The sequence below is a fragment of the Coregonus lavaretus genome (genome assembly GCF_964263955.1).
Source record: "Coregonus lavaretus genome assembly, chromosome: 2".
Classification (NCBI taxonomy): Eukaryota; Metazoa; Chordata; class Actinopteri; order Salmoniformes; family Salmonidae; genus Coregonus; species Coregonus lavaretus.
In genome coordinates this window covers 36,534,794-36,606,882 of record NC_139989.1, presented here as the reverse complement: position 1 = coordinate 36,606,882, position 72,089 = coordinate 36,534,794, and the positions used below count along the sequence as shown (strand labels likewise).

The following is a 72,089-nucleotide window of genomic DNA, read 5'->3' as shown; positions in this document are numbered from 1 at the left end:
TAGTTCCTTCTCCCCCTTTAGAAAACGCACAATGTGAGCATCAAGCACGGAAGTAGCTTTCCACCAGCAATACAATAAAGCTGCAAGTTTCCCTTATTTGAAATACCAGACCCTATCATTAATTGTTTTACTCTTGACTAGTCAATTGTAATTGGTCGATATTTTATCAGTGTATAGGACATTTAGCCATTTCCCATTTCATATGGCCCACAGTCACTTCAAGGCCTTTAACGTGCATCTGGGCCTATCCCATTCTGGAGTGACGGATGATTGATGCTGTAGCCTATAGTGCTGCAGTCTTCACTGTGATCGTAATTTTGCTTTTGTCAATTTAAGATATTCTCACAACTCAAACGCTCAGGGACTTGAGTGTGCTTGATACCCAACTGCCAATTCAATATTAGGGTTAGGAGTATAGCCTATAGCTTTGCTCACTATTCACGGAGGTGTAACTTTAAATGTAACCACAAAGAACAGCATGTCGTTGCTTTTTGAAGTAGGCCTACACATCTAACAACCGATCTTATCATCATCACACAACATTCCAACTCTGAAGAAAGAAAGTGCCATCAGGCTATGCCAGATATTGGCTATACATTTGCTTTAATATCATAGTTAGGCCTACTTTACTTTATTAGATTTATTTGACAGGGACAATGTTTATGTCTGTGAAACTTGACGGGTATATGGAAGAAACATTTTAAAAATATATATTTTCCATTTTAGTATTTTCTCAGAAAATGAAAATATGAATTACTGCGATAGGAAAGTTACACAAAGTTAAATGGGGTAAAGCAGTTTAATAATTGTTAACCTATTGAATAAGCTTAATTCTATTAAATGTTTTTGGACATGGTAACATTAGGCTTATTCTAGATTTGAGACATTCGGCCACTCAGGCTAATCTTTGAACCACATCAGTGTGCTTTCAAATACGTTTTTTTTTTTTTTTTTATCATGGTAGATTGCTAATCTGTCAATCTGTTGATGTTAAAATATGAATATTTAGACATTGCTTTTGGTGGCTTGCTTGAAGACAAGAAGGAGAGTCGAAGCTCTGTCAGGCGATGACTTCCATGTCAATATGCCTCCAACTGGCCGTCCCAAGAGCATGCTTAATTTCAAGAATGCCAGACTCTTCTCTCTCAAGTTCACGTCCAGCCCCCCCACCTTTTACTACACTCTTTCCCTTTGCAGACTCCCCCTCCCCCTAGTCTGCATCGCGGACAGTCTTTTGTTACACGGTGGACTTTGCAGTTGAACTTGAGACATCTTGTAAACAATATGTAGTCTGGCCCTTGTCTGGACAGAGGTGGTCAATGGACCTGAGGCTCAAAACTTATCCGCTGCATGCAGGAGGAAGAGGAAGTGACTCTACACACCAGGCCTCCAACGATGCACCTAGAGATAGTGGTCAGCTTAGTCTGAGCTGTCTGAGCTGCAAGGTGACACATAGGCCTACATGAATGAATGAATTGAGAATAAGACCTGCATCCCCATATAAGCATTGACGATATCTATTTACAATATTTTCAAAGATAAACAATAGATACATGTAAGAAGATATTATGGGTAAAGCTCATGGATAAAAATCACCACCTAAGGACACATTTAAAAAGGCACAACACTAATAGCCTAGCAAACTGTAGCTGAGTTAGAATTTCCCCAAATGTGTGCTTTTATAAAGAGCCTATAGATTGTATAAACAAATTATGTTTCTTACAACCACATCAGCTGGTGCCAACACTATTCCAATAGGTTATGAACTTTTGGCGGTACACGTGCTAAAGCTTACTGCCCATACAAGTGGTCAAATGTGTTATTTTGAACGGCTCACTATAATATGGCTACACCAAATTTTAGGACTGAAAACTCGGAGGAAATAACTGACATTTATTTTTTTGATGAGCAAAACAAATTGTTGGCCTAGCTCTGTATTACTAAAATGTAAATGTAAAAATGTATATATGCTCAAAAGTCACATAGGCCTATCGTTTTCAACAACTTTATATGTTTACCCTATGTGTATCCAACAGACTAGTAATATTAGTATTAAGCATGTTAGCTCTGTAATAACTATTTAAAATTAAAAAGCTAACAAGTTTAGGGCTATTCTATTGTTTATTTTAGGTCTGAATCTTGAATTAATTATCTGCAATTAACAGTGATAAATGCAACCAATAACTCTGTTTAAAAGTATATATAGCCACAACACTGCACAGTTAGGTGTCCAATATAAATGCAACCAATATCTCTGTTTTAAAACGTTTTATTTTATTTATTATTTTATGTTGCAGGTGTCCAATATTTATGGCTACAAACTTTTTGAATGTACATTTTACCATTAAGCTACCAAACTCCTAGCCAATAGCTGGATATAATAGCTGGATACTTACTGACATTACACTGAGAAAGAAGAGTCATTAAGATTAATTGATAAGGCCCTCATCATGTTAGGTATGTATTCGTATGCTATCATGTACCTTGGACTTGGCCTGCCTTTTGGCCATGCGCTAGGCTACTCAGTGTAGATCTTGAATCAGTTTATGTTTGTGCTTTATTTTATTTTTTTCGCCAGGGGAACTGAGAGCAGCGGGAGAGGTGTTGGTGTTGACAAACAGAAACACAAGTTGGAACTCTCGAGCGCGCTAATGAGCACCAGCCCACCCGCGCGCAATGGAACCACATCATAGCATCGTTCTGATTGAGAGGAAAAGCCGCCTACTTAAACCGAGATCAACATAACTTTAAGACTACGCAGTAAAATCACAAAATGTATTGGCATGCAACACACAACTCATCTGTGAAATTTTACGGGGCACTACAATTATGTTAACCTTATAAATCGGAGTTGTTTTTGGAAGAAAGTGATGGAATGTTCTGCATTGTGCTGGGCTAACTGGTTCCATTATTTCCCCTGTCATTTAAATCATTTACGCACTGACCTCCAGTTGTAGAGTCTAGTTATTATGTTATAACTGTTAGCTACATTTTGATTTATTTAGCCCACGAATAATTAATTTCAATAACATTATGCTGAATGTATGGTCAATAATCATATATGGCTTTACAGGTTAACTCATGGCCTACAATTACAAAAATCATTTTAGGCTATAAGATAGACTATTAATAGGCCTGTAGGCTTGATAAACATTTCCCAAGTCCTCAGTGTCCTTCGTGTATAGGACCAAATAACACAAACATTGTTATATCTACCATGTTTAATTAGGTAATTGTAAGCAACAACCTCCATATTTCACCTTGACCTATTGTGTGGAGATCTCCTTAAAGGAATAGTTCACCCAAATTACAAAATGACATATTGGTTTTCCTTACATATGACAGCAATCCATGCTTTGGTTTAGTTTCCCTGGCCTGTTTCCACATGCAAATGTTTTAGCATTTGTGGCACAAATGCCATTCAAGTCATGGGACAGATATTAGCATTTTGTTCAAAACATCTAAAAGTGACTTTGTTGAGCTTCACAATCAATTTGAGATACTTTCGGATGATTTGGACATGATGCGCGAGAAATGCTAATATCGGTTCCATGATATCCAAGTATATCTGACCAAATTATGAAAGACAAACGTTGCAATTTTGAATTCCGTAAAGTGATTGTGGAAGAGGTGAAAAAAGTATTGTTGTCTATCAACAATGACAAGCCACCGGGGTCTGACAACTTGGACGGAAAATTACCAATTTACTACTTAACAGCACTATCAACAAGGCAGGTCCTACAGGCTCTAGTTTTATCACACCTGGACTACTGTTCAGTCGTGTGGTCAGGTGCCACAAAGAGGGACTTTTGAAAATTGCAATTGGCTCAAAACAGGGCAGCACGAGCTGTCTGTTTGAACGACTGGCACACAGCTCGGACACACATGCATACCCCACAAGACATGCCACCAGAGGTCTCTTCACTGTCCCCAAGTCCAGAACAGACTATGGGAGGCACACAGTACTACATAGAGCCATGACTACATGGAACTCTATTCCACATCAGGTAACTGATGCAAGCAGTAGAATCAGATTTTTAAAAACAGATAAAAATACACCTTATGGAACAGCGGGGACTGTGAAGCAACACAAACACATGCATACACACACATGATAACATACGATCTATACACACGTACACATGGATTTTGTGTTGTAGATATGTGGTAGTGGAGTAGGGGCCTGAGGGCACACACTAATGTTTTTTAAAATGTATAACTGCCTTAATTTTGCTGGACCCCGGGAAGAGTAATGGGGATCCATAATAAATACAAATACAAATACTAATTTGTGCCACAAATGCAAAAACATTAGCATGTGGAAACAGTGCCAGTGAAACTAAACCGAAGCATGGATTGCCATACCTTGGCCATTGAAACCAATGTGTCATTTTGTAATTTGGGTAAACTATCCCTTGCCTTGCACACGCATTAAAATCTGACTCAGTACATACTGGATGAGAGGTGTAGCTAGAATCGTAATGAAAGGCGTGGATGTTTTTAGCAGCCCAGTGCACTAGCCCGCTGGCATCGCGTGGATGTGGTCCAGATGTGCTGGGCGGCGCCAGAGTGCAGAGGTGCCCTATACGAATCAGCAGCGTGTTAGAAGCCGAGGCCCAATTGACCTCACTCGCATTTTCTGCTCGCCGATTCCATATTTTGAGGGCCAGTAAAAAGGGAATTTTGTATCATGAGGTGTGTGGTTTGTCAACGCCTCACGCCAGACATTGCTCTCGGGGGCAGTGGTGTAGGCATAGCCTATAATGGACAAGTGTTGATGCCAGGTGTTGGAGTGTATCAGAGAAACCGCAGTTCACAAAATAGCCTGATATATTTTTCGTGGTTTTTGCATGCCGTTGTATATTTGAATGTTTTTCCAAAACAATAACACACAAAATCGTTAATAACCTATAGATTCGGTTAATTCATTCTCTACAGCCGTAATTGATCACATTTTTTTCGGTAGACAACAGCTTCCCTGGTTATAAGCCCTTAAATTAGCCTAAATTGGGATACAAATTGTTGTAGGACTTCAGAATTGTGCAGGACTAAGAAATATATAATGTTGTGACCTGTATTGTACCATATAGCCTAAGTAACATCTGGTGAACAAAGTAAACGAATGCAATTTTTTAAATCCGAATTTTTAAATCCGAATTGTGTTACATGTTTGATCGACATGTTAGTCTATTGCATTCCCATTTGGAGATATGAATCAGGCTTGCTGTGTTTGACCACTGATACTATTCAAAACGTTTAGTGGTTCTGTGATATAAATTCTAAACGTAATATGCTACCAATTTCTTTATTTCGATAAGTGCGTAAACAAAGGCTAATTTAGCCCTATTCGTTCTAGAGAGAGAGAGAGACTGCAATGCAAGCTTCAATATAACCAATCGATTAGAATTGAAAGTTGATGAACTGTTAATACATTTAGCCTGAATGTAGAAAACGATAGACTACAGTGAGCAATAAAATGATAAATTATCAATAACGACTGCACACACACTTCTTATAATGAAAAAGCTAGGCTACTGAAAGAGCTACTGCCTAAATACTGCAATGCCGGTTCTTATGCATCCATCGAAATGTGCTATTTATGTTCATGTCAAATACCTTAGATTTCGTTAGAAACATGTAAATACTGGGTTGTAATTTTGCGTTATAAAACATATTTGATCTTATTGTCGCATTAAGTCTTTTCTATCTCTAGAGGCTTTGATAGCCGATCAAAGACAATAGGTGTTTGTTTATCCTGTTGCTTTTTATACAATTCCGATATTGATTTTTGCTATTCATCTATGCCTTATCTTTTCAAATCTTGATTAAAATGTTGGATTTTATTTGGTCCTACGTAATCTATTCGGAACAATACAAGAGGATCAGATGAGAATGGTAAAAACGTATTTATGTATGGTCTAAGTTGTTCTTGAGTCGACCTACCTCGAGCTGAATTTCTCTTTTGTTCACCTTGTAAGAAGTACTCTACAACAATAATATATATCGAAAAAAGTATATAGCAGAAGCTTTCTTATTTTATGGATGTTTAATTGTCCTTTTTTAAAATAGGATTTTGCAATTGAATACTCAAATCATATGGGCATATTTCGTGCTCCCAGACACAGAGTTTAGGCCTATATTTTCTGACCCCCAACAAGTTATCATATGCTTCACGTACGTACGGATTGATCTTCATGAATCATTAATACTTTTTTTGGACATGAAGAACTTCAGGCGGTTTCTCTTTTTTTTCTGTATGTAAATTGCAATTTTGTGCTAGCCTTGTTATGAGTCAGCCTACTCATGATGTTGTGCAATGTGATGCTTGATGATTGACATGACAAAGTGACTGCTTGTTGGGGTAGCCTAAGTATTTAAAATGGCTTATGCACTTCTAGGCTGCACTATAAACTTGTAAAATATAGTTGTGTTCAAATATGATTGATACATTTGACATGAATTCACATGCATAGTCAAAGAGACAGGCACATTTGTGCAACATCCTTCTCTTCAGTAGGTCGGCTCTCTTCTGCCATCTAGCGTCGTTTTGAGTGACATGCAAGCAGATAGTTGCATTAAACTTCCACTAGTAGGCTACCAATGAGGTCGGTGGAAAGATTTTCATTCAAGGTGATTGTGAATAGACCGCACTCACAAACCAAATTACAAATCTTTAGATCGGGATTTGACATCAAATAGAATAAGGAGAGTTATAGAAACTATACTTTACACAGATAAAAGCAAATTTCTTGGGTTTGTCCTCTTTCATGGTCACTCAAGGTCAAACGAGATCTTGAAGCGAGAGCCTCTGATTAGAGAACGGCCTAGTGTTTTACGATTCCGAAAAACCCGGCGGTCCTTCCCAGTGACGACATAGGCTGCTCGTTTTACAGGAAGGCTCTTTATTGAATTGTTCTCGCTCTGATAGGCACCCGGGACATTGAGCGTGTGTTCCCCATCTTAATTGTGTGTCGGAGGCAATAGAGTCACTGAAATACACATCTATAAAATACTTCACCCTTGTCCAATGATCTAGATTGGCTGTCACCAAATATATATGAATAAAAAATAAACTCAGGAGGTATTGGAAAATACTTTGCATTGTGCAGTTTTGGTTCCATTTTGAGAAGTAGGTCTATATGCCTACATGTGTTTTTCATTATTTTTAATTAATTAACTGGCTTAGTGGCTTCGTTATAAATATCAACGTTAGTCAGTCCTAGTAGTATGTAATTCATCCATCATGAGATCACGGGTTGCCTATCGATTATCTTTACTTGTCGATGCATGATTGCTTAACACAGGTGCTGGTAGGGCCTACTGTAGGTCATGTACATTAACACAGTGTTTAATTCTTCATAATTCTTCATTGATGTTTAAGTGTGATGTGCATTTGATGCACAGAGACAACACTCTGCCCAACAGGCTAAACATGACTAAAACACAGTTTCCATTCAGAATGCAGTTTATTAGATATTGGGCCTTTGATTAAATGAATAACATGTACATGTAATATACTGCATGCATGATGAGTAGGCAGAGTGGAAACCAAGGGAAATACTTTATGAATATGCTTATCTCAGCATGTTTGTTCCATCACTGGCTTTTTCAGGCTGAAGTAATAACCAATCAATGTCTCCGTCTCCTGGATTCCAGAGGGATTGTGAATAATGGTTCATAGTGGACCCATCATTGCATCTTTCTCTCCCACTGCAGAGGGGCACACCAGAACAATACATCTAACGGCTGTGGACTGATAGAGAGAATGGAACAATGATGGAAAGAAGAATATTTTTGGTTGTAATTGTGGGTTGAATTGAAAACCATCTCTATTGTGGTCTGATATATCTACATGTTGGAAGAGAGACTCTGCACAGGGTGTCATTGCAAGATTTTGACCATATTAATTGGATTAACATGCTAATTGCAAGCAGACCATCCAAATCATCAATGTTTGGGCCAAAAGTGTGTAAGCTAGTCAGGCCCTGGATGGAGTAGACAAACACATTCTGTGATGAGTCTGCTTTTCACATTTGTTCTTGTGTAAAACAATGTTTGGTTGTTAATCTCCATGGACAGTCTGTATACTGTGTCCATCATAGGCTCCATTTATAGCCAGGTGCTTGCATTTTTGTATTTAAACTCAGCATATAATTAAACATCCTCTCACTGTCAACTGCTTTTATTTTCAGCAAACTTAACATGTGTAAATATTTGTATGAACATAACAAGATTCAACAACTGAGACATAAACTGAACAAGTTCCACAGACATGTGACTAACAGAAATTGAATAATGTGTCCCTGAACAAAAGGGGGGGGGGTCAAATCAAAAGTAACAGTCAGTATCTGTTGTGGCTACCAGCTGCATTAAGTACTGGAGTGCATCTCCTCCTCATGGACTGCACCAGATTTGCCAGTTCTTGCTGTGAGATGTTACCCCACTCTTCCACCAAGGCACCTGCAAGTTCCCAGACATTTATGGGGGGAATGGCCCTAGCCCTCACCCTCCAATCCAACAGGTCCCAGACGTGCTCAATAGGATTGAGATCTGGGCTCTTCGCTGGCCATGGCAGAACATTGACATTCCTGTCTTGCAGGAAATCATGCACAGAACGAGCAGTATGCCTTGTGGCATTGTCATGCTGGAGGGTCATGTCAGGATGAGCCTGCAGGAAGGGTACCACATGAGGGAGGAGGATGTCTTCCCTGTAACGCACAGTGTTGAGATTGCCTGCAATGACAACAAGCTCAGTCCGATGATGCTGTGACACACCGCCCCAGACCATGACGGACCCTCCACCTCCAAATTGATCCTGCTCCAGAGTACAGGCCTCTGTGTAATGCTCATTCCTTCGACGATAAACGCGAATTCGACCATCACCCCTGGTGAGACAAAACCGCGACTCGTCAGTAAAGAGCACTTTTTGCCAGTCCTGTCTGGTCCAGCGACAGTGGGTTTGTGCTCATTGGCAATGTTGTTGCTGGTGATGACTTACAACAGGCCTACAAGCCCTCAGTCCAGCCTCTCAGCCTATTGCGGACAGTCTGAGCACTGATGGAGGGATTGTGCGTTCCTGGTGTAACTCGGGCAGTTGTTGTTGCCATCCTGTACCTGTCCTGCAGGTGTGATGTTCGGATGTACCGATCCTGTGCAGGTGTTGTTACACGTGGTCTGCCACTGTGAGGACGATCAGCTGTCCGTCCTGTCTCCCTGTAGCGCTGTCTTACGCGTCTCACAGTACGGACATTGCAATTTATTGCCCTGGCCACATCTCAGTCCTCATGCCTCCTTGCAGCATGCCTAAGGCACGTTCACGCAGATGAGCAGGGACCCTGGGCATCTTTATTTTGGTGTTTTTCAGAGTCAGTAGAAAGGCCTCTTTAGTGTCCTAAGTTTTCATAACTGTGACCTTAATTGCCTAATGTCTGTAAGCTGTTAGTGTCTTAACGACCGTTCCACAGGTGCATGTTCATTAATTGTTTATGGTTCATTGAACAAGCATGGGAAACAGTGTTTAAACCCTTTACAATGAAGATCTGTGATGTTATTTGGAATTCTACGAATTATCTTTGAAAGACAGGGCCCTGAAAAAGGGACATTTCTTTTTTTGCTGAGTTTATATCGATGTGTGCATTTTCTGTAATGTATGTAATTCAGGGCTCATCTGTAAAAGAGACATTGGTCTCAGTATGACACCCTGATAAAATGAAGGTTTAAATTAAAATAAATACAGGAGTCAAAATTAGGCAACACTGTCACCTTCTGGTCATAGTATAGTATTGCACACCGAAGGCAGACGTATTCGCCAACAGTCGAGACTCTTTCAGGGGGCGTGGTAAACAGTATTTAATTTTACATTACATTTACGTCATTTAGCAGACGCTCTTATCCAGAGCGACTTACAGTTAGTGAATACATTTTTTTTTTTTTTATACTGGCCCCCCGTGGGAATCAAACCCACAACCCTGGCGTTGCAAACGCCATGCTCTATCAACTGAGCTACATCCCTGCCGGCCATTCCCTCCCCTACCCTGGACGACGCTGGGCCAATTGTGCGCCGCCCATGAGTCTCCCGGTCGCGGCCGGCTGCGACAGAGCCTGGATTCGAACCAGGATCTCTAGTGGCACAGTTAGCACTGCGATGCAGTGCCTTAGACCACTGCGCCATTTCAACTCAAAGTATTAATGCAAAAGCATAGCTCTTTGCTGATTTTTGTCCATATATTCATGGGATAAATAAGATGGTTTCAACAAAATATAAAATAGGGAGTAATTTTGAAATACACAGCATATTAATAGGAAATACTTTTAGATTGAGAGCATCTATTTTTGATGTGCTAATGGTGTCTTCAATGCAAATGATATAGAATTAATCCATTTACCTTTGAAAGGATAACGCATCATGCAATACAAATTATTTAAAGCATCCAGTTCTGAAATCTATGTATAAACATGCAATTAAAATAAACAAAAGCAGTCTTCTACACAATCCTCTGTAGCTCAGCTGGTAGAGCACGGCGCTTGTAACGCCAAGGTAGTGGGTTCGATCCCCGGGACCACCCATACACAAAAAATTTATGCACGCATGACTGTAAATCGCTTTGGATAAAAGCGTCTGCTAAATGGCATATTATATTATTATTACAATGAACACCCCACTACCAAGAAGCAAGCACCTTGATAATAAATCAATAACAAATAATAATCAATTGACCTGTCTTCTTCTCTCGCCTCTCCTCGTTTTCGAGTTATGACAATAGTAATAATAATAGTAATAATAATAATAATAATAATAATAATAATAATAATAATAATAATAATAGTAATAGTAATAATAATGATGGTAACAATAATAACGATTATCCTTAAAATAACAGACAACAATACTACTAACAACAACAACAATACTGTTATTGTTGTTTTTAAATTGTAATATTTATCACAACAATATAAGTATGAACAATACTAATGGGTATGTATTTGTAAAAATAGGCCAAATGTAAAGGTTGTCTACACGCCTGAATCATGCTCTAAAACCTATTGGTGAGTAGATGCAGGATATTGAAATATCTCGGTCCTTGCAGAATGTTGCTACTTTGTTTAAGTTCCGTTAGAAAATGATGAAATACATAGCACTATAGTATATAATATAATGTTCTTAATGGGTGAAACGCCCTGCATTACGCACAAGACAATCCGTGTTGTTTAGTTTTCCCCCTCCTATTTCAGCTTTTTAAATATAAAATGAGGATTTCATATTGAACGACTACTCTGCACTTCCATTCATGCGTTAGATGCCAAAATGGTCATCTGCCAGAAAAGGCTGGTTAAAGTTAAAATGTGCCATTTCTGGTTTACGGCACAGGAAACGTGTAATTGTTAGCAGAACTTGCATGTGGGTTTGTCCATGTCCGTATGTCCAAAAGTCAACCACATACTGTAGTTCCCACTGGGGACAGACGTCAGTTTAACGTGTAATTTTCATTTACATTTGGTTGAGTTGTCAACCAACTTGAATTTAACGTGAAATCAACAAAACATGTCACCATGTCATTGGATTTATGTTAAAAGTTGGGTGAAAAAAATATGAAATTCCCTTACATTGATGACTTTTTGCAAATCCAATCAGTTTTCCACGTTGATTCAGCGTCATCACATTTTTTTTTTTTTTTAATGACGTGAAACAACGTTGATTCTACCAGTTTTTGCCTAGTGGGTTATTTCTCTTGTCTTTTGCACAGAGGATGCTAGATCTATTTCTAGATAGTCTTTCAAAAGTGTGCACCGCTGAAGATTTTGACAGTATTGAACGTGAGGTAGGTAAGCACACTGGAAAATATTTTAAACTCCTATTGTCATTATTTGCCATAGCCTGGCCATGGGCCTAGCCTACTATGCTATAGGAATTTGTTCAACCCTTTACCTACGAATAGGCTACTGATTTCGTCTATACCCGACAAACAGGTATACCAATACATGTGTTGGTAATATGGCAAAGGCCCCTGCTGGAAAATATTGACTCGTTTTCTGTTGAAGAATTTAGATAAAGCCAAGTGAGTAGCACATAGCCTATGAATAGCCATTTCCAGTAATGTAGCCCATGCACTCAACTCTTTAGTGCACGTGCTCGACCTTCCAACCTCAAGGTTAGACTTTTGCATTGTGCTGATTATAACATAAGCAAAACAGCTCGTTATAATATGGTTTAATTCTACTAATGCACTATTCTACTATTCTTAGCAAGCAATGCACTCACAATTCTATTTTCATAAAAACCAGTCGTTTTTTATGTAGATAACGACTGATGCATGCATGGACAGCCAGGTGGATTTGTATTTTTTATTTTTTTTTAACCCAGCATTCCAGCGTTGAGAGGAAATATCTGTATAAAATCGATTCCATTACCTTCCAGAGCAGCGGCATAGTATTTAGAGCCTTTCTCAGTTGTAAAACTTTACAGCAATCTGGGGTCTCCGTAGTCATTGATACAGTTATACGAGTTTGACCGATGTTGCTCTCACCATTTGGAGAGCAATTCTTTGTGATTATGAAAAAGGAATGTTAGGAATATGTAAATTGTCGTTCCTTAGTTGCACAAAAAAAGTTGGGGCTAGAATCGGGCTTTGCCTGTAGGATAGTTTTCTATCTGGTACATGGCGGTCATTCCAAGTTTCCCCACAAATGTTTAATTGCTTTAGTGCAGCCCGCCAGACAAAAAGTAAACAGCCGCGTGAGACTGGTGTTGTCAACCTCAAAACTGCAGTGTCTGGAATAAAAACGAGGCCAAAGGCCAGTCGGAAACTAATGGATTAGCTTTTGCAAAGGAAGATACAAATTCGTTTGTTTTTGGATCAAGAGGCCTATAGCTTTAATCCAATGATGTTTGTCATACGTCAACATCCTCGAAGTCTGGTAATCTTTGGTTACTTTTTTGAGTGTAGTTTTACTGTAGGCTAATACATCTTCCCATAGCTTATTGTTGTTATTGACTACATACTTGCACCATAAATATGCATCAACGTGATTATTCTTTATCATCCCATGGGGCAGGCTTTACAGAAAAATATGGAAACACAGTTCATCCCACGAGGCTACGTGTGCAGATCAAGGTAAAGCTGCATTGAATGATGTAGCATAGGCCTACTGTAGAATAGTTAAATTATATAGAATATAAACAATTTAAATATAGGTGATGTTTTTAAAATTGTATAGACAGACCTATGTTAACGCCAATTTTGCAGGCATATGCAATACTAACTCAGTAGCAGTAGCAATGGTCGTTCTGCGCCCATGCAAACGTTCTATACAACCTTTTACATCTTTCTCAGTTTTAAAGTAGTTTTTCTTCTAATATAGGCCATATTTTCCCTCAGACACGGTGCTTATGTATTCTTCTGTCGAAGTCTGACCTTAACATGTGTAAGCTAATAGCCTAATATTTTATGATAAAGTCTATCAGTTTGCAATAGTGCTTCTGTTGACAATTACCTGCAACAAATCTGTCATTTCTATCGGAGGGACAGCCGGAAGGGCCTATTTGTTAACGAGAAAGAAAATTATGTGTTACTCTTTTGGAATGTAGGCTATTTATGTTTCTTAGCTATGTGTTATAGCATACGGACCTTTTAGTTTAGATCAGTTGGCTAGTCTATACATTTTAGTGAACTGTAAGCATTAGGCTACATTATTTTGTATTTGTTGCAGGCAGTCTTTGTTGTCTGTCCAAAGCCAACATATGGTATTAGTTAGCCTGTAAATGCAGTCCATCAAGAAAGGTGTATAAACCTCTAGGCCCTACATATTCACAATATTATATCTGTACCCAATATTCAACGTGGCATGAGCTCTTCGATTGATTCAACTGTACAGCGACATCTGGAGGCCACAAAGGATGTTTGCTCGGGGAGATTTCCAAACCTTTCTAATTTCCCTTTGTTTTAGTAACCTCGGTTTTAACTATAACCTTTACATGCATTGAGCAGTATCTGTATTCTCTGTCAGTTTTCAACATGCACAGTGTCCCTTAAATCTTTTTTTTTTTCATCAAACCTTTCACCTCAATGCTGTAGACTACTCCATTGAGTGGACCTTGTTGAATGAACACTAGGCCTGCCTATTTAGGATGCATACTTGGGCAACAAAGAGTACTTATAGTTCTATCGTGGAGACATACAGATGTTTTCACTTATTTCTAAATTCAGAATTTACGCACGTGTTTCGAAATTAAACCTACCTGCTATGCCAGCAATTTTCTTTGGCCATATTGCCTAATGCATTAAAATGTTGCCGCTCAAAACATACAAGCCTATTACAACTTGAGGCTTAATTGTAACCCTGATTATGGGCCATGACATTTACTTTCTTGTAATTTCAAACATGTAATACTAGATAGCCTATATCGAAAATTATACAGTTAGTTTTTACTTCAGCTCGTCTGTGTGCCCACAATAGGCCTATCCTCTACCTAAATATGAAAGACAGTCCTGCATTAAATTATTGTTTTCATGCCAAACTGAAGTGTCTATAGGTGTGACTGAAATAATACTTTACATAAATAAAGAAAGCAGTTTCATCACTTTTTAGAAATGTGTGTGATGGGTACTCTACATTTATTTAAAAATGACAACAATTGTAGATTTGCAATGTGTTGCTAATAAGGTAAGAACATTATGACTATTGCTGTCATAGCTATAGGCCTTAGTTGTTACTATTGTTATCATTATTGTATGATTACTAAACAATACAGCGTTAAAAAATTTTTACAAGATGTCCTTGTATAATTTATCCATAGTTGGAAAAATGCAAGATTGTCTGTAAAGCTGGGGAGTTTATTATGTACAAAAAATTAAAAGTTTACAGAATATAAATAATCAACAGCGATGACTCATTAGGTTATAAGGAGCCATGGCTAAGGTACTGTATATAACCTGTACTAAAACACAAATAAGTGTGGATTGTACAAAGTATGAAGTAATCATCCATTTAAAATAAGATATGTGATCATAATGTTTGTGCGTAAAGTAATAATGTCTGTGCGTAATGATGTAAGTGATACGCTATTGCTAGGCGTGCATTTGAGCTAATAACTCTTGTAATGTATATGACATTGCTGCATATTTATAGGCATAAATCTGACTGATAAATTTGCCATTTTAACAAGGGATTGTAGCTGACACGAAACGCAACTTAATTTTGACAGATTTGAAAGCTTTAATCCTATAAAATCATACACGTTAGGAACGCATATGAATATGCTCATACAGCTTGGAATAGAGGCAAGCCAGGTGTAAATATATTATTAAACCGAGTGAGTGAATTACACACTGTGTCCAAAATATAATTTAATGCAGATATTCCATCTAGCAGTGAACAACACGTCAATCTCTGCCATTTTGAAAGCCATTTTGAAAACAACTCTGCTACTTACATTGATTGGCGATATGCATTTAATTTAATTAAAGGTAAGCTATGGCTATATGAGAATGGATAAGAAATCTGCAACCTATTACAGAAATAAATTAAACATGAAGTTCTGGCAATAGGAGATTTAGGCACTTGAATCAACCAGCGCCGCAAGGGGAGGAGCCTTCCCGTGAACCCCAGACGCTATTGGGTCCCTTGCAGGAAGCTGCTCGCCTGACTCTTTTCGCCAAAATATGTCCTAGCAATGTCATGCTCGGAGAGATGCGTTTTCACGGCGTCCTTGGTTAACTCTTTCGTGGACTGCCGTCCAAAGGAACCCCCCTCTGTCGCCCACCCTCACCAGCACGCCGCCCGCTCTGACCCAGACTGCAGAGTCCCAAATAACTGGGGTTCCGTGCCAAACACGGCCATACCCGGAACAATGAACCAGCACCAGCCGTTGCAGCCGCAGGAAGCTATGGCTCAGCCTCGACACCAATACCACCAGGGTGTACTGAACTGGGACGAGCCACACTTGAGCCCGGTCCGGGTTCCGCAGGTCTGTGCGTGTCCTTACAGCGCGTCAAACAGAAAAGAAGACTCCTCCTATTTGCTCCTGGAACCGGACAACCATTCAAAACCGTCACCGGACGTGTCTGCCTTCACCAGACTAATGTCAGAGATGGGCTCCATGACGGGCGGTCCTGGTCCAATTGAGGGCTACTTCCGCCCAGAGCAGTCATACTCGGGGATCAAAGTCCACGAGGACAACAACAGCGTGCACGGCTTGCCCACCGTCAATCCACCGCGCGCTTCCCACTCAGACTCGCGCCATTTGTCCTTGAGCTTCCCGGTGCTGCCATATCCAGACACTGACATCAAGCGCGTTATTGATGACTTAGCGCTGGGCAGCAGTGAGTGTCCAACCCAGAGAAGCGATAGTAGCAGCATCACCACCCTGGCCAGCATTCAGACCAACACGGAAGACTTAGTCATAGGTTTACGGCGAGACAAGCCCCCATCAGACTTACCCGAGGGTGATAAAAGTTCCAGACAGGAGACGCAAGGTGGGTAAATGGAACGAAAAGGAAAAAGGCTCTGAAAAGATAGAACGCGACCATGGCAATAGCCACAGGAAAACATGAACCCGTCAATCGAGACAAGGTGATTTTTTTTACGAAGGCTGTTAAAGGGAAGAGCAAGGAGAGGACAAAGGGAATTAAAATTAATTTATTGCACGGAATCACCCTCGCCAGGCTAAATTGCACGCCATTTTACTGTGCGCTCTTTTGAACATCAAAACAGCGGAAGTCTCCTTTGTGTTTAGGGACAGTTAGCTAGGTGTAGCCTACAATTGACTGTGGGCCCAGGTTTATGTGAGGGTAGGCTATAACCGACTGACTCAGTCTCACAATAAAATGTAGGCTAAACCTAATGCTAGCTGTTGCAATGCTAGATGCTATAGCTAACATGTAAAATATATAGTTTCGTAAAATGAGCACTGAGAGATGGCAGAAAATATGGCTATCTAATTTAAAAAGGGGATTATATAACACGGACGTTAACCAATGAACCAAATATTGACATAGTTCTATTCAGATTGTAAAGTCTGGCTATCCTAAGTTGAATGCACCAATTTGTAAGTCGCTCTGGATAAGAGCATCTGCTAAATGACTAAAATGTAAAATTACGCATGGCAATATTTGGCATTGAATGTTCAAATGACATCATTTTGTTCAAAATAATACTTTTCTGTACAACTATACCATGTTTGTCAATGGTAAATATCGAAATAAGTTGTCCAACGGCATTTAGCATACTACAAATAAATTGTCATTATAGGCCTAGTGAAACCAATTAATGGATCAACAACAACCCATTTCTACTTAAGATGTTCAATGTATTTGTTCATTTTTTCTGTGAAATCTTCTGATTTCTATAGCCTACTCAGAATAGAGCTTTGTCATATAATGATTTATTGAGTAGGCTAGCATCATTTAGCCTAACAATAGCCTATGCCTCGCTAGAAGGCTACACACCATTCACATCATCTGCTACATTCAGATAGACTGCTACATAGCTTTTTGTCCATTTGCAAATTAAACATAGGAAAATATTGAGATTTGTAAAATATTTGATCCAAACATGGGCCTAGCATCGTTTTTTGTTTGACTTATGGGTTGCTAGACAAATGGACTTTACTCCAGTAGGCACGACATTCGTTAAACACAATAACAGAATTGTAAGAGCTATTCCTATGCCTCTCCTATGCATGTGTAGTCCTACATATTTTCCATTTGTCCTTTTGATAATAGTTTGTTCTTTTGATAATACCCTATTCACGCCCAAGTAGAATGTAAGTCGTTTTAGCTAAGGCCTACATGATAACAAACCCTGCATTTCAGATAATTACCAGAGAACTAGAAATCAGTCAATTAGCGGAGAAAATAGAACACAAAACAGTTGTGCTACCTCTATCTCTCTCTCTCTCTCTCGCTCTCTCTCTCTCTCACACACACACACACACACACACACACACACACACACACACACAGGGGGAGAGAGGCATGTCATGTGACATTATATCCCGCCATAAACTGAAATTCTCAGCCAGGTAATGCCCGCGAGAGCATTATAGAAATGTGCATATCCTGGAACAAAGAATTCGTGCTCTGCCATGCTACCATTATATACATGTTTTGTCTTGTTTTGACAGAGGATGCAACATTCGAAAATGATGCATCCTGTGGATGGCTGTGGGCGAAGGCGGGGAGAAAGAAGCGCTCTCCTTACACCAAATACCAAACCCTGGAGCTGGAAAAGGAGTTCCTCTTCAACATGTATCTGACTCGCGATCGCCGCCTGGAGATCGCTCGCAGTGTCAACCTCACTGACCGTCAAGTCAAAATCTGGTTCCAGAATCGCCGCATGAAGATGAAGAAGATGACACGGGAACACAGAACCAGGGACACATCACACATTTCCCCGTCTGATTCCTCACGAACATGGTGCGCAGAGACAGACCTACATGGACATGACTGAGTGCAGGAGCACGGGATGATGCAACGTCAATAATAGGATGGACCGAATGTTGAAGGATGTGGAGATAGATGCCCTGATCGTAAGGATGGGCTGGATGAAAGTACTATCTATGTCCTATACACTTTGCATGAGGATATGGTGGCTCTTACCGGTTACACTTGAGTTTTTCCATGAAGGAGACATATCTGGGATGCTTTTTCTTTCTCCATACCCCTGTCCCGCAACACTTCATAAAAGCACTTTATTTTATTATTATTTAAACAACTGTCTTGTAGTTGTTTCTTGATAGCTCAATAGAATGATTGCAACGTTGCTTAATTGGGCTTTTTGCCAGACATAGGCTACTGTCTTGAATCGACGACTATTGTTTACTAGTCTAGGCTATGGGAAGCCAATTTAAAAGGATCACTTTATTTATGACCTGAACACTATTTTATTTATTTTCGGACGCAATTGTATTTGTAAGACACATCTTTACAGCTCTGAAAATGTGCACCAATAAGCACAATATTTTGAACTTCAATTTGGTAAAATAGGAACGATTTAAAACATTATTTATTGTTTATACTGAGTCCTTGACTTGAAACAAAGGATGTGTTGATTATAATAATGCATGATTGAATGTATGAAAATACTTATTTGTTTTCTAAATGAGAGCATTTGAATAAAAGGTTACGCTTTCCGTGATATAGGGAAACATTTTCTTACGCACATGAGCCCCTGACGTTCCAAAAGGCAAACCTGGGATATAATATATATTTGGTCTTGTATTATCACTTTCTAAGCTAATGTTTGTCTTGCTAGTTTCGCCTATCACTTTTGCTTGAATAAATATTCCCCAGTTCCTGTATTTCTTAGTTTGCAACTTCGATATGTGTAGGTAGATGGGGAAAAACACACAGCTGTCATACAGCTGATGAAATAAATAGTTTTTTCCCCATTACATTTAGTGTAATTGGGTACATCCCATTGCAACCATTTCTAGTTCTAGACACCTATTACCACCCTTAGCCCATCCCTCTTCCTAGTAGCCTTCTCCTACCAGGTCATATGAACTCCAGTAATGTCATTATTCTACCTGTAGTGATGATTGTAATTGCTGTAACTATTATTAATATTATTAGGCTATTATTTGTGGTTTGCAGTAGCCTAGTTGCATGGTGTAATTTCCTTATCCTAACAAGCAATGTCAATGCATATATTTGGTTTCTACAAGTTCTATTTTAAAACAATGTAATCTGATTTAGGAGTGATTCATTGTAAAACGAATAATGTTTTTTAATACCTACTTTTTCGAGGTTAGTCTACATCTATCGTGTCCCTTTAACTTTATTTCCCCTTTTTCACTAGGTGAGTTCAGTGGCCACCATTTACTGTAGCCTATCTTCTGATTTCAAAATACATTCTTTTTTTTTGTTTTTGTTCAAAAGCCAAGTTGCAGATGCCAGAGTTTCCGCTGCTGATTTGCGGGTTGTCAGGCCAGTCTTTAACGTCGTCGGGGAACAGTGTAGGCCTACATTCATTCCACATAGAATGTCCTCTTATTTTTTTACTTCCAGGTTGTTAGAGATTGGTCGAGGTGGAATTATGATATTGTCTGTGGCATTTATAGGCTATTATGCAAAAAAAAAAAAAAGTTATGCCAGATCATCATGATGACCACTGCACGTAAAAACGAATAACGTGCGTGTATTTAGTGTGTGCGTATGATGATTTAATCCCAATTTATTCCATTTTTATCTAGATTTATGGATTCATTCGACGTTATTTACGTTATCTATGGTTTCATACTACATGGACTTTCTCTGATTATTGCTTGAATATGAAGATTTGATGGAAAACACATGCCGCAACTTCCCCACATTGGACATACAGCTGTTGGCCTTTTGTCTCAAAAGGAGACTGTGTAGCGTCTCCTGCTAGCATCGCCATGTTGAAGAGCGCACCATTTTAGTGACGCTGTCTGGGGCCTCCCGGTTTTATCAGGGGCAATTGACAGGACATTTATTGTAGGCTCAGGAAGTCAGGATAGTGGATGTGTCCCAGGGATTATATTACTGTACTTTTCACTACAATATTATTGGCTGCTATTGTGGCTAACAAAGAAGTCCTAACGTGCGTTATAGGCCTTTTCGTGCATGATTGAAATGGCATGGGCATGCTACTTCTTCTCCTATTCTTTATTCCTACTCTATTGTTTTATAACTGCTGATCACTTTAGTAAGCTCGTGTATATGGAATAAAGGCTACAGTTATTCATATAGCGGGAACGAGGACTAACGTTTATGGATGGTCACCCATGGTTATAAGGTATGGGAACTTGTCCAGTGGCTCAACCAGGTTCTCTGAAGGTCTTTGAAGAGAATATGTGAGACAAAGCTGTTGTGTGATTTAGGTAGTTTCAAGTTGTTGGGCTGGACGCGTATCACAGGAACCTGAAACTACCTGAATTACTCCAGTACTGCACATCAACGTCCGTGCGTAATGGACGAATACAACAACAAAGAGAATGCGCCATTTCCACATGTCTGCGCACTACCCTCCATTTTGTAATTGCACACTAAAAATGTATTCAATATTATCTAAAAAAAAGTTGTTGTTGTTGACATGTATTTCACTTCCAAGTGTCAACTTATTGCACATGGGCGTGTGGAGAGTTAAATTGCTAATTTAGGCCTCCCCAAAATGCCTGCATACACTTGGGTGTGATGAACGCTTCTTCTAATACAATACATTTTATGAAGTACAGCACGCCCAGACGCCGTAAATCATCTCCATTAAAAACACCAGCACTGGGCTCTACCTCATATTCACACCAGCTTGTTTTTACTTTGCGTCAGGGGCAAGGCTTTCATATAATTTGCAGGCCATTTATTAGCACATTAACATTTACCGTCTACAATACATTTTCTAACTTCTATCCTGTGTCAACTTTGTAATACAAGACAAATATAATTCACAATTTAAATAAAATAATTCTGCATTGTGAACACGAACTTTTCAATAAACTTCAATGAACAAAAACAAACTCTGAAGCCATATATGCTTTTGATAAATGCGTTTATTTCTTACAGATAAATGTTACAGCATTACCATTGATGGTATGTACTGTATATAAAGTGCCTTCAGAAAGTATTCATACCCCTTGACATTTTGTTGTGTTACAGCCTGAATTCAAAATGGATGAAATAAAAAAAATGCTCCTGGATTGTACAATATTTGCACATTATTATTTTTTAAGAACATTCAGTGTTGTCTTGGTAAGCAACTCCAGTGTATATTTGACCTTGTGTTTTAGGTTATTGTCCTGCTGAAAGGTGAATTTGTCTCCCAGTGTCTGTTAGAAAGCAGACTGAACCAGGTTTTCCTATAGGATTTTTCCTGTGCTTAGCTCTATTCCGTTAATTTTTATCCTAAAAAACTCCCTAGTCTTTGCCAATGACAAGCATACTCATAACATGATGCAGCTACCACTGTGCTTGAAGAGTGGTACTCATCTCTGTTGGTGATGACTTTTACACATGAATGGCTGATACACTTTCTCTTTTTTGTTTTGATGATTTCATGTGAAAGAGTATAGACTTTTTGGACTGGTAAGAAGAGCAAGGCCCTTAGGTGTGTGTCTGTGAGTTGTGTGTTGTGTATGTGTGTTTGAGAGAGAGATCTGTCATCATGAAACCTAACAACTTAATTAACTTGGTCTGAAGGCGGATTCTTACATGTTCAATGGAAATTAATTTAAAACAGGTTAGGCCCTAACTGTCATTGCATTCTGCATTTCAGTTGGCAATGAAGCCTATTATCTACTTCCCCAGAGTTAGATGAACTCATGGATACTATTTTTGTGTCTCTGCATCCATTATGAAGGAAGTTAGAGGTAGTTTCACGAGCCAAAGCTAACTAGCGTTAGCGCAATGACTGAAAGTCTATGGTATCGAGTAGCATGCTAGCAGTTACCATAGACTTCCAGTCATTGCGCTATATCTACTAGCATGCTAGCAGTTACCATATACTTCCAGTCATTGTCCTAAAGTTAGTTAGCAATTGCGCTAACACTAGTTAGCAACTTTCTTCAAACTGCACACAGAGACATAAAAATGGTATCCATTAGTTAATCTGCCTCTGGGGAATTAGATAAAGGGCTTCGTTACCAAAATCCTGAAGTATCCCTTTAACGCTTATCCAGAGGGGCTCACAGAAAGATAAAAGAGTATAACACATATTCATGTCAGAACTGTCATTAACAGACATAGTGAGTTTGTATGCAGTCATGTCAAACTTTCAAACTTCCACATCTGTAATATTATTTCAGCAAGGTATTCACGAAAACATTACCCTTATTTAGACGCTAGCCGAAAAAGCTAAAGGTCAATGCATTTGCACTTCAGCTACAACTTCATGATACTGCTTTAGATACATATATATATTTTTTCATTATATTTTATCTGATCAGGATAGATAATGCAATCCATACAAATAGCATATGCTATATAGTATAGAGAGAGCAAGCATATGTGCTAACTATTGCCCACTTCCTTTACCATAGCATACTAACTATAGCCCTCACATATAATAATGTCTTGATTATTAATATCTTAAAGGCAAAGCACTTGTACTCAACATTCCACAGAAATGTAAGGCTGATTTATTGTGACTAGTTATTGCTGAAATGTGTAAGTTACTGTTTACTGCTTTAGGCTAGTAGCAACAATCACCGAAAGAACTGCAGACTGCATACTATTTAGCATATAGGCTAATATTAGCTGCATGCTATACTAATGCTGAAGCTTCTACTACTAACCTATATAGGCCTACTGCTGCTACTATTGGTCTACGTTTACATTTACATTTGAGTCATTTAGCAGACGCTCTTATCCAGAGCGACTTACAGTTAGTGAGTGCATACATAAATAAATTATAATAATAATAATAAACAACTATTACTACTACTACTTTCTTACACCGCACTGTTATATCAAATGCATTGTGTTATATTTAGTAAATAACCTATTATAGTTGTGTAGTCCCAAGTGCAAGCGTGCTAGTTGTAGTAAGAGCATCAGAACCTTTAAAATCAAGCATTTACTGTCAACAAAGGAGGACAGCAATAGATTAGACCTACTTGGAGATGGTGGAGGAAACATAATCATAGTTGACATGAGTTTCCTAATATCCTAATCACTCATGGAATTAGACTAAGACCACTATATATTAGTGGTATTTACTAACTAATATTATTCACATAAGACAGGAGAGCAGAAAACGTGTATGACTTATAGCTGGAAATATCCAGTTTAGTCCTACATCGAAAAGATACCCCCATATTTAGTGTTATTTGAGCGTTGGAAAACACACCAATACCCCTTCCCTCTTTTTTTGCGGACAAGTGAAGCTACATAGCATATAAAGGCATATAGCCAAAGTTAATTAACAACATTTAGGAGAAAACGGTTCTGGATAGAACCAAAAATGGTTCTATGCTTGCTTCATGTATGGCACCCTTTAAGGTTCTATATATAACCGAAATTGGTTCCATATAGAGCTCTATATGGAATGGAACCCCAGGATTCTATATGGAACCCATTTTGGTCCAGTGAAGAAGAACACCTGGGGTTCTGATCAAAGAACCCTACAAAAGGGTTCTATATAGAAGCTTTAAGGGTGAAGCAAGCAATATAACTATTTTTGGTTCTATCCAGAACCTTTTTCCTATGAGTGTAGGCTACTCACAAAACGTAATGTATTAGCTCTCTTGTGTAGAAATCCACTTAAGAGACTTTATGACTGTCTTTAAACTGTTATAAAGCACATTAGCATAATCATAAGCTATAATTTAATTTTGCACGTCACTAGTGTTGCCCATAGCTTTGGAGAGGCGATACATATTTTGTTTTAAGTTGATTTAACCATTTTGTGTTATCAAACCCTTATTATTGTAACTTTTAGGCCTATCTGCTTACCAATGATTACATTTTGTAACGATTTCGTTATTTCTAAATTTGCCATGTTAAATTGTATTTGCCAATTGTATTTCTTAAAATAAATTAAGAATAGTCTGAGTCTAATTTGTGTACATTTTTATGCTCGATGTATTATAGTCTACTACAATAGTCTACAACATTTAATTAAACGTTGCTCTTGACATTTAAAAAAAACATTTCTTGCGGTTTGCAGATAATGTTTTCAATGTTTACTACTCCAATGTATCTAATTAAGTTGTTGGCACTTTGCACAGCGGGTATTGGGTGGAGTTCGTTAAATTATCACTGCAACATTCAAGCCAGTGGAAGGCTACACGCAATGTTATGTAATGAAAAACATTCAAATCACCTTACAGATGAATCTCAACTACCGAATTCCCTTTGCATGCAATAGGTTGTTATCGTGTTTTGGAGTTAGCCTATATTTTTAACATAACAGCTGCTAGGCCTATTTAGTGCTCAATAACTCTGCAGATATATTCGAGTGCAAACACAAGGCAAAGTTTTATCAGCCGTAGGTAATTCCTATATTGCTGTTCTTTTTGCACTTGATAGAAGTTGTTCTGAAGCTGAAATGCATTAGTTGCTATCACGGGAGCCAGTGGAAGGCAGAGAGAGCAGTGAAGGCCGAGGCCAAAGCTTTGACCCGCTTGAATGTGACAAGTCATGCACAATACGTGGAAAGCCGCCAGAAATAAATATTAACTGTCTCCAACCCGTTAACTTACGAGTCTTCTTCGCTTTCCCCTGTATCAATAAAATGGTTATCTTCCTCAGGGTTTTAGAATATCCTGGTGTAGTCTCATTTCTGCCTTGTTTACTTTTTGTGTCTGAGTGTGAAGTGAGCGTTTATGTCAGTGGCAGGAATGCTACAGCAGAGTCGTTTACGGTCCCCGCCACAGGCAATATATCAGGTCTATAAAAATCAAAGCTGCCTGATGTAGTATTTTATTATAGTATTAAACGACCAAAAAAGTTCAAGTAGTTTCTTCCATAAAGACAGAGGATTGCCACGCATAGTGTTTAATGCGCTCGTTAAGAAAAATTACTGTTAATCTTCCAATAAAGCATGAACATAGACATTTCCTACACCAGAGGAAACTCAGACGCAAGTTTAAAGAAAACAAACTAATAAAGGTCTAAAACCTGAAGATTTGAAACATAAAACGTTATTCTTGATAGACATCCAGAGATGAACGTGATAGAGAAATAATGGATCCTTAATAGTATTCTGATGTTAGTTTGATTCTGATGATGTATTGGGCCACGGATACGTAATATATTGGATAAGGCGTATTGTATTCAATGGCCATGTTCCATGAGACGCATACATGTATCAGTTTGATAAAGAAAACAATGTGGTCGCTTATTTGTCGTCCATCGTTTCCAATATGCATGTATAATGTCCTTGGGATGCATAATTTAACTGGATATTTCTACGACAGCCTATAGATACCCACATATATATGGATGCACTCCCATTTTGCATATTGCATAAACAATACAATTTATTTAGAGAGGAAAATATGTACAGTGCTAGGAGAGGTGCAGCCCCTTGGCGGATTGATTTATGCCCCATTGACGCTTTATCAGGCTCGTGAAAAAAGTCTGACCAATCATTTCGCTCCGAGCGCACAGCCCCAGCAACCCAGCTCTACTTTGTTCGTGCGCTAGTTGAAGGGGATTCGCGTTTTTAAAAAAACGACTTCTGTCCTACATGTTTTCAATTCAATGAACCGTGTTTTGTATAATGTCCGAGAATGTCAATTTCTGGATCTCTGAGCAACTATTATGTGGACTCTATAATAAGTCACGAGAGCGAAGATCCGACTTCAGCCAGGTTTTCCAATGTACAGTATTCCAACTCCAGGCAACCGAGGGGACATGGCGAGCATCCCGAATTCCCCTCTTGTAGCTTCCAGCCTAAACCTCCAGTTTTTAGCTCGTCCTGGAGCCCTTTCAGCCCCCATGCCTCCAATGGCTTACCAGCGGTTTACCATCCATACATCCCGACTCAGCCCGTGCCTTCCACGGACACCCGATACATACGCACTTGGCTCGACTGCACCCCGCGCTCCGAGTCCCTCCCCGGGCAGGGGCAGGTCAAGATGGAGCCGCTACTGGGACACCTCGGGGAACCCCCCAAAATCGGTGGACACGAGTACATTTTGGAATCTTCTTCGGCAAGAGAGATGAATTCCAGCCAGGGCTCCGGATTCGAGGACAATAAGGATATTTGTGAAGGTAGCGAAGACAAAGAAGGGCCAGATCAAAGTAAGTTATAAAACGAGGAAGTGAACAGTCTATAAAGCTTTTAATGCTGTCATAAAACAGGAACAAAGAGATTGGCGAGCCATAGAGGATCACTACCAAATCTAGTCCCGTAGTGTGCATCTAACTTACTATGTATGTTTACGTTAGAATTATGATCATACATTTATACATACATCATGTCAAGGTATGGATGGTATTCTGTTTTGGAGTAGTGCGACATTTCACGTGCGCGGTTTTCTGCGCTGTCCTGCCTTAGTTTTGGGGACCAACTGGTAGTGAATATAATTTTACTGCAGCCCTTTTAACTCTGAGTTGCGGAAGTTTTGCCACACAGTCTCTGAGAGCAGGTTATCTGCGCTCAATTGCACTTTAGTGCAGTTCATTTTGTCAGCAGCTTGTTTTAATCCAGTAATAACTGAACAACACCTCAAGAAAAACGTCCCTCTATTAAACTATGTGCCAAGAGCCTCTCCAATGCAAAATGAGGGTATACCAGGGCAAGGCCCTCTTAACTCTAGTCAATATTTTAGTGTAAATATCCTCTCTAAGGGAAAACGTGCCTTTGTTTTATTCACCTCTGATGACAGTAGTATGTATAGACGTTTAATGTCGTTTAGAAGGTGGAGTGTGGGGGGATTGGGCTATATGTTAGTTTTTGCAAGAATTATTATTTTGGCAAAGAAACCGCATTGACGACATTTTCTGGAAAGAAAGTTTTATTGATGCCTTTAGACTGTTGAGTGGGCAAGACTCTCTCTTTAACACCACAAAATAAATCTGAAACATTTTCCAAGTGAGACTCACAGTTTTTTTTTTTTACAAGCAGACTCATCTGTTGAGCTATATGACATTATGTGGAGGATGTTGGTCACCGCGCTCTCAGTTGACTCGCTGTTCTAGCAATGCCTATGGTTGCCTTGACAGAATAAAATGAATTTTCTCTCCTTTACCAACACTGCCTCATAAGATCAGGCTGGCTATTAATCAGGCCTGGAGCCGAGCCGCAGTGGAAACCTATTTATGTGTGCTACTCCGCACAGCGCAGTCTTGTTGAAATAGGCTGTGCGTGCTCGCCCGGTAACGTTTTGGTGCGCCTGGAAACTGAGAGATATACCATAAATGTAGGATATCTGAGGCCTAACCTAAATTGGATGGGTCACGGTTCTGACAGATGGTCATTTTCGATTAGCATGGACTGACGGTGGAGACGAACATTGATTTTAATCCACAAAATGGGTTCACACAAACGTGAACTCTCTAATGGATGGTGCGCAACATAATTCCCCTTTGTGTTGCCTTGGGCGGCATTCCAGCATAAACTACGGGAAAGGCAATGAAGTTGGGAATTACACGTCCCTCTTTGTGTTAGCAGCGGCTCGTGAGTAAAAAAAAGTTATTGCCCCAGAAGTTTATGAAGTTATAAGACCAGCCAACATCACTATTAATTCTCGTATGTTGGCTCCCTGGGACAGTTGGGGCAAAAAAATATAAAATACGATGCAATCTTAATGTAGAGAAATGCAATAACGAAGCTCTCTAGGCATATATGAAAGGTCAATTTCTCAGACTATTAAGGTGAAATTGCAAAGAGACATGATGGTATTATAACGGTCTGTAGCCATTATGTGTTTCCATCCCAATCCCAACAGTGGATGGACCCCCCCCCCCCCCCCCCCCCCCCCCCCACCGTTCATCCAACGACAATACCCTCTTAAACGTGCATTGTTGCAGATCATGTCTCAGAGCTGTCTCATAAGTATTTAGATGGCACACCTCTATCTCCGACGTGTCCGCCGGCAACGGATAGCTTTACAGGGTTATCAATCAAACCCGAGGGGTTCTTTCCTTTCATGATAAAAATAGGATTGCGTCATAAGATTTAGGATATTGGAGACAGTTGATGTGGTATTAAAGTGCGTGTCTAGGGGGATGGGCCGATTGGATTTCTCTACATTGGTTACATGTATGTAGCCTAAGAGAAATGGCCATGGGCTTCAATGAGCCCAGATTTTTTCATCTGTAGAAATGCCCGGATCCATTGGCCAAAGCTATAACCCTTCGCATATCCGTACGCGTTATGGGATAGCACTGGATGGTTTGTCATGCAGTGACAGGAAAAGCCCTGACTTTGCAAGGGATGAATGACACTGGGTGATTATGTACTTGGGGAATGCGAAGCACCACTTTGCGTGTCACAAAGCCCACTTCTACCTCCAGGGCCCCGGAACAGGTATTTGTGTCCACTTGCAGATGCAATCGATCCAATGCCATGCCTGGGAGATTTATATCCCCACGGCCTTTTGAGTAATCACGGTATTCTCAGTTTGAGCTTTTTAAGGCCATTTGAATGCCATGGTAGCCCAACATGCAGGCTGTACACAGATGTTATACCAAAAGCAACTGTGAGGAAATGTAGATGGGCCTACATGAAAATACATAGCATGCATTCCCGAGAAAGCCACCCGAGAGGAGAGGCGTCTCCACGGAGACAACAATAAATATTTCCCCTGAAACATTTCCCATAAAAAGGAGATAATCCACTTTCCAAAGCAACCGCAATTCAGGGGGACTGCATTTTTCTTTGGGTTAGCCTCTGTTGCTCACTATAGCTCTGTCATAGTTCGAATGCTTTTGGCTCTGTTGGGGGAGGATAGCTTCTCCTCATAACCATGCTGCGCTTTCTTCACTAATTGCATTCGGCTGAGGCCTGCTAACCAAGCTGAAGGGTGGAGTGCATTGCCATGATTGGAGGTTCTGACAAAAAAAGAACGGGAGAACGAGAATCATAGTTTACGAGATAACAACACATCCAAGTGTTTCACCCATTTAGAGTGCACTTCTCACAAACTGGTGGATTTTCAAGGTCTTGTGGGGGGAACAACACGAGTACCTTTTCCATTCTCTCTGTCTAGCTTGTGTTTCCTATTTATGATATTGTTATGGCAATATCAAAAGACACCTTGTGGTCCAGGAAGTACTTTGATGGTAAACATGTACAGTGAAGGAACTGCCTGTCCTCTAAACCCATTTACAAGACCCACCAAGGTCACCTTCGGCCTGAGGGGAGGTGAGGGACTACTTTCCTCTCTCCTGTACTCCATTACATTACCAAAACACTGTTCCATTTGGAGCAATATGAGCCTTGGCTTTTGATATCACTTTAACTCAATTATGTAACGCATGGGCATGGAAATCTTGTTATTACGCAAGCATGTTTGTATTTAGTTACGTTATGAGACTTGCTAGTCTAGGGCCTATTCTTGTCTGTGTTTGTTTGCCATTTACTAAAGGTGTCTGTCTGACTTTCCCTTGTAGATGACCCCTCTGCCAACTGGTTGCATGCCCGGTCTTCCCGGAAGAAGCGGTGCCCTTACACGAAATACCAAACCCTCGAGCTCGAGAAAGAGTTCCTCTTCAACATGTACCTCACCCGGGACAGAAGGCACGAGGTAGCGCGCTCACTGAACTTGACGGAGAGACAAGTCAAAATATGGTTCCAAAACCGACGGATGAAAATGAAGAAAATGAATAAGGACCAACCCAAGGATTAAGAAAAAAGGGGAGTGCCATTAAATACACCACCATCACAAAGAGTCTGCTTTCTCGTGACTTTTTCCTCAAATAGGCATACATGGACGGTAATGGGTAAAGTGGGGGTGCAGGAATCTTGTGTTTATTATTTTCCACATCGAAGTGAAGCGCAGACCAATAGAGAAAACCCTTCTGGTCCTTTGTAGCTCAGTTGGTAGAGCATGGTGATTGTGACGCCAGGGTAGTGGGTTTGTTTCCCGGGACCACCCGTACATAAATTGTATGCACGCATGACTGTAAGTCGCTTTGGATAAAAGCGTCTGCTAAATGGCATCTATTATATTGTACAGGTGGATTCACGCGGCTCTTTCTCATGCACTTACTTTATCACTTATTTATTGCTTTACTCGTGACACCAAGGCTTCACCAGGAGAGGCATGGAGGTGCTGAAACGTCGGTTTCATGTGGTCATTAATACATAAGAGAAACGGTTGTAGTTAAAGGGACATTTATGCATTTATTCTTATCTTTTTGTTTTCTCGCTCCATTCCTCTGTTCAACTCCATAGATGCGCCGTACGTAATGATGGTGCTAGGCCTATAACTGATCTTTCACGAGAAATACATTATTTTATTATCCGAGCAGCAGTTTCCCAACTCAGTTGCCCAATTATGTTATTTTGTAAATCGATGAATAACCTAGTTTAAAGGGGTTGGCCTATTATTAATATTAGTGTATTATTTATAATTCTTTGTAACGTCACATCACCAGAGCCCCTTTGACTGGTTCGTATTTACCAAAATATCAGGGTTCCACGTATTTGTTGTAATCCTTTTAAATACTAACTCAATCTACATGTGCATCATTTAACCTTTTTAATTTTTTTTTTTTTTTTACATTTTAGTCATTTTAGCAGATGCTCTTATCCAGAGCGACTTACAGTTAGTGAGTGCATACATTTTCATACCTTCAAGTTCCTTGTGCGTAAAGGTGCGTAAAAGCCTAATAATGGTTTCATATGGAAAGGTCTATGGCATGGCTCTCCAACCCTGTTCCTGGAGAGCTACTCTCCTGTAGGTTTTCACTCCAACCCCAGTTGTAATTAACCTGATTCAGTGAATCAACCAGCTAAATATTAGAATCAGGTACGCTAGATTAGGGTTGGAGTGAAAAGCTACAGGACAGTAGCTCTCCAGGAACAGGGTTGGAGAACCCTAGTTTATGGAGTATATATCCTTTAACATTTCCTTGCGGCGAATGTTACTATTTCGTCGTGTAATTGCTAAAAACATAACTTAAAGAGTTTAAGCCGCTACTGAGAGGAAATATTTTAGAGTACTTGATGTGGAAATTAATCAGGAATACGTGTTTTGGGTAGATAGCGCGACATGGTATATTTCATTGAAGCATTATATGCAACATGTTAGTTCACGTTCAAGATGGAACCTTGTTTGCGACTGGGATTAAGCCTAGTTTTATATAGTTTGGTCTGCCAAATAAGGTCAGTAGACCCATTGGCCTGTAGCCTACTTGCTTTCAACTAATGACTGTGCATTCTAACAGTGGAACGTTTTTTAAAATGTACGTGGAAATAAAAGGGCCTACAATAACCCGCCCTTTTACACTCTCTCATTTTGATATATGCCATAAAAAGATTTACTCCTATGCGCTTAGATACAGGATATAACATCTGTCGAATAAAAACAAGCCTACATTGTCTAAGACTAAAAATGTTTACATTGTTAGCGCATGCTTAATATCATAATGAAATGTAATTTATTTCTTTATGTTTGTGTGTTTTGGAAATTAAATCTATCTGAAGAAAATGCGCCATGCTATAGCAGTTTTTGGATGGTAACATTTCTAATTGATTGTAAATAGGCCTAGGTGAATAACCTCGATTGTTTTTATTGGAATGAGTTGCATATGTTCAGAATTGGTGTTTTGGGAAATGACATCAGAGTTGAATGAGCAGACGTCGTTTTTCCAGTTTTAGATATTGTTTACATGTTCTTGTCCAGAAAGTATTGAGCGTTAACTGATTTAACCGTGTTGTCAATACAATAAGGAATTATGTACTTATTTGGTGTATATGTATTTTTGTTTGTTTGTGGGAGTACTTACAAACATCCTGGGAAACACTTATGATGAAATTTCAGTGAGATATGAAATGGGTGGCGTTTCTGGAGTCGCGCGCATGGCTGTTCTTCATTCTGAAGATAGAGGAGCATGAGATGCCATTGTCTCTCCAAGCGCTCAAGCCACGCATATCCACCGCAGCTTTCATTATAGAGCCCTTCAGGTCATCTCAGTTGGACTCTTCGTTTTTAATAACAACAACGCTGTAAGGACCGACTCCAGAAACTACTAACCCCCTCTCAGTCTTTATTTTATATCACATTAATCTCTTGTGTCCCTTATGTAAATTGTATTCAGTTATGTGTTGTTTATCTGTGCGATAGCACTGCTGATGCTGGATTCGTATTAAAAAATAGTTTACATTAGAACAATGTCTCGGCACTTTTTACTGCTATTGATAACTTAATGGAATTGATATGAGATTAAAATAAAATAAAGCAATTGTATTTATGATAGCGTAATAGGGCGCATATGCGCCTTCTCTGCATGTGAGTGAGAACAAAACAAGTTTGAGCCTTTTTATATTTCCAATTTCATTTCATCTTTTAGGAGGAGCATGTGTTCAAAATATGTGTCGTGCGCCGGAGCATTTGTCTTGAATTGTACTTGAAGGAAAGGAGTCAATTTGGCCAAGTATGCACATGTTTCCCTGAAGAAGATAGCCTAGACCCTAACATTCAATAAGATGACTCTATGGCAATGTTTATCTTGAGGTTTTCCTTTCATACGTTTATGACAATATATGTGTTGGTTATGTGTATTTAAAATGTCCCACTCTGGCTAGAACCCGAGAAGGGGTTAGAGAAGGACGTGGAATGAAACCAATCTGCTGCGCTGTACAGTGCGTGAAAAATACTATTCATGAGGCATGTGGCACATGACTAGTGAGGTAAGTAATGATTCTAAGGCCCATGTTAACTTTTTTTCCAAAGATGAACGCAAAGAAAACTGTTTGATTTTTTAATGCGTCTTTCCAAAAATGGCAAACCCAGCAAATGCCCAACCCTTTTCATAATGATTCCATATATTATATTTAACTAAAAAGCAGTCTATTCATAAACTTGGATTAAATAGTTATATAGATGTGTTGCGCGTATTTTGGTACAATGTGGTGCATATTTTGGTACAATGTGGTACATGATGGTACAATTCATACCCTATATCCTTCTGTAACATCCCATAATAAACTATTATGCTAATGTTTCATAGATGTATTTTTCAGAAATTGAAAATAACAACATGAGCGTGGAACTCTGGAGACTGAATATTGGCTACATGAGGTTGAATGCACAATAATATTGTTGGGTGTTATTCTCTGACTCCCTGCAGCCTGTAGTAATTAAAATATATCTTATTTCTTGAAGTTCGGGCCAACCAGAACTACTGGCTTGCAGATGTGCAACTGAGACATGGACGTTTTTTGCGTCGCCAAGCATATGGGAATTAAAGGCCTATTTCTATTTAAGTAGGCTAGGGAGTCAGTAATGGTTATTATGGCTCTGTACCACCCAATTCTGGGCCTGTTTTTGTATTTTTCAGGAGGAAACAAACAGCAAAAAGGATGTGGGCTTTCGTTTGGGGAGGAGGAGATGGGGAAGCCGACTGTCATAAAGACAGAAAGAAAATTCAATGCGGTGTGGCGCAATAAAATAATATGACTGCAATAAAACTTTATAGGGTATACATTTCTGAAGGTTAAGAACTAAACGGCTGTAAAGCAAACACGGGGAGAAGGAAAAGATTCAAGTCCTCCTTAATAACCGTTTCGAGGTGTCGTGGGGTAGGCCTAATCCACGTTCCTAGACTGGGGATTTACGTTGTTCCTTTGCGTTTGTCGTTTATTGTTTGCAGGGTTTGTTGTTTACGGATTCCACTAGGAATGGGGGGCTTGCATGGCGAGGTCTGGACTTCCAGATGAACGGCCGGAGTCCAGTGTTCTCGCCGCCTCCCTTTGTTTCACTTCCGAGCGCATCCTGGCCGCCCTATAGCAGTGCCATAAAACGCCACAAAAAGATTCTGGCGAGACGTCTGACATAGGGGAAACTTAATCTGTTTACAACCTCGCGACCATGCTAGGCTGGCCATTTTGTGGCAGAACCTTCGATTGTTAGGTCGTGGAATAGGGTATAATAGGTGGTCAGAGTGCAGCTCTCTTTCTTTTAAAAGCTCTGTTTTCCCATGTTCTCATTTTCAGTTTGCAATTCTGTTGTATTACAGTATTCTGGGATTTTGCATACATTCATTGAGTAAAAAGGCAAACTCCTGGAAAGAGTAAATCCAATTTATCATGGCAAATGTATCATATACCAGATTATCATACCAAATCTGAAACGACAATGATCATTGCAACCTCTTTTTGACGATCATTACCACTCTTGTCACTACTTGCTACTACTATGAGCCCTACCATTAGGCTACTACTACCACACTTTTCAAATAAATTACCATAATTATAGGCTACAATTAGGCCCCACAATAATAACCAGAGATGAACGAATAGTAATAAGCAAAATGTATATTATACTGTCTCTAAGTTGCTTTGACATTTAAATCTCTGCAAGCTACACTTCTCAAATATGTGCATAGTCAATGGTGTTTCTGTTTATATAGTTTTTTTGTGTGATCAAGTTGTTATAATTTTTTGGTTGACAGGACAAACAAAAAACACAAGCCAACAGAAATTACACAAATACACATTTATCCCCCCACCCCCCTTAGCTTCCAACCCACAGGACCTGCTTACTTAAGTACATATATTAAAATAATGACTTTATACTGCCAAGTGTTGTAGTCCATAAGTTAATATTCTCTGATTTTGCACCATGTAGTCGAGAGATCATATGAATAAATATGCCAGGAGTACCTTGGGGGGCAGAGCATACAGACAGGGGTGGAGTTTATGTTCATCTGGAAAAGTTTTTCGGGAGTCGCATAACTCATATGGGCAAAATTAATATTATACTGTATTTAAATTGCTTTAACTTCTAAATCTCTGCAAGCTAGACATCTCAAATATGTGCATAGTCAATGAGTGTTTCTATTCATATTGTTGATTATGTTTTTCCATCAACTTTGGCAAAAGTATGTAAATGATAATTTCGTAGCATGAGCTCTTATTTTCGTTTGAACCATGCACGAGAGGTCGTCGAATAGGGTTGAAGCATCATTTACTCTCGTGTTTACACGTCATTCGTTTTATAAATAATAAATAACCTCACTTGCCGTATGATTACAAAGTAGCATAAATATTTTAACAATTTCGTTAATTTTTTTAAATTATTAAAAAATATATACATTATTCAGGTTTCCTTGCTGCATCTCAAATTATATGTTTCATTTTTTGTCTGCATATAATCAAATACAGTAAGGCATGCTTTCTGTTAGGTAGGTAGCTCTTAGTGTAACAACTTAAATTAAACAAATATGTATGTATTATATTCTTTCCAACAATATGTAGGCCCATGTACGGCAGCTAATTATTTCTTACAAAAATAAGTTTGTAGGCTACATATATAAATTACTCGATTGGTAATGTGTTGTCAATTAAATAGGCCTAAATAATTACTCATTTTTAGCTATATTAATTAAACTAGAAGGCATTAGGCCTATGTAGACTAACATGTCTTCAGACTGTCTTCAGACTCAACAGAAGAAGAACAGCCCTTGTAGCCTATATGTTTTCTTATTTCGATATAAGGCCTATACTTTCACTGTTTTGTTGTGAAATACCCTCATAATGTGGGTTTATGTGTCGTGTTTATAGAATCATAAACTGGTGTTAATCTAAAATCCCTGCGGCACACCTAAAAACGGCCTCTTGATGGCGATGTTGGTCCACGAAAGAAAGCCTCCACTGTGTTGTCTGCCTATCCGGAAGTCCTTAGAAAAATCAGACAGACCACTTTACACAACCTAAACTTGGGCCAAGAGAGCCTCTTGCTTCACTTAAGAGATTTTGAAGGTCGGCAAGAAGATTAATATAGGCCTATATGTTTCTCCTGTATTAGTGTAAGATTTCAATTTAGGCCTATATATTTGAATAGGTATTAGAAGCATATTGACAATGATTTGGGCTATTTGTTTGCTTCCTCATGATTTATTGACCCTAAAGCACTTATATAGAGGGCACAGCTCTTCGGAGAGGATTATATAGCCTACTAATTTTGAATCATTTATTTTCTGTTGGTTTAAAGTTGTTGTCCATGACTCTGGGAATAATTACTAAAACCAACTGAATGTTGTGAATGTTTTTAGGATTTATTGTTATTCGATTGCAATATGTTAACTATGTAGTACAACTATTATATAAATAATTTTGTTCGAAAGAAGCAGTCCATATTTTTGTTTTTTACAACGTAACAAAATATGAGGGACTCTTGCTGTAAACCGTCATATTAGTAAAATGCCGTTAAATTGGGTTCAACTCTACATTGGTAACGCTTTAGCGCTGTGAATGTGTTGCTAAATATGAATATGTTTGAATTTACATTAGAACCCCCTGATATATAAAGGATAACAGTTAATTCAGTGTAGCTAATATGAACTTTTGTTATAGTTCTAATGGATAGCTCTCAGTAATGTTTGAAGCTGCAACAGCCGTTAAAGAAGAGACATTAGTTTGTGTTAGAACCTTTATTAAAATTGCAGTACACTCTTTAACGTAGCCTATCATGAATGCACATGCTATAAAATATAAAAATGGAAGACAAATTGTCCTACCGTAAGTTGGACATTCACATGACATATGCTTTATAGTTTTCCAAAAACATGGTAAAAGGGTAGTCCTCTTTCAGATCTTCAGGTCTCCTACGTTAATAATATGTTTTTAAAATGTGGAACGGTTACATTTTACAGTAGCCTAGCAGGGATATTACTTGCATACGCACAATGGGCATAAAATAATGCATGCAAAATTGATATTTTCTCACTTGATTTCAACAATCCTGAACATATCTGAACATAATATCGGAAAACTGCATAAGACAAGAATAACAAAAAGTTATAATTCCTTTTGGCTCCTATACTACAATGTAAGTCATATATTGGCCAATATAGCCTAACTAAGAAATGTTATCATAATCTTAATTATCTAGGCTAGTTGTCCTAATACTAGAATTCTGAATTAATGCTCGACGACACTCGTCCTGGCTTGATTTTGTAAATGCAAACTACGCTCAGCCTATTTATTAAACCAGTCACGTATAGGCAGGCCTACGATCTCTTTAAAACTGATCTGAGTCCCAATCCTAATAATATTTTCGTGTTTATGAGGTCATTAACGAACACAACCTTTCCACAAGTTATCTCCTCGTTAGTTATTCCAGAAAATACGTCTAGGGGTTAAAATATCAGCTTCTATAATGACAGTCCGTATGGAAAACACAACTAAAAGGACAATTAAATACTTGAATATTTCTGTATCGGTGAAATTGCTCCAAGTGAAGCATTTATGGCTTTGGTCGTGGAACCTCATAAAATCCTAACAGCTTTTTTGATGCTAGGTGTAAACAACCAACAGCCTCAGCGTTTATTGCATTCATAGTTTGTTAAACCATTTACAACCACTTTCTCCATTATACCATGAGTGGGGCTCCTTTCAGATATCTTCACATCTTTATGAATATAATATTTATACAAATACGATAATCAAAATGTTAAATCTGACTACCTCGTTTGTTCTCAACAAGCCTCAGACGCTGGTGCCGAGGCTTTGACAAGTTGTTTTAGAACTGCAATTACATTTATAGGACTTGTTAAAACTGATACCAATTACATCGTGTACTTTCACAATTTGCCAGGGCGACCCTGACATTTTCGAAAAAGAGGAACCCACCTCGTTAGAATTTAGAAATGAATGAGTAGGCTATATGTGCATTCCTTTAGGTTGCCAATTAGCTAGGCTACATGCTAAAAATCAATCTCTCCAAGATGGGTAAGTTGGGGTGGGTGGGGGGCGCTCTGTATTTGATCTAATGCAAAGCGGCAGATTTCTCATTAACTTACCCGCTTGAATATATTAATGCGCATATTCTCCCCTCCTCTCTCCCTCGACCCCCCTCTCTTTCCCCTAGTCTCTTGCTCCCTCTCCGTCTCTCTCCCTTTCTCTTTTTCTCCCTTTTTCATTCTCTCACTCCTTCCATATCAGAAGCCCGCAGAGCAGAGCAGTGTCCGTGTGGGATGCGAGAAGCCAATGAGATGAGGACCCGATAATAGATGCAAATGATCGTGAAAAGACACAGCAAAATATGAAACAACTCATTTGCAGCGGAGTAAATCACAGAAAACTGTTTGTGAACTGGCACCTCATACCGGAATTGTGATGCAGGAGCACTTCAGTGGAGACGATTTTACGGAATCGGCATGATTGTGGCTTCAGCTATTTAGATTGGGTGTCTTGAAATACAACATTAGTCCATATATTGCGAACAAGCTTGGGTTCTTTTTTTTTTACCAAGAACTCTTCAATTGCCTTCCTCTCCAGCGCCTGAGTCTTTATAATCACAAACAACAACAAAACCAACAACAACAAAAGATGAGTTCATATTTTGTCAACTCTCTCTTCTCCAAATACAAGAGTGGAGACTCTTTACGTCCCAATTATTACGAGTGCGGGTTCGCGCAGGACCTTGGGAGTAGACCCACAGTAGTGTATGGACCAGGCACTGGAGCAACTTTCCAACATCCCCCTCAAATCCAGGAATTTTACCACCACGGCGCGCCCACGCTCTCCAGTGCCCCTTACCAACAGAGTCCCTGCGCCGTAACGTGCCATGGAGAGCCGGGCAACTTCTACGGGTATGACGCTCTCCAGAGGCAAACCCTTTTTGGACCCCAGGACGCGGATTTGGTCCAGTACAACGACTGCAAGCTAGCCACTGGTGGCATCGGGGACGAGACGGAGAGCACGGAACAGAGCCCCTCTCCAACGCAGTTATTCCCGTGGATGCGACCGCAATGTAAGTCAGAGCTCAAAATGAAACATTGCTGGTGGGTATGCATGAAAAGCGGGAAAGGGGTAGAATGTTAAACGTTAAACCATCCGCAATTAGGGCTGAAGTGCATTTCCTGTGTTCAAACAGAGAGACAAAGCGTGTTTATTGTTTTATGGTGTCCAAAACTTGCGAATCACTTTACAGTTTAATGACCCTGCCATATAGAAGAGAGGGGAATAGAAAGGAGAGCAAAGCTTTTTTCTCCATGTGCGAGCTGGCCCGCGGCTGATACTCTTACTTCTCACCCCGGTTAAAGTTTTACTACTCGCTTTTACGACTTGCAGTGGTCTCGGGGATTATTTCGCTACAAGGTGGCCATTTCCCACAGGTTAGGCGCTTTATGGCTTCACCTAATGCATTGAGTAGCCTACATGTGAGGGCGTCAGATATTATTTCCTTGGATTTTACTTCATATCCTATGAATGTGTGGACATTGAATATCCAATCATTTGAATTGTATTGCAATGCTGATAAATCACTTGGAAGTCAATCTAAGTTTATGTAACCCCGGGGATATAAAAATTAGTGGATTATATAATTGATAGCTTCACTCTGTAGGCCTAGACAATAATAATTGCTTATGGGGATATTGGGGATGGAGATAAGAGGATTGCATTTGTGAACTTGTACAGGCTATTTGTAATGGCTATTTGTATGTGTTCCTCAAACATGTCCCCTCATTTTGCCAGTAGCTGCCGGACGGAGGCGAGGCCGACAGACCTACAGCCGCTACCAGACACTGGAGCTAGAGAAAGAGTTCCTATTCAACCCCTACCTGACCCGCAAGCGGCGAATCGAGGTATCGCACGCCCTGGGACTGACCGAGAGACAGGTCAAAATCTGGTTTCAGAACAGGAGGATGAAATGGAAAAAGGAAAACAACAAAGACAAATTCCCCAGCAGTAAGACAGAGCAGGAAGAGATCGAGAAGGAGAAACGACAGAAGGAGCAGGGCGCGGGGACACACTCGTCCGGGGAAGACTGCGACAAAGCCAAGCAAATGTAAGCTATAGGGAGATCGGGGTCAAGATCAGCACCGCGGAAAAGGCAGCGAGAGCGATAAGGGTAGAGGGGCCAGCATGTGGTTTTGTCTCGGAACATGGCAGTCTTTGGCTAGTAGTTCCATGTTTGCTTCAATCGATGGGAAAGTCTCCTGACGGTGACAAAGGACAGGACCATTGACATTGTGGTTGTTGGGAGACAAAACGAAACATTTGAACGGGAAATTAAGCATTTGTACTTTTTATCTGATGTTGGAAAGTATTCTTGTGATAAAAATAGCGTCCTTTCTTTGTGGAACAATTATCGTGAAAAAAAACCCAACATTTATATTGTTAGAATTTTGTCATTAACAATTATCTTGGCAGCTGTATAGTTTTTAAGTTAAATTGTGCACTTTTTACTGTTCTCGCTTCTATGTTATGATGACGTAGCGAATAATGAATTCCAACAACATGAAACTGCCTATTTATGCTGTAGGCTTTCCTCTTTTTACACTTGTCCTTCCTTACTTAGTTTTGATTGATGGTATTTTGTTGTCTTCCTTATTTGGGTAAGCATGCGCACAGTGCAAAAAATGAAAAAATGAATAAAAATACCATGGAAATAAAAATGGATGTCATGTGACCCCTCGTTGAAACAGAATGTGTACTGTAGGCTACTCGTGAATTAGTTTGTGGGGACTTGATGATATGCTTTATTGTTCTTCATCCCGTTGTTCTATTGTCTAAACCTGGAAGCGGCGGAAGACAGAGGACACAATAAAGTTTACAAGCGAGAATTCTGTGACATCATTGCTGTTCTCTGCTTCATTTCCTCTCAAGGTGTGGATCCCAGTAGCCACGTCACCACACAGACTGACTCAACTAATTAGTTATCTCACCCAAATGACACAAGTGCATTAAAACCTTCACCAAACCAATTAGTATTTATGGCTACTGGGTGCACACTTCTAACAACGTAGGGATGACGCAAGGTCAGAATTGTTCAAGTGTCATACATGTTTATCTCCCCACAAACTTGACATAGATAAGGCCGTGGCATGTGGAACCACACTGTAAAGGCTAGCTAAATCACATGACTATTTTGACAGCCCTGGAAGATATTTCACTTCCCATAACAGTCACATTCATGTTGAGTCTTATTCGAGAGGGGGAAAGAAAAAAAGGTGCATAAAAGCACCTGTACGCCAGGTGAATCCTGTCAAACACCGGGAGAGCGTGGTAAATTGCACGAGGCGACTCGAGACAGCTACTGGCCTCCCTGTTCTGTAAAAACAAAAGTGCTTGTGTTGTCCAGAGCTTCCCTGTCGTGCTGGAGATGGTTGCTGTGGACTGAGGGATGCTCTGAAGCAGAAATTCTCCCAGAGTGGGCTCCACTGGTCCCTGGACATAGTAGAGGCTGCGTGCGCAGAGACCACAGACAGAACTTACTGAGAGATCCCAACTGTGACAAGGTTAAGTAAAATCGATATGGAAACAAATAGGTGTTTCTTATTTGTGTGGTGTCCAACGAGAAGTCGAGGACATTTTAAGATATGTCTGTATACATTCAGTTGGATATCTGTAAGGATCAGCCCTTTTTATCATTGTGCAACGTGCGGGGTGATTACATAATATATTCTATTGACCATCGATTTGTTTGTGTTCTAGTTAGTTCCTTGATTAGAGGTAGGCTTACCTTTTGGCTTACAGTGAATAGACTAAAGTATTTTATGTGTATGGTCAGTGGTGCACTTTTTCCACATTAGCTGAGCTTGTAGGAAGCCCTTCTGTTATTGGACGAGTTTGTATCACATGGCCCTCGTCACGTGGCCCCTGAGGAAAAAGGGGTGATTTTTGGTGTAAATCTAGACTGTAATTCTGTAATATATCACAGTACCTCGTAAAACCGACACTAAAACCTCCCGGCCTACAAATCACCGGTCAAATTATGAGTTCATTGTATTATGCGAACGCTTTGTTTTCCAAATATCAAGCTGCAAGTTCGGTTTTTCCAAGTGGGGTCTTTCCCGAGCAAACTTCTTGCGCCTTTGCGTCCAGTTCACCGCGAGCCAGCAGCTATGTCTCGGGCTCCGGCGGCGCAGGCTTCTCCTCCTCTTCCTCCACACTGTCGGGACTGTACAATAACGCAGGGAACATGCCCACCCAAACCCACAGCATGTATCCCTCTGCGTACGGGCTGGGCACCGGCTCTCTGAGCATGCACTGCTCCCACTTTGAACACCCCAACCTCTCCATGATTTGCTCCGGTGGTGACCCGTCCAAGGTGTCCAGCTGCGGTAAGGCGGAGCAGAGACAGAACGAAGACAGTTTACGGATCTACCCCTGGATGAGAAGCTCAGGTATGTGAGCTTAAAATGTATGTTTTCAAAAGAAGAGGAGGGGAGAAAGGAATGGGGCTTTGCTCCGTCCTAATAATTACGCTAAACGGTCTTTAAACAGTGCTGTTGCGAAGTGGCCAGGGCGACTTCCTGAACTATGCTTTACGCCGCTTTGCCTGCGCAGATATTTTATTGCTATACGACCTCAATAAAACCATAATTTAAGACATCTGAATATTCATTAGGCGGTATTGTGTTAAAACAGAGAGAGGGGGCGTTGGATTATTTTACTCCGTCCTCGGGTAGAAAGAAATAGCCTACTTAAGCTATTCCATCACTTTCTGTTGTTTATGCTGTTTCGATAAGATCTCATGGTAAGCGCACTCTACAACACAGCATGATTTTCAGATGCCTGGTCCTGCCCTGTGTTCACTGGCTTATATTATTATCGCATAAATGCCTCCGAATGTTGCAAACACTCTAAAGACTGTGATGCTAATAGTTGGTTAGCTCTTGGTCTGCGATGTTAGGCTGTGTTGTTTTGTTATAGAAACGCCTTTGTCTGACATTCTGAACTGGCTTGTTGAATAGTTTCAGTGGGCCTTACAGCTGCCTACAGCCCACACAACAAACAAGTAAATCTAGTCTGAGAAAATTTTGCTTACAAAATAGCAATTCATGTTACGCCAGCGTTAGATTAAGTGTACTGTCAAATATTGTCATGCGTAAAACGTGTGTGTGTGTGTGTGAACAATTACACACCATCAAGTAACAACCACTTTCAGTGCGCGCGGCTCAAGTGAAATAGTGGCTGACAACTTTTTGTTTAATGATTTTCAGTAACCTCTCAAGGCCTTGGCTACTATTATCACAAAGTTCCTATCAGTCAATTGTCAATTTAGTGCTCCCTCCTCTTGTTAGCTTCTGGTGTAAAACGTACAACATCATAAATAGTTTTGAAACAGATACGTCCTCATTAACAGGGCTTTTGACATTTACTAGCAGGTATTCGTTGCCACACGTTTTCTCATAAATTTACACTCGTAGTGTAAGTTGTGTGCAAGCTATTTATGTCCTTGTGTGAAATATGCATACTTAATTTTTAAAAAATCTCTCTTTGCCAGCCTACCTCCTGCTAATTTGCTTATAGGAGCCTAATTTAGATTTTCAAGTGTAATTTAATGAGGCACCTGGTATAAAGACATAGCTTCATTTGTGTTTGCGATGGCTAAGACTATTCATACACAAATAACTATAATAAATCAAGACATTGCTCGAGTTGACTAGTAGGTACACACAGTGACAGACAGGCAGGTAGTCTCTCTCTCTCTCTCTCTCTCTCTCTCTCTCTCTCTCTCTCTCTCTCTCTCTCTCTCTCTCTCTCTCTCACTCACACTCACACTTACACACTCACACACAAAATAATCTTGCAGAGATGAGACATCAATAGTTTTTTTTTTACCTATAACTTATCCTCAAGCAAATGTCACTTTATAAATAATACCCTTATCAAATATAGTTGATAGATAGTAACACAAACACACACACACACACACACACACACACACACACACACACACACACACACACACACACACACACACACACACACACACACACACAGAGAGAGCCCTCTCTATCACACATTACACACATTAACTTTCAATGTCTTATACTCCGGGACGGGTGTGTTGTAGACTATGTGTGAGTGTACTAGAGGGTCTCTGAGAGCACAATGCTCGCTCTTGTTAAAACTCCTGACAAAACTGCGTTTCACGGAGAAGAATTCCAGCCAAGCCGTCTCTCTCTGCTCAAACACAAATCACTGCTGGACACCATAGCAGAGAAACATCTAATCAATAAGAATATCTCCCCCCCCCTCTCTCACTCTCTCTCGCGCTCTCTCTCTCTTTCCCTCCCTCTCCCCTTCCTCGGCTGGCTCCCCAGACCTCCAAACCTCCTCCTGTCTCATTTCGAGCCAGTTTCACCCAGAATGTGACACGTCGCCAGAGAGGAAATGAGAACCACACCAGTGACCATGGCGTGCAATAAAACCCCACAGTGCTGCAGCTCAGTTCAGACTCCATTAGATGTCTGCCTTGAGCGGAAACGGGAGGAGACCCGTCCCATTCGCATCGTATGCGGAACTTTTGGAAGTAAAACCACTTGTGTATGTCAACAGGGAGTGATCATGTTTTGCTCCTCGCCTAATATGCCATCGAGGTTTATTCGAGAAGGCCCTACGCCCCATTACGAGATAGGGGTCCTGTTGTGTGGTGGAGGTTGTGTTGTTGAGCACACCAAAACTCCCATTTATGTTCCAAGGCAATGGAATGTTAGGTATTTTGTGCAAAAGGGAAATGCATGAATATACAGCTGAACATTTTCAGATGGATTTTATGGTTTTATAGCCTACTTGTATTGTATAAGCTAGGCTACCGGTTATGGAAGGAACTTGCGTGCCCTTTGCCACTATTGGTTTGAATCCTTGCCAATTGAATGATACTGTTTATCAGTCCATTTAGAATTACAGGTAGAGCCTATTTCTATTAATTGCGCAATGAATGTGAATGAAAAGTAAGTGGCTCTAAGTATAAGGCTTGTTTAGATACTTTACAAAAATATCATGTATTATGCATATGATGGAATAGGAAACCTATAGATTACCTAAACTTGTAATACAAAGCATGTAGAGGCCTATAGTATCTCATTACAAATATTGGTTATTTAGTACTCTTATTTTCTTATTATTTTCATCAAACTTTGCTGGATTTCAGGCCACAATGACACTAAGGATTTGTGGTAGGCCTATAGCTATACAGTCGACGCTATCTGACCAGGAATACTAATGAAAAAAACACTGCAATTGATTTATATTTCTGATAAGTGATACTTTTGACTAGAATTCCATAACAAAAGAACAGTGTGGAAATTACTACCACTTCCATTCAGGCCTATACATCAGCTTCCCTTTTACTACCCAACGGTTATTCCTGCGGGGATTGTAAAACTATTTACTGTACACAATTAGTAGTGGAAACAGCTCCTAAAATGTAACTTTTAGATGTTTATATTTGCTCTGCAAGGCGTGTTTACGACATAGGCCACTACTGAGGTAGCACAACAGATGCAGTACATTTGGCCCAGTTAGATTCAGAAATGTATTTATTAATATGAGAAAGATTTCCCCCAGTTGCCTTTTAACCTCCGAGAAGATAGTAAATAATAACAATATCCTCTCCACAACTAATCCTTATAATCATATAATCTTCAGAATTATAACAAAATTGTTTGATTTATTTCAGCAAATTTCACAACATTTCCCTCCACTGGACTTATGCTTTCCATGCACTTTTATCAAAGCTTTATTATTTAGTTACAAAAAAGAACACACATTTCAGTAGACGCTCTTATCCAGAGCGACTTACAGTTAGTAAGTGCATACATTTTTTTTTATACTGGCCCCCCGTGGGAATCGAACCCACAACACTGGCGTTGTAAACGCCATGCTCTACCAACTGAGCTACACGGAGCTACACAAGCTATCTAGAGCATTCGATTTGATTTGATTTTTTACTACTTCAATTTGTTGAGAAAAAATGAAATGTGTTTTCTCTCGATTTCTGTCTGTTCGATGTTCTTACACAAGCTCTGCCTCTGTTATTTACAGGTGCAGACAGGAAGCGAGGTCGACAGACGTACACGCGTTATCAGACGCTGGAGCTTGAGAAGGAGTTCCACTTCAATCGCTACCTGACCCGCCGAAGACGCATAGAGATCGCTCACGCGCTGTGTCTCACCGAGAGGCAGATCAAAATCTGGTTCCAGAACCGGAGGATGAAGTGGAAGAAGGAGAACAAGACGCCCGGACGGAGCTCCCCTGCAGCCGAACCGCCGGGGGGCGAGGAGGATGAGGATGAAGACGAGTAGTAACGGCGAACGGACGGTGAAAAGACTAATGAGCACTACATGAGACTGATATTATATTAAAACCGTAGGGGAAAACCGTGTCCCCCTATTCTTACACTGAGTTAAACATACAATACTACCTATAAGATTAATGATATATTAATGTAGTCTAAAGCCACGTCTTGTTTTATTAAAAGTACAGTGAAATTGTATAAATAAATAAAATACATTGATTTCTAAGCGATACTAAATAAGCTATTGTTGCTTACATTTTGATTTAGATCAATATTATCTAGTGTTTTGACGTAGACCTGAAATATTGCAAAACCCTGGTTGGGAAAATTAGCCTATATGCAAGAAAAGGGAAACTAAGATCAGTTATTATATTTTCATTCTCTGTCATCTTGTGATCTTCTGGATGTATATTTTATGACTTGTTGTAAGGGCTTTTACCCCTATGTCAATTGATTTTACGTATTTTGTTTTTATTCTTAACATGTAGGCCTACAGCGGACCACGAGATGTAGGAATTTGTATATTTTCGTGTTGTGAGGAACTATTTCTTATTCAATTGCACAAGTGTTCTGTTCATGTCAATAAAACAAAAAGTAATCAATTACAAAAACAAAATGTTTTGGATTTCTCTTGGATTGGGTGTATTCTACATTCATAAATGCTTAGGCCCTATATTAGATCGCTGGCAGGTAGCTTAGTGGTTAAGAGCGTTGTGCCAGTAACCGAAAGGTCGCTGGTTCTAATCCCCAAGCCGACTAGGTGAAAAATCTGTCGATGTGCCCTTGAGCAAGGCACTTAACCCTAATTGCTCCTGTAAATCGCTCTGGATAAGAGCGTCTGCTAAATGACTAAAATGTATATGTTTGTAATGCATAGGCCTATCGAGGAGGCTTAGGCTATTCGTTGAATCAGAAATGATATTCTTACATCGAAGATTTAAAATAAAAAGACAAACGTTAACATTTATGATGGTTAAATGACTAGGCCTACACTACATGTACAGTTGTAGGTGATTCTTCTTAAATTCATTTAAACAAATGAGCCCACATTAAGCCTTTTGTTTAACAAAACTTGTGACAGCATGATACTATCCACAATCTTATCAGAATTTAGTACACTTTTTTTCCACAAATATTCACATTTTGTTGATAGCAGTCTAGCCTTCCACTGGCAGGCTAGTCTGGTCAAATAAATAAATAGGCCTATTCATTTGTAGGCCTTATAGCAAAGTGTTATAATTTTCATTGAATATTATTTTGAATCTGTGTTTATAAAGACAAGGTAGCCTAACCTGTTTCCATTTCTAATGCAGCCCAATGTTTAGTATTGATTATAATAGGAATACTGGTATTGCTATAAACAGCCTATCCGTATCATGATTTCGATCCTGTTTAGTTTAATGATGCAAGCGTTTGAGTTATTTTGAACATTTAGTTTAGTAGTATATATTTTAGGCTAACCTATGGATGTTAAATTGTGGTCCTCTGTAGCTCAGCTGGTAGAGCACGGCGCTTGTAACGCCAAGGTAGTGGGTTCGATCCCCGGGACCACCCATACACAAAAAAAATGTATGCACGCATGACTGTAAGTCGCTTTGGATAAAAGCGTCTGCTAAATGGCATATATATTATTAAATCTACCCGTTTGCCCTGGAATTGTTGGCTATAGTCTCTGCCTTGGTTCTGTGCATACAACACTGGCCAAAAGAAGGCATATATTGGGGGTTGTAACTAATGCGTTTATTGCATCAATGAAAGACCGGAAACCACCATAAAAGTAACTAAAAAATCAACAAAATGGGAAACAGGCGCTCACGAAAACGTCTGCTCATGTGCCAGGATTGCAGGCCCTGTAACAATACCCGACTTTAGTCTTTCCTTTTTCATTTTCGTTAATAATCAACATATTTAATTTGCTTATAGTAAGCATCAAATTGAATCGTTTATTTATTGTGTATTAGACGAAAACGAAACCAGGATGCAAATGCATTTCATTCTCTTTAGGACCTCCTTAGAAGACATCTTTATGATTTGGGCCTTGGCCACAATGCGGCGATTATATGCCGCAGTGCGAAATATTTTACGCACGCCTTTTGTAGCATAGATATTCAGTTGAATGTTGATATTTGTATATTTCCATGGTTGTGATTCGATTAAGCCTTCTTTATCAAAGTATCTCCTATTGGACATTTTGGTAGACTGGAATGCTTTGTTGTTTAGCTTACACGCCTCAAAGCCTATGTTTTCAATGCTATATCGTAGCCGTGCAAGATTTTCTGTTCTGAAAATGGTTTTATTCTGAACATACACCACCAATACACCGTCAATACATAAAGCTGGTCTCATACAAGCTATATTAATGCAAATAATATCTAACATCTGAACAAAGGCCTCGAGAATGCATAGCAATAACATATAAGCAACGTAAATGGCTAAGATTGATGTAATTTGAGTATGCAACTATTCAATGAGATATGTTGGTTCATCATTAGCTTTTGTTGTAAGTAGTTCTTGTTTTTATGCAATTTTTTCTTTTACATTTCAACAATACAATGATAATATAACTAAACAACAGGAAAAAGGTCAATGTAAGCCTAGTCTTGTCTTCCATTTTCTTGCTATCCATAACATTTACGCATTGTGCCAATAGCACACAAAGATATCCCTTTCAAACATCTTTAGAAAATAGACTAGATATTAAATATCTGAGCGATATAGTTGTATTAATTGCTCATAAGTGCACAAAAACACCCTCACAAGAAACGTTTATGTCCCACCGATCGGCCTACAAAATATTTTATGCAAAACAGAAGAGAAATCCTCCCTTTGCTTTTCCTTTTTGAGAGAAAAAGATGGCGATAGAGGAACCACTGCTGTTAAAGCAGTCATGAAGAAATGCAATAAATTCCTTGTTGGTTTATGAAAATTTACAACTTTGTGATAGAACTTTATGAGTGCCTGGGTCCTGGGATTGGCCGAGGATGGTCATGTGGATGGGTAACCGTGAACATGAACTTTTTATGATTTCCCAAGTGGTTATATTGCAGCAATCTTTTGGACACCGCACCTTCTGTAGCAACACTGTGCTCCTTCAAGGTTCTAGGCTCTTTAATCGCATGTATGAAATAAAAAAATAACCTTATCCCCGCGCAGTGTTTACAGAGAAACTGGAAGACCTGCCTCCTCGCCCTGCGCTATGCAAATGTGGCCGACTGTGATTGGGATTTCCGCTGCGATGGAAAGAGTGACTGACTGTGAGAGATCTGGACACACCGGAGGGTCTGTCTAATTTTTCATACCGGGATTCTTCATTCCTGTTGACTAATGTAAATTAAACGGTATGGAGGCGGCCTGCGACACTGTAAAGCCACAGTGGTGACTTCGCGCGCTAATGGCGGTACCGAGCTGGGGCAACAGGAATGCTGTACCGCGAGCTGTGCGAGACTCGCGGATGTTATCCAAGGACTTAGTGACGGATTATCAACAAAGGTAAGGCGTGCTTGTCTGTCATTACACTCATGCTGTTTCGTTTCACATAAAGTTTGAAAACAATTATTCAAAACGAAATCATAACTGCTCTCTCCAATGAACATTTTCACATTTTAGGTGTGCATAAACCTTTAGTAAATATTAAATTATATGATGACGTTCAATAAGATGTCATCACTCGAAAGTGCTTGGAGATGTTTACCTTGTTATGTGTGCATGACGAATTTGTATTTGGCTCGGAGGTATATTAGAGAAATACATATCGATTTCGATATGCTCATTTGTGGCTGGCTGAGGGTGTTTGTGGTATAAGGATACCCGTGTCCGGGCTGCGAGGGCGAGGTTTGATGGAGCGGCTCCTATGCAAATAGGATTTCTGATGTACAGTCTTGGGTCACCTCTTAAGTGGAATCCTTAATCAAAAGGCACGGGGCTATACAACATTCCTTCGCTCTCGTACGCCTCCCTAAACCGTGGAAACAAACAAGACGAGGCACACAACATGGCGTTTTGTAGAGATAGCAGATCATCTTTTGAGTATAGCATTGAGACTGACCGTCTTTTTTCTAAATCCTCCATTACGCAAGGGCTTGTCAAATAGTGGTGTAGCGTATCACTTCCAGATCACCGACGCAACGCTTCCAGGTTACTGGACAGTTGGTGCGTCTGTGCGGTGGATAATGTTTTTGTATGTGTCTGCGGGGTTTTATTGCTTTATTTCCCCTTTCATTTCCCCTTCTGTGCCATCATCCGGTATTTTTTTTTACACGCTAGACCCTTTGGTGTCCATTTGTCGTCTCCTCGTCAGTAAAAGGTCCCCACACCCACCATAAAGGCTGCTTCCACAGTGCACTTGTTATGATATCTGTTTCAGTCTGTCTGTGCCTTAACCCAAACGTAGCCTACTATTTAGTTATTTTCAATGTACCACTATAAACATGATCACTTAATAGGCTACCACTACTACAACTGCCACTAATAGCCTATACTGACACAAATCATGCTTGCCTATCCTCATCCAAAGTTATAACATATTATTTTTTCAATGTATAATCAATGGTGGTATTATTCTTAGTGTATAATGCGTAATTGTGAGTGATAATATTCGCTGCTAGCTGTGTATCAAGGGTCTGGCAGTCTGTTTACCTATACATCTATCTGCAAGTCTATCCATCTGTGTGTGTCTGTCTGTCTGTCTGTCTGTCTGTCTGTCTGTCTGTCTGTCTCTCTCTCTCTCTCTCTCTCTCTCTCTCTCTCTCTCTCTCTATCGGTCTGTGTGTCTGTGTGTCTGTCTGTCTCTCTGTCTCTCTGTCTGTCTGTCTCTGTCTGTCTGTCTGTCTGTCTGTCTGTCTGTCTGTCTGTCTGTCTGTCTGTCTGTCTACAGTTTATCACAATACTTCTAATATCAAATATTCTTTATCATCTCACTTCAGTATTTGACATCTCAACAAACACCACAGCAATTCCTTATAATATACATTTATTATGTTATAGCATAGTACGTTTGGTATTGTATGGCATATTGTCAGCAAAATACGCAGCCTACTATTCAAGTTCGTCCATGCAGATACAATAACTATCAGGAAATAAAGGGTAGCAACCTAGTGCATAAACAGATATCCTATTCCACTTAACGATGATAGAGACCTTGTTTTGGATTTCATTTCCAAATGTGATAACCCGCCTTGGCAGTCTTGCAGCTTTGCGGTAATGCCAGTTGATTTGATCTTGCAGTGACGCAGGTCGCTGGTTGCTGCAGCCTCTGCTCGTTCCTAACTCTTTGGTGCCATCTAGCGTCCATTTTTCCATAATGCCCAAAAGCCTCCTAAATCAGGGCCTTCTGTGTGTGTGTGTGCGCGTCTGTGTGCATGTGCATATGTATTTCTGTGTGTCTCTGTGTTCGTGCGTAGTAGTGCACAGTTGAAACGTACATATTTTGCTCCTATGATTGTGCGGAAATGTGTTTGTCGCTGAGTGCGTGAGCTGTTGACAAACGGATATGTGATATTTCCAGTGTTATTGGTCCCTCTTCTAAACTATTGCGTGTAACAAAGCGGTGAGGCTCTGGCTGGGGCAGGAGATAACAGGAAAGCTGTATGGGGCGGGTTGGGCTCGGTGGCAGTGAAACGTAAAAGAATGCAGAGGTTGTAAATTCTCGAGCCGCTGTTGCCGCGCTTTGATGTGCCTGGGTTTGGGAGAGATTTGTGGCACACACGCAGAAGCCCAAGCCTTCAGGCTCGACTTCTTGCATCCCCCATTTCTCCCCCCTCTAAAAAGCCCTTCACCAAGACGTAAGCGGATGACCGCTCCAAGGTTATTGCATTGCGCAGTGAATGGAGTGTATAGTGGTGGCCCCGTGCTAGAGACAACCTGTGTTCACTCAGTGTAACTTTCATTGTTATTACGCGGCTGAATTTAGTTGGTCACTTGGTGTATTAAGTGATGGTATGGTGTTGTGTGCTCTCTCCCCAAGGAAACAAACCGTGCTATAAATGCAATCTAGCCTTATTATTTGTGAGGGTCGTGTTGAAGTGGAGATACAGTGAGAGGGGTATGGCGCGGTGGTTGTGGATAAAGGGGAGGGGTGTGTGTATGTGTGTGTTCGGGTGTGTGTTTGTGCATGTGTGTGTGTGTTGGAAGCATACATGATTTGTCCTTGGTCACTGTTTTCATTTGGTTTAGTGGGTCGCACACGCAAGGCAGTCATATGTAAACACCTCGAGAATTGATTTCATACCGCGTGTTTGTGTGTGTGTGTGTGTGTGTGTGTGTGTGTGTGTGTTGGTACATGAATGCGTTTGTTTGTTGGTGCGTGCATGCGTGCAGCGTGCAAACTTGTATGTGTGTGTGTGAGCGTGTGTTACATTGAGCTGGCTAATTGTTTAGTTTTAATGACAAATTTAATTGTACAGGTTTATTACCGTCGACTGTTGTATAGCCAATGTTACAACAAACAAAATAATAATTATACTGTGTATTTTACTATAACAGAATACAGTAATGACTAAATATCTATATTTTGACTGCCAACCATGATTAAAAGTTGCAAAACATCAGAATATTAGCAGTAATTAGGTCTACAGTAGGCCTATATTAAACTCTATGAGACCAACGCTATGAAATATTTAATGAGTAACCTGCGCCCAAAGCTTTTGGCTGAAGGCTGATCAGGTAACGGTCTAGGGACTTCACACGAGTTGAAAGTCCGTGAAGGACTAGTCACTTTCTGGAGAACAATTATAAATATGTAAGGAAGGGTCTGCCCTGTCTATCATTAACCAGCACAAGTTATTCACTTGATAGAACAACGTTGTAACACCGCAACTTAAAACCACACCATGCTGCATGGGCCTATATAGCCTACGGTAACAATATTTGCTTATATTGATATAATTAGTTTGCTAATATTTTATTATAGTTTTAAATATTAAACTATTAATTGCCAAGCTAAACTTGTGCGGAAAAGCATGGTTGTTGTAGTCACCTTTAATTAATGCATTATTCACATAGGCTATCTACTTCCGTTTAATTCGATATTTCCACACACTTTGATCCATGTAAAGACTTGCAGAATGCCTTGTGCAGAACTGGAGTTTCTTCAGAATTAGAGAGTCGTTGTGTATGCAATGAAAATAAATAAGACTGGTGAATCCTCGGTTTAATTTAATACAATTGACTAAAAAGTAGAATATTTCAATCTCAATAATCACTTTCAATAATCAAAAAGGTTAAAAGTAGGATTACTGTTTATGACAACTGTAGCAGAATGGGGCGAACAAGTATCAAAAACAGATGCTTCTTTTCGATAACCGAATGAATTAGGCTATGCACGCTAGCGCGCACTAAACCGGCTGATAGAAGTCAAATGGTTCTAAATAATTCTGAATTGTTTCTTATATTATGGTTAGGCTAAGTGCACTTATATAATAAACACTTAAAACAAAATTGCAGTAAGAGCTAAGCCAGGCGCATTTGTTATAACTTCTGTTGCCGCCACTTGTTTTCAATTCCAATCGTGTCTGTGAATTTACAAGCCGCCATAAGGTCATAAAACACTAAAACACTTTCCCCAGTGAAATAAAACAGCAACTCAAAAAACACAAGACACCACAACTCCTTTACAACTTACTTATATTTTAATGATAGGCCTACATTATCACCAAGATTACAGATAGGCCTATGAAAATCAATAATCAACTAAATTGGCCTTTTGACGTTATATGCAGTTATGAACTTAGCAGAACACACTATTGAGATGTTTAATCGTGCAAAATATACTTGTAATACAATTATTTCCATCAAAATGTTGCGAGTAAAACACCTTTTATGCACAGTAGCTAATATAACATTTACAAGGAGATATAGGCCTATAACTACATGACTTGGTTTCACACACATACTCATATACATACATTTATTAATATATTATAATAAACAACTATACAGAACAATGCATGGTCATGAAAAGCGCACATACTTACATATGCATATGTCATGCGGAACTCGGGGGACTATGAGGTAGTTCCGGGACACATGTCAAAAAGTGACAGGCGCGTGTTTCTTCCCTGGTCTGTATAAACAAATCACAACTTTTCCTCCATACAGTCAGACGCATCTTCACTGGGATTTCCGGTCATAGTCCATAGATATTGTGTAATTTTCACTGAGTTGGTGTCCAGTGGGTTGCTGCCCATGCAATTTGTGGACAACTTTTCTGCAGTGCAGTTTTGTCCTCAAAAGTTACCAAGTCAGAGTACTTTAGCCGGCTTTACCTTGCTGTTCGTGAAGTTGTCAGGAGACCTGCAACGAGACAAAAAGCTAAATGAGAATCGGTTCAGAGGAACAGACATTGAAGTTAGTTTTTACACAATAATAGCCCCATATCATCAGATCATTATGCTAACATTTGCTTAGTTAAGACTGCATAAAATTGGCTTAAGGTAGTTATTATTCATTAATTATTAACCGAGACTTAGACTGTCCCATTTCTCTGTGTACTTTAACAAATGGTCACACAATGGACGTTTTCCGTTCACACAAAACTAAGCCACACCAAAGGAAGCTCTGTGTCCTGGTTTGAAAGGGACCCAAAATGAAAGTAAAACTACACAGACTCCCGGCACTATTGGACAGACAACACTTGTGTGAGGACCGGATTAATTTTTGGGACTGGCTAATTTATGATTTTGTAAATGCCATTTGTAAATGAAAAACAGACCCAGGACTGACTTGACTCGTGGTCGAAAAGTCAGCGAAACATTTAAAGCTTTACAACGCGTAATGACCTTCCCAGTCAATAATTTTTGAAATAAAAACCGGTGCATGAAATGTGGTCAGGGCAGTATGCATGTAAATACATACTCAGACTAGACAAATGCGGTAATAAGGAACTTTTATGATACCGCAACATAGGCCAGAGCCGTTCAACAAACAACCAATGGTAACATATTGACTAATGTGTGGCAGCTAATTTGCTCTAAACATTGATAAAAGCCAGGGCTCTGAAAATATTGTATCATATTCAACTAATATAGGAATATTGTTCAGTGAAGGCAACTGTTGCAAAACCCAAAGCAGTTGTAAGGCTGAATATTCCAATAAATTCCAATAAATATAATAAGAACGTGCATGTTGAAATATACATTAGGTGTATTGTCAAATACCCGGATGGAAATCGCTATGAAAATAATGGGGATGATAATGTGCTGGAAGAGGGGAGAAGACATATCTCATCACATAGGCTACTGTACTGAGCGAATAAATCAGACAACTAAAAATATAAACACAAAATATTTCAAATGCAGAAGATAACTCAAACCCCCATTGGTGCGTCTCTATATGATTCACGTTTTCAAGTCCTTTTTAAATGTGGGGATTATTTGAAGGGTCATATTTGTTGTTTTGAGTGAATAGGGCCTTTACTGTATATGGGCTCACCAAAGACCAAACAGAAGGGGGAGAAGTGTCGATGTATTCAATTTACCACTTTAAAATTCCATCTGATTCGTATTGTGCAATCTCATTGGAAGGAGAGAAAGGCGAAAGAGAAGAGAGAGAAAAAACGCCTGCTCTCGGGTTTGCGCTGGGGTCCCCCGGCGCATGCAATCACAGCCCCCCCCTCCAGGGTGCTATTTTGCAGGCACTGACGCACGCTATTGGTCAGCGCCTGGTCAGATGGTACGGTTTCCCTCTGTCCCGCACTGGCACATCGCCACCCAGCGCCCCCCCCTCAACTAAAACCCAATCTCCGATAAACTACTAATAGCTAAACCACTTGGACTATAAAACACAACAAATCATAAACCAAGGAAAAGAACCTGTACCCTCCCAATGAGTTCCTATTTTGTAAACTCAACTTTTCCAGTGACTCTGCCTGGAGGACAAGAGTCTTTCTTGGGACAGATACCGTTATACTCCTCCGGATACACTGATCCTTTAAGACACTATCCCGGTGCTGCCTATGGCGCTACCAGCGTTCAAGACAAGGCGTACCCATCCTCCTATTACCAGCAGGCGAACGGTGCCTATGGCCGGGCCACCGCCGCCGGTGCATGCGACTACGCAGCAGCCAGCTTTTACAGGGAAAAGGACCCCGCCTGTACCCTCGCCAGCATAGAGGAACATTCGCTCGTCCTGAGCCAAGACCATCGCAAGACGGACTGCTCGGGGCAAAATAAAAGCATATTTGGGGACAGCGAGGACCAGAAGCCCTCGACGCCCGTTTATCCGTGGATGCAGAGGATGAACTCGTGTAACGGTGAGTCCACATTGTCATGTCATTCGTTTTTTCTTACGGTTTGTTTTGGTATTTGCCTGTCTCGGCTGATACATAGAGCTTGCCTATTACATGTGACCTGCAGCTGCACTGTACAGCGCCGGAAGAGCATACAGTTGGGAATATTGTCGCTCTGGTTGTGTCTTAACACCCAGGCTGAACGTAGAGGAAGCAAAGCATGCTGTAAAAATAAAATGTACACTTTGATGCGTCCTCCATAAGTATAGTTTTTTTCTCCCAATAAACTGGTATGATTATGGATCCTATCGCCTCGAGGGTGACATTATTCACGTTCTAGATTAAAATCGCACGGCACACGAACACATCCTTGGCAACAATGGAGTAGCAGTTCCATCAAAGATGGTTTCTTATCACAAAATGGCTCGTATTGTTATTCTGACAGGGTTCCAGCTATTAGTGCTTAGTTATTCACCACAAAAATACTTTCAATATCACAAAATTCAAAAAGTATCACAAGGCAAATACACATAATGGCTGTGCTATGGTTTACAGTTAGAAATTATGTCCGAGGCATGAAATATGATAGGGAAACACACTACACAATAATAGAGGAATAAATTAGCACCATAAATTACATTCGAGGAATTCCGATTCGACACACACAAAAAAAACGAAAACAACTCTAATAGTGAGAGAGAGAGCTACATTTCCTTGATTGTTGGATATCCTAACGTTTGAATTATGATCACTTTAAGTGCACCCACCATAATCCAAAAGTTGATTCTCCTCTTCTATATAGGCTATTTATTGTTTTCTGGCTCTAAGCAGAAGCTGTGTGTGACTTCTAGAAGCAGTGTGGGTAAATTTGTTAATGCTTAGAGTTATGATGATCAGTAAAGAGCTCGTTGTTCTTTAATGTTAGGATGCGCCATGGTTTGCCCCTACTGCAGGCAAGAATGTGTTTATGAAGATATCATACATCGTTATTTAACTTGCCAAAACTAACATCCCTTCTCTGAAAAGCTTATCTTTTTGTATGTGTGGAAAAAACAACAGGAAATAACATGATAACCTACACTACAATATTTCAAGTGCTTTTTTGTAATGCTGGCGCTCATTGTTTGGCGAAAAAAAAAAAAAAAACATTATTCAAATATCCTGCATATTTATAAAAATCTTACATAACCCTACGTAATATAATGTAAACAGCACTTTCACGAACTCATTTAAGGGCAGCTTCCAGGACTATAAATATTGTCCTTTTTCGCTACTGTACACATGTCCACCAGTAATGCGTAAATCTTCAGCAAAAGCTCACGAGTTCCAGTCATGGTATTCGCCCCAAGCTCTTTCTCCTCGGACATAGCCTATCTATATCAGTGCTATAAACACAAGTTAATGTTTGACTCTCTCTTCCCTTTCTTTTGACAGGGACCTTCGGTAACCCCGGTCGAAGGGGTCGTCAGACGTACACCCGCTACCAGACGCTTGAGCTGGAGAAAGAGTTCCATTTTAACAGGTACCTTACCCGGAGGCGCCGTATCGAGATCGCGCACGCACTGTGCCTAACAGAACGCCAGATCAAAATTTGGTTCCAGAACCGAAGGATGAAGTGGAAAAAGGAGAATAAACTGATCAACTCCTCTCAGACCAGCGGAGAGGAGGAGGAAGAGAAGAGGTCAGAGTAAAGAAAAGAAGAAGATGCATAAAATGGCTTCTGGCATCATCTTCGGATATCCTACAAATATGAAGATACTACCTTCATATGCCCAAAGTTCCCACCGGTGAAGTTGTGTTTGGTAAATTTGTTGTGGCATTCCAGAAGTTCACTTAACTGTCTATTTTTGTTATTGTTATTGTCATTTTATGTTTCTTTTTATAATGATTCGGGTACCCGAATGGCAGTGTGTTTGTGCGCTTGCCTCTTGATTTAGGATGTGGCCCAAAACATTATTGGCCAGGTATAACGAAACTATTTCAAATATATGTCATATTCGTGTTCATATTTAAACTGTATAGAAAATAAAATGAAATTCTCCTTGTATGGTGAATTAATGTATTTCTTTTGAAAGTTAAATACCCAGCCTTATCTAGTTGTTTGGTTGACTTGTTGTATAGTTTCATGGGGAGAACATACTGATCTACTGATAATTCAAAACTACCTAAAGACTGGGTCAAAAGTTTATATTTTATGGATTTTATACGTTGTTTATGTTTGTGGTTTTGTCACAAATAGGTATCTACTTACGAAATCATTCAATAAAATGTAATAATTATTCAACCTGTCATGCACGGTCTGAGCGAGCATACTTTACAGGTCTTTGTGATTTTGTCACCTGCTTAGAACGCCATTTACAGTAAGTAGGCTAGTACACATTTGGCTCAGAAAGTGAAATTGGCCTAGGCATATATAATTCACAATTATGGCCAGAACAAAACTTGTGGATAAGTATTTGAAACAGCAAATCATAGGAAAGCTAAAGACCTCTCTGGAAATCTTATTTTAGTGAATTGTCTACCATTTGGCCCTGCATAAAAACAGCGAGCACCGTGCATCTGCTGCAGTTATAAAGGTATGCGCAAACAGTGACTTGGTCATAAACCAAGCTTCGCTCTTTCACTAGTGTATGAAACACACGAATTTAAGTTCATCCGAGACAAGTGAATACTTAAGGCCCAAACAGTGACAGCAAACTGTGCGAGGCTGATTGAATTAATGGCTGGGAGAGAAAGTTGACCTGTCCGCCCAGACACTCACCCAAACACTCGAGTGTCCAATCCAAGACCCCATGTCTCTCAATGGTCACGTTCCCTTTCCAGGTACCATCAGTGTGACATTTCATATGCAATAGAACCCTCGGGCCTGGTATTCCCCAGGAGGTAATTACACACAAATTATCTGGAAATTGTCAACCGACAATCTCCCCAGTGTACATGACACATAAAGTAGCCAAGACATGATAGTGTTGTCATTTGGAGTTAGAAGGAAAACCGCACAAATACATATGGTGGCTACTTGTGAACTACAGCAAAATGTCTTGAAGTGTGTATTACTTTGAGTAGACTGATATTCTCCAGGCTTCATGTTACAGATGTAGCACACACACACTTAGAATAGCCTCATGTGTGATATGTGGATACGTAGAATGCATAAGTATCAATCTGTGTCTCCCCTTGGAGATAGTCTGGACTATTTCAACTATCCTTTTCCGGTCTATATGTAAGCACAAATGTATGTTCTGTATAGGGGGGTTTACATATCATGGGACACATAGCCTACATGAAATAACTTGCGCCTTTCAATCAACAAACCATAAATCAACCATTACCGTATATCATGACTTTGCATTCCTCTTGTGCACAGCAAAACGTTTCCAGTCAATAACTTTACATGCATGGTGCCTTAGAAAAGAGCATAAAATACACAGAGAAATTATGTGACGTTGAAACAACACCTTTATTTCATTTCACGGCCTACTCATCGGCGACCTTTTACTTGCATGTAAGAAACATTACCAGGTGTGCCATTACCTTAGACTGAGGGGTTACTGTTCGCTTTAGAGTCTAGACCTATTGTGTGCTATATTCTAAAACAAACCTTTCGGACTTCCTAAAAATAGTATCGTAACCTCGAATTAATAATACAAAAAGGGAATTATATATCAATATGACTAGTATCGTAGTGTTCAATATCTATCAGGTATTATTATTATTATTATTATTATTATTATTATTATTATTATTATTATCTATGATGGAGAGCAAGTGTGACTAAAATCTTACGAGACACTTCCCCTGAGCATGGTAGAATGAGCAGGACTCTAAAATCGGCATCATAGCTATAAACGTTATTAGCTGTAGTGTGTGTTTCTCTACTGTATTCATATTCAGTTATTAATGGTGCATTTATTGCCACGAGCCCACTTTTTCTCCCACAGGAAAGGTTAGTAAAGACGCAAAATGATACTGCGATCACAACAACCGATAAAGAAAGTTATGGGGGAACAAATCAATTGTGTTCTTCCCGAAAGAGAGACCTAAATCCTAACTAAAACTCATTCTATAAAGTCCTTCTTTACTGCATTAAATAAAATTCCCAGTAGGTGACGCTCTCTGCCAACACGGAGCACAACCCTGCAATGGGGAGGCACACGTTGACTTGAGTCTAACGACTCCCATCTCGTCATCATTTGTAACCATAGAGCATGAATTACCTCTTGAAGTCATCAGTGAGAATTTACGACTGGTCAACAAAAGCACGTGATTCTCAAACGCACCCCCACCCCCATATTTGGCCGCATACATAGCAAAAACGAAGTACAGTGCATTGCTATAATTCATTAATACATCATAAATCGTGAAGCACAGCGTTATAACGACCAAGATCTACAAATCAAGCCCTCTAAAACAACCTAAATGAGCTCTTACTTTGTAAACTCGTTCTCAGGGCGCTACCCAAATGGCCCCGACTATCAGTTACTAAATTATGGAACTAGCAGCAGCGCTATGAACGCCTCGTACAGGGACTCCGGCACCATGCATTCGGGCTCTTACGGCTACAACTACAATGGGATGGACCTGACCGTTAATCGTTCATCCAATACTGGCCACTTTGGGGCTGTTGGGGATAACTCCCGGGGTTTCCAGTCTCCCGCTCCGGAGACACGGTTCAGGCAGCCGTCAAGCTGCTCGCTGGCGTCTCCGGAGCCGCTGCCGTGCTCCAACAGCGAGAGTCTGGGACCCAAATGCTCCTCACCCCCTTCCGACCAGAGCGCCTCCACGACGGGCAGTATCCTCACCAACACCACACATTTCAATGAAATAGACGAGGCGAGCGCTTCCTCCGAGACCGAGGAGGGCACCCATAGAGCCAGCGCCAACCCCGCCGCCCGGACGCAGCAGAAGCAAGAGTCCACAGCAACCTCCACCACCACGGCATCGAGCGATGGCCAAGCACCACAGATATTTCCCTGGATGCGGAAACTGCACATTAGCCATGGTATATAGCCTACGTGATGTCTATCTTTACTTATTTTGATATAAGAAAGGTTGTGTTTTGTGTGTTCGTTTTATTGGTTAGCGTTTCCTCTGTGGCGCGTGATGTTGCCTTTATTTTAGCCAATTCCACAAAAGCGCCATAAATCTGTCAACAGGGTAAGCCTCGCAAACTGAGTGCTAGAGAATGGAACTGGGTGGGAGAGAGAGGGCAAAACGGCAGGAAGACTTAGAAGTTGTTGTTCCTTTGAAAAGTTACGCTTTATTAGGTGTGGGAACTTTATTACTGCAGGGGAAGAAGAACGGCAATAAAATGTGGAGAATGGAGAAAGCCAGTACAGGAAAGAAGAGTGCAAAAAGTTGAGGGATGTGTTGAGGACAGTGGCTATTCAGGAAAAGAAAATACTAATGTTGTAACCAAGCATGTTCTTTGTAATGGGGAATAAGATGCCCAGTAAAAGGAATGCATTGATAGCCTAAAAAAAATACACAAAAATACCACAATACAGCCGAATGAGGCGTATAAGCACCATTTGGCGTAGTTTTATGTGCATTGATAGCCGTAGCCTATATCGGTGGGCTTGTGTTGTGTTTGCAAACGTGTGCTGGTCAAAGTTATTGAGTATTTGCTTGTGTAATGCGTTTGGTGGTCCTTTCTCGCTAATACTTATCCCCTTGCGTTTTATCCATGCTATTCAGATATGACTGGACCGGACGGCAAAAGGGCCCGAACAGCATACACTCGCTATCAGACGCTAGAGCTGGAAAAAGAGTTCCATTTCAATAGGTACCTTACCCGGAGGAGGAGAATAGAGATAGCCCACGCTCTGTGCCTCTCAGAACGGCAAATAAAGATCTGGTTCCAAAACCGAAGGATGAAATGGAAAAAGGACAATAAACTGAAGAGCATGAGTCTGGCTACTGCAGGTAACGCTTTCCAGCCATAGAGGTCACGCAAGTAAATAACACACTATGTGGGGTGGAAAGAATATACAAAATAAAAATAGGTTTTAAAAACACTATAACTGAGGACTGTACAGCGCGGTATCTTTTGGCATGTTGTTGATGTTTTAGGGCAACTTAACTTATACTGTGGTACTGCTTCTATAAAAACAGTTCATGTTCGTATGTTGTTGTCTTTTTAATACAACAGTGATTATTGTTTGGAGGGGGGGAAAGAAAAATTGCTATCAATGCAGCCCGTTGTTATTGTTATAAATATAGTTTATGTGTCAAGTGCTATGTTACTGCATTCTTGAAAGTTGGCATGTGAGCTCTTAAATGTTATAACTTATTTACAAACTATAACGAGTATACTTTTGAGTTTACAGCTTTAGAGACTCCTCTGCCCAAATATGAAGTGAAGCTATAGTAGACAGGCCCCTGTATTGCTTTAGCGGGAGTCTCGGTGTGTTATATGTGGTCATCTTCATGTTTGCATACCATTGTTTGAATCATATCTTTGGATTTTGTCATGTGTTTAAATTACTCATTTATTTTTTGAAAAAAAGGGAAACTTGTATAAAAAAAATCATGACTAGAATTCCTGTATCCGTTCATACGTGTGTATAGTTATATTCAAAATGTAATTGTATATTATTGGATCATGCCTATGTTCCAGAAAGGATGTATATATTAGCCATTTTTAATGTGACCAATTGGCTATTTGTATTGGGCAGAGTGAATGACAAGTGTGTGGGGGAAAATGGCAATTGTCATTTCGGACTGCCTGTAAGCATTTTGCCAATAAGCTTTTTGTATTTGTTTGTAGCTTACCTTGGAGTACAAAATAAAGTTCCTCATACTCAGACCAAACCCCTCGAGCACACTACTTGTAATTATGTACCCCCTGCCTACCTCACAAATGACCCAGCTGAGGTCAAACACGTATCAAACTCCCAGACCCCCGTCTACCCAGTGTCCAAAACTGGTAGACGTGTACCCTTCTGTGTACGACATCAGCTGTCAATTCGTCTCAAAACCTTATCTAAATATTTCGGGAATATGTCTAAGTCTTCCACAAATGCAGTCGGACAAATGATAGGCCAGAGTTAAGTCTTAAATGGAACAATCGCAGTTACGCATTACGCACAAGGACATAACCACTACTGCAGTCATTTCTATTTTTTTAATGCAACCTGAGGGACATGTGGCAATCACAACCGCAAAACAACTGAAACTCAACTAAAATACACACCGAGCACATACTCTTGGCCCATCTCTTGTTGACAAACTTTGACATCCAAAACATTAACGAATTGGGCACTTTTCTGTAATGATTTCCTCACTGTTAAATGGTGTCCCTCCTGTACAAATCAGTTTACGTCTCACTTTCAGTAAACAAGCACTGAACTTTTAAACTTACCAGCTGGTCCTCAACGGTTCTTTCTGGTCCTACGCTACTTTTGAGAGCCGGGTAAAGGTCCTGCCAAAAAGCCCCATCTGCCCGGCGCTGCCTGGCCAATTGCGTTTTGAAAATTTGCTTTCCCCTTTGGCCAAACTATACCAAAAGAAGCTGTGACATTTACATGTCAAACGGATGAGGGTTTTATCTTGAAGTTAGATCGTAAAAATCGCCCAGGCCACCGACAGATACCCCTTACTGGCTCTCAAAAGTCACGTGGGGTCCATAAAGTTAGTTTTATGGTTTTGGGGAGTTGACAATATATATTTCACATTCTAGAATGCAAGTGACGGTTTAACTGCTTCGAAGGGATTCTAAAGGGTCAGTAGTTAGAGAAGAGCTCTGTAGTAGGCCACTGCCATGCCCTTGTCTGGTACACACAATGTCTGCGCTCCGGTTCGAACCATTTCAAGGCGGAAATGTAGCCAGTGGACTGTATGAATGCACCAACTGCACAGTAAGTCCAGTTTTAAGGCTTATTTGGCTGGTGGCTAGGCCTAGGGGCAAGGGAGGAAGGAGAGGGGAGGCATCGTTTGTAATTAGTGTGTCATTCATTTTACTCTCAACTGTGGTATTAATATGGTGCTGAGTCTCTGGACCTTCATATATTTCGGGTATTTTAGTTAGGCCTATCTGCTATGTGTGGGACATGTGATATAGGCATCATAGATACAAGTGTTTATGTGTGCTTGTGTATATGCTTTAGTTATGTATTTGTGGATGTAACTATACAAACTTTGACCTCTGCCTCCGAGGGAATTCATGTAGACTCAACTGTTGAGGGAAGTTACTTAGACATACAGGCTGTCGTTTTTAGTGTCATTTTGCATCTATGAAATAAAGTTTTGTTGTGGTACACACGTTGACATCTTGATTCGGAAGTATTGTTATTAGATATTCAAAATTATTGAACATTTCTTGTCTATAATCTGATAACGTATTAATTTAAAAGAAAGCTAAGGCGTTAAGGTGCTTGATAACCTGGAGTGGAGTTGCTTCAGCCACAAACAGATTGCAGCATAGGCTACTCGACGGTCATGGCGATGGGTCCTTAGACAGTATAGAGCTGTGAACAGAAAATAAAACAGTTCAAAGTTATTATGAATATGAATATGAGCGTAATATGCGTGATTGTGGTTGTTCATTGTTTCTACCTGTTTGATTTGAGAATCAGATATGCTATTGTGATTATCCAGTGGGCAATAGATTACTTTTACCCACACTTTTACGCACACTGGTTTAGTGTATGGAATAGATATCAACACCAGTAATCAGAAAATGTCACCAAAGTCCACTATTTTCATAGAACGACCACACACACACACACACACACACACACACACACACACACACTATAATGATATGCGTCCTTGAGGTACAAGCAAATCTTTGTTCGTACCCTGCCCTAGTATTTTCAAGAAGGAAGGGTGTGAATAGCAAAACTGGATGCGAACATTCACATTCGACCCCTGTATCAAAATCTCCATGTAGGCAGGACTATTTTAAGGAACAAAGGCTTGATTTAAAATCATCCTTGAGATATAGTCAATACCATGGAAATGGCACCTCTGTATGTCGTATGATTAAATCCTTCATGTAAATTGTTTAATAGTTGTGTCAAAGCGACACTCACATTTGAGACCAACTGTAGTTGAACTCAAGTGTAAACTTTAAACTTTAATCATTACATATCCTTGTGTAAAGATCTTTATCGTGGAATCTCTGGCAGTTACTGTCGATCAAAAAACAGAGGATACAGACGTCATTATTTTAACAATTAATAGCTATATAGTCTAACCAAAGCAGGGGGCAACCGCAACAAGACCCATGGCAGAGATAGGCTAGCGAGTGAACGGCTGCTAATAGGGAGGGATTTTATTTCGGAAGTTCCTCAGATTTTATATTCGGAAAATGGAAAATCCACTATGGGCTTCTCTATGAGGCCTATTTAAACTTATATTAATATGACAATAACAGCATATCGAACTATGAGCAAGACAGATGTAAACACGTTATTAATGTTTAGTTTCACAAGAATACCTATATCACAATAACAATTGCCAATGAGGTTAACGTTTTATGCGTAAATATCTGATTATTTTCACTAAGACTACATTTAATTGCACCTTCTCTTTTCAAATATTATCAAATCAACAATGCAATAGAATGATTCAATCATATGTTCAGCTGTTGGGAAGCGTCCCATACGGTATTTTTGAGAATCCAATATTGTCCATTGGGATCTTAGGCCTAGTTCATGTGTTCTATAACTCTAAATCCTACAGCGTCCTATTTATTTAAAAATAAAACGAAAATTGGGTTTCCAGTGTATTTTACTCTTGGCTCCTCGTGTGTGTGTGCGCGCGCTTTCGCGCGTGTGTATATGTGTGTGTGTGTGTGAGCACGTAACAGAGTGAGGAAGTTCAAGCCAGTAAACAGGAAGGCGAAACTCTGGTCGGGAGGAGAGGTTAGGACTTCCATTTCATTTTTCATCAGCTTCCTTTTTATGATGATAGCATACAGTCGGGAGGAATCTGGCCAGAGGCCTCAGCCCGTCACAGAAGTAGTGCGCCACATGCATGTTTTCCTCTTCAAAGTTGTCCAACGGGTTCACCGACCTAGACCCCCACGAAGTCGACCACTTTGTTTTTTCATCATCTGTTTCCCGTTTATGTAGGCTACATGCACTTTTTGAACAGTCAGAGACTTAGCACGAGCATAAACGTTTGTAGATGTGTGGGTGAGTAAATAGGCGACAGCTTTTTCATTGCAAGGTGTGTGTGTGTGCTTTTACATGTGGGTGTGGGGTGTGTTTTGGTGAAGTGTTGGCACAACATGAGAGAGCAGAGAGAAGCGTATCGGTAAAGGGTATGGAAAACTGTATTGTGGTTTTAACAGAAATTATAACATATGTGTCTTGGTCTTTTACATTGCTTTCAATTTGAGACGTGTTAATAGCCAATTTAATTTGAGTTTAAAGATAACATGACTGACCTAAATAGTCTTAGATTATGACTGAAACTTGTTAATGGAATTTGGAGAGTTGCTGTTGCTTGTGTACAATATGAGCACGACTTTCCCTTTTCTCTGGGTCTCTACTGTTATTTGGTATCACAAAAACCTCCAAACCTTTCCGGTCTTTTCGATGGAGGACCTGGAACATTCGTTCGCCACAATTTCGAACGTTGAAATTGCCATTTGAACAGCGTAATGTGTTTTGCATATTGATAGGGTTAATCTGGGCGCATATCTCATCCATAATGCATATGGTGTCACCGTGGGGTCAGCAGACGAGCGATGCAAAGCGAGCTCTATCTCTGTGCGCAGGCGCAACCACAATACAGCAAGCCATCAAGCGCAGCTATGTGCCATGTTTCCACACCGACAGGGGGAAAATGAATTAACTAAGTAGTTTGTATTTACCTATTGGGGCAAAGACAACGAAAATATCCAAAATGTGTCCTGCATGTGGCCCATGTAGCGTCCACGTTTGAGAGAGGATTTCAACGGAAACGCGCTGAATACTACTATAAATATGTTTGCAATTGCAGGCTGATCCAATCTGATATTCCTTGCGTTGAGATAAGAACTTGATAACGCCAATTCCTTGTTAATATTCGCTAAGATTTATGATAAGGGGATCACCCTCCTGCAAATATTTGAAGTTGTATATCACCTATATTAGATTTGTATTCCATGCATGTTTAAGTTTAGTGATAACTGGAGGAAAGGGAATCTGTACATAATTTCATTACTTCAACCTATTCCCTTCGACGGGCTATTAATTCATTCCAGAAACAGCAAGTTATATTTGTGCAACTTTTCAAATGATTATGTAGGCCTATGTATGTGATTATTTTGCATATTGCAGATTCCTAACATTTCTTTCACTTCTAAACTAGTTGTTAATGGTTTGCGTATTTCAAATATATCTATACATTAATAATAATAATAATAATAATAATAATAGTTTAACAATGAAAGTGCTGATCATGTGTGAAAGAAACATATGATATACAGGATTGTTTCATGTGAATACACATCGAATCTCACACTTTTACCATTTGATGTCAGCATTACAAAGCATTTGTATTTTCCAATAAGTCTAGTTAACTTTGGTGATCTTATTCATCCTCGAAAACCACTTGGGCCTAACTATTTTCAAAAAATATTTATAAAACTAAAAAATGTTCATATCTTGTTTCTCTCTCAATTTTATGCATGGTGCATACCTTTATCAGGCTAAATATTTTCTGGAGTTGTCCTTAAACCTAAAAGTATTTCTCCACAAACACAAAAAGCTGGATGTCTTCCCGTTGTAGTTATGTTTACACAATTAGATCTGTGCCAAGGAATATTCACTTTAAATGCAACTCTCCCTCGTCGCCAGCAGAGCCCGCTTTAGACCAAGTTCACAGCCACGAGAGAGAGTTGTGAGGCCGCTTATCTTCCACCCACCCAGCGCTTCGACCATTTGAAACATAACAGTTGATAACTTAAACACTGTTCTTTACTAAAACAGCCCTCTCAACTGCGTAAAATTGAACTTTGATTCTACGAAGTGGAGACCACGAGTCGAAACAGCCTTACTAAAATATAGCCAGGCACACATTACAAACAATTCACGTCAGACTGTCTATCTCCCTGTTTTTCTTCGCTTTGTTAACTACACGAAGAGCTGGAAAGGCAACCAGAAAATAACCCAGCAGTGTCTGTTAAAAGCAGTTCTGAGATAAGAGAGTAAGCATCGTACTCTCCCTGTCTTTCTCTTCTCCCCTGAAGCTAATAAAGGAAGGTGAATCCAGTATTGGTAGAATGGCTGTATAGCTGCATGGGGTCAAACAGTTGAGGGGTCAAAAGTTTACGTCGTGCGTGACTCTGCCGTCGGCTGTCGACTCTGTATTCTAGACCAATTGCTGCGTGTCAATGGCAAAGTGGGAGAGGAGAGGGAGGGGATAGAGAGAAGGGGGCGCGAGGGAAGGGGCTATAGATTGTCTCATGCGCAAAGATGAGAGAAATGATAGGGAGAGGAGAGTGAGAGGTGAAGGGCTGACCTTCGTGGTAACAAAGCAAGCCCCAGCGCGTGAGGGAGAGAAAAATGGATGCTTAGATTGAGGGAAGAAACGGAAGGATTTGGTGACATTGGGGGTCTCTCACGCACAATGCAGGTGTTTGCTCCCCCCAAACGTCCTGTCACAGGGACAGCGGGAAATATCTGTTGGCTCGTGCAATGCAATTGTATTTATTTTCAACAGAATCAAACATTCTGTCTGTTTTTGTGGTGGTCTAATTTACCTTTTGACGAAGCATTACGAAGAGAACGAGAGTATACTGCCCATACATAAAATGCATGATGAGGAATTTTCATAATTTACTCTAAAATAGATCACGTCTCTTCATCATATTGAAAATAAATGATAGGCTACATGTGTGGTTCAATGTTAGTGCGTGTGTGTTTAAAAACATCAACATATAGGCCTAGAATTATATAGTTTTCCCCTTTCCAGCATTGGATAATCAAAATAATGATAGGCCTATCAATTAAGCACACTTTATTTTGTGTCACTAGCCCATATATTTCCGTTTTTGTTGCGTTCTTTTAGTGTCAGACATTTAGCTAGTTGGCCTGTATGAGGACACTTCTTGTCAGTTTAAATAAAATGGGAAAGCACAAAGTAAAATGAATTATTTGCTTTATTGTCATTAATTCTACTCTTCTACTACCACAACAACTACATCTATTATTATTTTATTAGTAGAAGTAGTAGCTGGCAGTAGTGATGTGCAGTAAAGAATGATGGTGTTAGTGTTACTGCCATGGTGGAGGTCAAATTATAAAAGTCATAGGCTTTAGTATAGGCCTAATAATAAAAGTTGTGTTAAACTTGAATGGATTGAAATATTTGAAATCTCTGTATGCGACCTGCGTTTATGAACCCCAGAACCCTTCCTTCCTCTCTCTGTGCTTATCAGCATAACTCCGTCAAAAAAATCTTTATCTTGCTTACCATCTTAAAAATCCCTCATCTTATCTGATTTTCCTCTCAAAAATATTGTGCACGAAGACAGAACCAACATCTTGAAAAATGAGTATTTTGGCATCCTAGATAAGGTTAAGAGGAGACACTCAAGCTATTGACTACACTTATCCTGGTATGTAAAAACAGTTTAAAAAATGTCTGTTTATTCCTATCCTTCGCCAGTGGTCTCCACAGACTAACTCTAAGCATATTCAAATAATATTAAGGCTGGAATCCTTATGGAGCAGGTTCATTCTATTTCCAGACGCTACAATTGCATATGATGGTTTTCCCCTCACAAATGTGTTGGATTGTTTTTGTTTATGCCTATTTTGTGAGAATGTATTTTGTAACCCCTGTAACAATTTAAACAAAACACAACAAAGTCTATAAGCTAGTATAGGCATATTGCAATGTACATTATTTCAATATTCAAAATGAGAAAGGAAATCATCCTCTCTGTTGAAAATGTCAATCTGTCACTTCCACAAAGAACTGCAGTAAACAGTGAAAATACAAGGAAAACATCCCGTGCCACCACCCTGAGGAAAACAACAGTTTTCATTTCACTGCGAAAGGATGAGTAAAGGACAGTGGTTGGCAGAAAAGGGATGTTTAGACAACGTTTTGTCCACATGGTGACAACTTTCACTAGTAAGAATATCAAAGTTGCATACCTGGAATAAGGTTATATATATCATGCAATCTGGTTGCCCTTTGGAACCCTAAAACATAATACTTCAGCAAATTCATCAACAAATAGGCATCAATTTATCTTTACGTAAACCTCTTTATCTACGTCGAGAAGTTGAATGGGTGACTTTGGACATATATTGTTGAGGTATGCTTAATGTTGGGGGGAGAAAAGAGAGAGGGGAGAAACGAGAAAATTGATAATTCAGTAAATAAATAATTACGTTATTGACATAAACATTTGTCCTAATGGTAGAGTTTAGGATGATATAATTCTGGTTGGTCGGTATTTTGCCAAACAAATAAGTGCATAAGTGGTGAATAATTGTATTAGAGAACCTGTCCCTATTGGAGTTCATCCGGAGTTCACTGAATTAATTTCAATTCCATTGTAGCTTGTGCGGTTGCCTGGCAGGGTATTGCCGTGAATTTTAATATCTGCAGTTTGCACACGGCTAGAGAAAGACAATAATTAATTTAGCTATCGTAGCTGTACACTTTTCAATACGTCAACGGAATTAACATCGAATTATAGAAACGATTATTTCATTTCTGTTGAGCCCAAATATGATCTGTGCGTCCCTAAAATGTCCAATGATAGGCCTATTATACATTTAGATGAAAATAAGACAAAAAGTGAGCACATATGTTAAAACCACAATACTCAATACATTTATTGTAAGGAAAGGGTATCGAATATCCTCAACAGCATTTACTTTATACTTTTACTCCACAAGTAGCCTAGCACATTTATGGTGAAATATCAGCTAACAATCAATTGAACAATTTATAAAAAATTTAACAAAACATATATGTATATTTTTAACAAGATAGATTTCTAAATGTTATTCTACATTAACAGTATTGTATATCACGGTTTGTTAACTGCACATTTGGTTCTCCCCATTGTGCACAGGAGATGTTATTTATGCAACAAAGAAAATGAAATTCACTATGCTTGAGTTGTTTTTCGGGCTTGGAAAGCCTTTTTGAATGAGCCCCTTTCCTAGTCCATTTTTCTTCAAAGTAATGACCTGGGCACAATTCAATATGACCGAGCAAGCTATGCATACATTACTATAGAAGTTGCGAGTGGGAGAGACCCAAAGAAGGGGTGAAACGCAGGTCAGCACGTCTAACAAA

General features: G+C 39.8%; 6 protein-coding genes across 6 annotated transcripts; all 6 read left to right on the top strand.

Moving 5' to 3' along the window:
• Positions 1 to 15,655: 15,655 nt before the first annotated feature.
• On the top strand, positions 15,656 to 19,296 carry LOC311145098 (homeobox protein Hox-B10a-like). Its single transcript, XM_084181281.1, has 2 exons — positions 15,656 to 16,472; positions 18,122 to 19,296. The coding sequence occupies exons 1-2, from the start codon at positions 15,671 to 15,673 to the stop codon at positions 18,445 to 18,447; spliced, it is 1,128 nt and encodes a 375-aa protein (XP_084037407.1). The 5' UTR covers positions 15,656 to 15,670; the 3' UTR covers positions 18,448 to 19,296.
• Positions 19,297 to 26,188: 6,892 nt separating this feature from the next.
• Positions 26,189 to 30,253, top strand: LOC311144408 (homeobox protein Hox-B9a-like; the record flags this gene model as incomplete). Its single annotated transcript, XM_084180416.1, has 2 exons — positions 26,189 to 26,702; positions 30,018 to 30,253. 2 exons carry the CDS (start codon positions 26,189 to 26,191, stop codon positions 30,251 to 30,253), a joined length of 750 nt encoding a protein of 249 aa, XP_084036542.1.
• Positions 30,254 to 38,904: 8,651 nt separating this feature from the next.
• Positions 38,905 to 40,370, top strand: LOC311142864 (homeobox protein Hox-B8a-like; the record flags this gene model as incomplete). The annotated part of the gene is made up of 2 exons (XM_084178561.1): positions 38,905 to 39,328; positions 40,054 to 40,370. 2 exons carry the CDS (start codon positions 38,905 to 38,907, stop codon positions 40,368 to 40,370), a joined length of 741 nt encoding a protein of 246 aa, XP_084034687.1.
• Positions 40,371 to 42,265: 1,895 nt separating this feature from the next.
• Positions 42,266 to 47,215, top strand: LOC311137671 (homeobox protein Hox-B7a-like). Its single transcript, XM_084172199.1, has 2 exons — positions 42,266 to 42,707; positions 46,357 to 47,215. The coding sequence occupies exons 1-2, from the start codon at positions 42,296 to 42,298 to the stop codon at positions 46,614 to 46,616; spliced, it is 672 nt and encodes a 223-aa protein (XP_084028325.1). The 5' UTR covers positions 42,266 to 42,295; the 3' UTR covers positions 46,617 to 47,215.
• A 9,190-nt stretch (positions 47,216 to 56,405) lies between these two features.
• LOC311104024 (homeobox protein Hox-B6a) lies at positions 56,406 to 58,876 on the top strand. The gene is made up of 2 exons (XM_084145676.1): positions 56,406 to 56,855; positions 58,266 to 58,876. Exons 1-2 carry the CDS (start codon positions 56,429 to 56,431, stop codon positions 58,520 to 58,522), a joined length of 684 nt encoding a protein of 227 aa, XP_084001802.1. The 5' UTR covers positions 56,406 to 56,428; the 3' UTR covers positions 58,523 to 58,876.
• Positions 58,877 to 61,197: 2,321 nt separating this feature from the next.
• LOC311150366 (homeobox protein Hox-B5a) lies at positions 61,198 to 63,641 on the top strand. The gene is made up of 2 exons (XM_084187801.1): positions 61,198 to 61,833; positions 62,529 to 63,641. Exons 1-2 carry the CDS (start codon positions 61,251 to 61,253, stop codon positions 62,774 to 62,776), a joined length of 831 nt encoding a protein of 276 aa, XP_084043927.1. The 5' UTR covers positions 61,198 to 61,250; the 3' UTR covers positions 62,777 to 63,641.
• Positions 63,642 to 72,089: the final 8,448 nt, after the last annotated feature.

Coding starts and splice junctions, on each gene's coding strand:
- LOC311145098 (XM_084181281.1), top strand. CDS start 15,671: ATGTCATGCTCGGAGAGATGCGTTTTCACGGCGTCCTTGGTTAACTCT. Junction 16,473..18,121: donor TTCCAGACAGGAGACGCAAG/GTGGGTAAATGG, acceptor TTGTTTTGACAG/AGGATGCAACATTCGAAAAT.
- LOC311137671 (XM_084172199.1), top strand. CDS start 42,296: ATGAGTTCATTGTATTATGCGAACGCTTTGTTTTCCAAATATCAAGCT. Junction 42,708..46,356: donor CCCCTGGATGAGAAGCTCAG/GTATGTGAGCTT, acceptor TGTTATTTACAG/GTGCAGACAGGAAGCGAGGT.
- LOC311104024 (XM_084145676.1), top strand. CDS start 56,429: ATGAGTTCCTATTTTGTAAACTCAACTTTTCCAGTGACTCTGCCTGGA. Junction 56,856..58,265: donor GAGGATGAACTCGTGTAACG/GTGAGTCCACAT, acceptor TTCTTTTGACAG/GGACCTTCGGTAACCCCGGT.
- LOC311150366 (XM_084187801.1), top strand. CDS start 61,251: ATGAGCTCTTACTTTGTAAACTCGTTCTCAGGGCGCTACCCAAATGGC. Junction 61,834..62,528: donor GAAACTGCACATTAGCCATG/GTATATAGCCTA, acceptor CATGCTATTCAG/ATATGACTGGACCGGACGGC.